Consider the following 67,582-nt stretch of genomic DNA (forward strand, 5'->3'; position numbering starts at 1 on the left):
TCCACTAAGAATAGCCGCCTGGACGGCCGCACCGTATGCTACCGCCTCATCGGGTTGATCGACAGGTTCAGCGATTTGCCGCAGAAGAAGTTCTGCAACAGACTGCACCTTCGGGATGCGGGTCGATCCACCTACCAGCACGATGTCGTGAATGGAGCTCTTGTCCATCTTTGCATCCGACAGGGCCTTCTCCACCGTTGCAGTGTCGAGCGGAACAGATCAGAGCACAGCTCCTCGAATCGTGCTCGGCTGATCTTTGTGTAGTAGTCGATTCCGTCCATGAGGGCATCGATCTCGATCGTGGCCTCCGTGCTGGACAGCGTCCGCTTCGCTCGCTCGCATGCCGTCCTCAAGCGTCGCAGTGCTCTGGCGTTCTTGGACGTCCTTCTTGAACTTGCGTTTGAACTCCTCCACGAAATGGCCCACCATTCGGTTGTCGAAGTCTTCGCCTCCCAGGTGTGTGTCACCGGCAGTGGCTCGTACCTCGAACAGAGAGCCCTCGTCGATCGTCAAAATGGACACGTCGAACGTTCCTCCGCCGAGATCGAAGATCAACACGTTGCGCTCGCCCTTCAAGTTCTTGTCCAAACCGTAAGCCAATGCGGCCGCCGTCGGTTCGTTGATGATTCGCATCACATTCAGGCCCGCGATCGCACCGGCATCCTTCGTGGCCTGTCGCTGGCTGTCATTGAAGTACGCTGGAACCGTGATGACCGCATTCTTCACAGAGTGTCCCAGGTATGCTTCGGCCGTTTCCTTCATTTTCGTCAGCACCATCGAGCTGACTTCCTGGTGCAAACGTCTTGCGCTCTCTTTGAATTCCACCTGAATCTTCGGCTTGCCGTCGTTGACCACCAACGGCCAGTGCTTGATATCGGCCTGAATCTTAGGGTCGTCATACCGGCGTCCGATCAGTCGTTTGGCATCGAACACTGTGTTTGTGGGGTTCATGGCCTGGTTCTTGCCGCGTCACCGATGAGGCGCTCCGTGTCCGAAAACGCAACATAGCTCGGTGTGGTTCTGTTGCCCTGGTCGTTGGCAATAATCTCCACCTTGCCGTGCTGAAACACTCCCGCACGAATAGGTCGTGCCCAGATCGATTCCAATTGCAGTAGGCATCTTGTCAATGATGTGTCTATTATACTGTATGCACTGAAATTCTTCACTGATAGCGCAGAAAAACTGTTCACGTTTGTGTATCTTGAGTGATAATTCACTATTTCAATTTGTTTGGTTCACCACGTTCTAGTTCACGATAGCTCGCTCTTTACTCGTTGCTTGTTATTTTCTGAATGACGCTCACTGCTCGAAACACGGCTATATATATCAAACCATACAATTTCTAGAATGCTCCACAAGCTACTCGATCCTACTCGAACCTACTCGAGCCACATCGAGTGTGTGCTCGATTGCACGCGATACTGCACGAACATGAATCTTCTCTCGCGTTATTTGTCTCAACTGTTGTGGCGCGATGAGCGACAACTGCCTAACGCTACGGATTGCAGTTATGGTCACCCTAAGGAAATTATTTTTTGAGCTGCTTTTGAAAAGCACTGACTGTAAATGCACTGGAGTAGTCATTTGATTTATCCCTCTTTTCGGAAATTTTATATCTTTATGTTATACCATTTTTTAAGGGAATTTGTATTTTTATTGATGAAAAAATGTCTTATATAACTTATTTTATGTAGCTATAATAACAATACTTCTTTCTATGTTACAAATTGATGATGTATGGCTTTTAGTTATGTAAATTTAATGCACCGTAAATAGTTCATCGGACACTAATAGATCGCCATGTCGTCCTGACTGTCGGGGCAATCATTTCAATCTATAAGACCTTAGAAGAATATTTGGAGCTAGAAAACTTTTGCAATAGATTCTAATATCACTACAAAATTAACGACTAAATCGAAACCAAAATCTTTTATTGTTTTTCTAGACGTTCTGAAGATTTTGAATCTATTGATTGTCCAATAAAAAATTATTATAAAAAGAATGAACTACACATATCCGGATAGGTGGTTTATATATATATATATATGTAGATTAATGGTACATGCTAATTTTAGAACAGACTCAGCGACCAAGGATGAAACATGTGATGTCCTGCATAAGTGTTGTAATCATCAAAACGGCAAGACCCATAATGGTCACAAGGGTGTATGATGCCTAAGGAAATGATGCAAATTGATGGCAAAAGCAGTGATTTTTGATTGAAAATCTGTCCCTATTATCGTAATGTTGTTTTTCCCACAAGCAAGTACATATTTTATACCGTGATTGACACATACAGAGGAACCCCTCATAACGAGTATATCACACGACGATCAAATCTAAATACTAAGTAAATACTTCTCACGAAATTGATCATCACAGTTCATAAATGAGCCATCAGATCGTTCCTAAATCTTTTAAATAAAAAATAATGATTGTTTTGCATTATATTTGTCTGTATGTACAGTTTTGCATCACGCAATAACTACCCCATTAATTTGAGCCCAATTTGGCACAAATGTAGCTATAGTGCAGGGTAAGATTTTTTATGTTCCCTTTACTTCTTTCCCTCTTCTTTCCCTTCTATTTTCCTATTCTTGACGGTTTCATCAAGATATAAGTGCCGATTATGTGACTCAACTGCTTGAGAAAAAGTATCAAAAATGCTCATTTTTTATTATGATCCGTGTTAGAGAACTCGATTTGCCTCTGGTTTGATATATCGAACTGAACGAAGGTCATTTGCCCTACCTGGCTCAAACGGAGACCGTTTTTTGTCCAACAGCTTTCCGTCAGGTTGAAGCTACGGAAAGCGTTTTGTTTTATGGTTTAACTACTAAATACATATATTTAAATCACACGAATTGCATGTAATTACATTTAAAAGGATTTTTTGTAATTATTCACTGGAAAATGGAAGGAATAACAAAACACACAGAGATTAGAGAATCATACCACAAGCGCTACTTTTCATGGCAAACAAATCCATTTCAGATCTATTTGGTAGCAATGTTTCGAGTCAATGAAAGAAGTCTCTAACAAGCTTGTATAATACCGATTTCGTTTCAGATCGTGTAGCGCGGTTTGGTTTGACACTTTTCTGTTTGAATCAGATAATCGACACTATAATGATGTTCATATTTTGTTTAAAATGGAAAAATTCAACCGATTTGAACCGAGAGAAGTTGCCTTAGGGTGCTAGAATACACTGAGCAAAATTTCATCCTCCCAGAATAATGGAAAGTGATAGCTAAAAATCATAAAATAAACTTCATCCTCCTATTTATCGTTTGTTTACCTTGAACATGTAATATCTACACTCTCTGTGGCAATGTCTCAATCTTATGCTCCAGCAACTCCATCACCATCTTTTGTACTCATTACAAATTTTGAACTTTATATTTTTGTAATATGTAATGTAATTTGTAATTATTCAAAGCTTGCTTACATCATTCACGGGCGAGGCGTGGTGATTGGAGTAGAAATGTTGTGTGTCAGAACTATTGTTTTTATGTAAACATATTAGCAATTGATTTTGTATACATTTCCTAAAATATGTATCAGATTTTATCGCTTGAATGTTGGTAGTAAAAAGTCGCTATAGCAAAATTATTATGCGCCTCAATTCCATGTTTTTTGCTTTTATTTATTTACATCCCTTACAGTTATGTTGTTGCTTGATTTACTCAATCCAGGTAGAATAGTTTTTCTTCACACTTTAATGCCATTTTGCGTAATGTCCTACGCGGACATGCCGACCTATGCAGGCTTTCGGAACCAGTCGGATAGTCAGTTTTGCGAGTTGATCATTATACCACAGGACGTGTAAGAAAAGTACATTGTGAATTAAAATCCTCCAGTTAAATGTTTACACAGGTTAAGTCTACAGGAAACATGCACAATCATGTTATAGAAAGGAAACATGTGATTTCATGGAACTTCTCATAAATAGCCAGCTCTGCTAAGCTCCAGGCAATCACGGCTCTGGAGTCGGCTCTAGACGCAGAGCACCAAAGCAATCCCTTTCAATAAAATATCAATCGGGAAAATGTGCTGAAAAATGCGGAAGTTACTTAAATTAATCGACGGTCCCATGATACAGTCGTCAACTCGTACGACTTAACAACATGTCCGTCGTTGGTTTAAGCCTAGAATGGACCGATTCGCCTTAGTAAGGACTGTATCGAAAACCTGCATGTCCGCGACGACGCGCCAAACATAAGAAAAAAGACAGAAATTTTAGTAAAACATTAAAAGCAGTGAAACACGATATACTAACTCGGCCTGTAGTGTTCGGAATCGTAACGATCGACAATACTAAAATATATTGAGGAGTCGGACATCTAAATAGCCGTGTAAATCAACTCTAAAGGATGCAAGTCATGCACTTCAATGAAAACAATCACATCGAGTGTTAGCTTCCACACTCGCGAGAATTTAGATTCGTTTTATTTAGGCTAACGTAATACCGTCTCCATTGAACCGTTAATTCGGGCTGTTGGTACGCTCCGAAAGGCTCACTAAACTGGAATTTATAATTACGTCAAGGTCTAGGAAAATGTTGTGGGAACATTTGTTGCCAAATCGTTTGGACGAACTGTTAATCTCAAGTTGCTGAAACATGTTTGTTGCAAGAGGAACAAATCGATTTGTTTCACTTTGATTTGTTGCATGAACATTTTCGAATGCGTTTGCATGCCAAGACGGATACAAAAAAATCATCCTGATTATAAAACATTCTGGTGAATAAACTTGTGTACAGTATTTGAAATAATTAGGAAAATCCAGAAATCTTGCCATTGAATATATTCAAAGAAAATTAAGATACATATTCTCCAATTTACGATTTTGTATGGAGCGTAACATATTAGAAAGGATCGAACTATTGCGTATAGCGAATCCATGTCGAAAAATGCTCAAGTATCCTTACAAGGAGTAAACATATCTGAGTACCATGTTGATATGTTGATATGTTTATTGATATGTTTTTGTTTGTGCACCAGGAATCGAATACGAGAAAGTTTTAAAATGAGTAAGTAAAATAATCTTAATTCATGGTGACTTCGGCGAGACATAATTTTAAAACAGAACATTCTTGAATTGATGTATTTGACAATTAAATGAATTATATTCTGTGTCATGTGCCCAACTCTTGCATCGAGTCCTTGATACTCCAGACAGCTTTTCCTGGTATTTAGGTAAACCAATCAACTCACTGGCATCCAAATGAATGATTACTATGGCAGATCTTAACTACGTACGGTTATTACCTCAGATAAGAAGAAACGAAGCTTTGGGATAAAATCGTTGTAATAGTTTTAACTCCTCGAATTGCTTATTCTTCTATTTTCAATTAAAACGAGACATTAATGTTATCCCGTATGAAACCGGGTAAATCAGCTACTAAAGAATAAGAAAAACGTGTGTTCAATTTCAAATCTTCTTAATAAAATGCACCAAAATGTAATGAATAATTAGTTGGCCAATTCTTTTTAGTCCAACTTGTTTCCATATCGCTAACATGCTCCTTTTGATTTGGAAACGAAAGCATTCAAGAAGCATAGAGCTTAAAATAGCAAATGAAATAGAAAGAAATGTTTTAAATCACTAGTTTAGTTGTAACAAAATGCTTCAAAAGGTATTAAATAATGAAGACGCGTCTTATTTAATAATTATTTGCGCTATGTTTTGAGATCGCTTATTTGTTACCGATAGTTTTTGCTAATAATTTGTGGCAAATAGGAACAACGTGAGCAACACATCCCAAATGCGGACCCCGCCCTTTTCTGTCTAACTTAAGCAATAAGAAAAAGGAAGCATGTATTGTTAATCAATAACGACCGATTCGCTCGTAATGTGTAGTTTCCCGATGTTTCTCACCAAAGGATGACACCTCAAGAGTTCTTGTTACAAGGTCAGGATCAGTTCCAGGACCGGTATAGGTTCAGTGTAAGTTCTGGAATGGGTTCGGGATCAATTCGCGGGCCAGTACGACTTTTGGAGCAGTTACAGGGCCGGTACAGGGTTAAGATCAATTCCAGAACGGGATCAATCCACGATCGGTTTGGTGTCAGTATCAGTTATCGGACCGTTCAGGAGGTAGTTAAGATCAGTTCCAGAGCCGTAGGTAGTTAACCGTAGGTAGTTAAGATCAGTTCCAAAGCCAGAGTAGGGTTATGACTAATTCCTACACTTGTATAGGATTGGAATCAGTTCTAGCAAAAGTATGAGTTCTGCAACATTTATGAATCAACATGAGTTCTGAATCAGTTTCTCCAATAGTGTACCATGGAGTTAAACGTCACCTGGAATTTACGTTGTTTTTCCAAAATCCTTTGCGAACATCCTAAAGTTCTTAAATACCCCCGAAATTATTTTGCATAACCCTGTGATGACTTAACAACATGGGTTCAAAATTGACTAAAATAAGTGTTTCATTACGATAACAATACTCTACAAAGTCAAATATGCTACCTAATCGAGATAAAGTAAATATATTGTCTGACTTTAATCAAAATATATAGTTTAAGTTATTCACAGGGTGTGAAGGGAATTAACATAATTTTGTGATGCTCAATTCAATGGTAAACTGATCCCCATTCCCAAATTTGTGTGATATCGCTGTGATTGCTAAAACATTGCATTACAACGACATAAGTTTCATGTTTCATTTTATTCAACAAGGAACTTACTTGCTGATACAATAAATTACATTATGTTATTATTCTCTATTTGTCTAACTTACACATATTTACACAATATTTACACAGTCTTCTTTTGAGTGGGGCCAGTCTCCGCCTACGATAATGGCCGCTTTGCAATACTGTCATCTAATCTACTCCTGCCTTTTTCATCATCTTAGTCCACCTCCTCTACCGTGGGACCCGTGCGTCCGCCGAACCCGCCAGCCTGCTGGCCACAGCTAGTCGGGGATGGACCGGCTCATTGCTGATGCAACTTCGTCATGATCGGACTGCAAGCGCGCGTTAGCTCCTGCATTTTGTGATCGTACTCTTCCTTCTCTGCCATACTGTTGCCGTCGATCCAGCGCAGTGTCTCGTTGCACCGTTCCTCGATAGTTTTGCGATCGCCTTCGCTCAGTTTCGAGCCGGCTGATTCTAGCGTTTGCTTGAGACTGAAACAGTACGCCTCGAGCTGATTGCGAGCCGCGACTCGCTCCCGTTGCTTTTCATCCTCCTCTCGGAATTTCTCCGCCTCGGCCAGCATGCGATCGATATCCGCCTGCGACAAGCGGCCCTTGTCGTTCTTGATCGTGATGTTTTTCTCCTTGCCGGTGCTCATTTCCTTCGCCGATACGTTCAGAATACCGTTGGCGTCCAAATCAAAGGTTACCTCAATCTTTGGCACACCGCGCGGTGCCGGCGGAATACCTGATAGGTCGAACTGGCCCAGCAGATTGTTGTCCTTTGTCATGGCTCTCTCGCCCTCAAACACCTGAATCGACACTCCCGGCTGGTATGTCCGCGTAGGTCGAGAAGGTCTGCGTCTGTTTGCACGGAATGCGCGAATTTCGCTCGATCAGCTTCGTCATCACTCCGCCGGCCGTTTCGATTCCGAGCGACAGCGGAGCCACATCGACCAACAATACATCTTGGATCTTTTCGTCCTTGTCTCCACTAAGAATAGCCGCCTGGACGGCCGCACCGTATGCTACCGCCTCATCCGGGTTGATCGACAGGTTCAGCGATTTGCCGCAGAAGAAGTTCTGCAACAGCGACTGCACCTTCGGGATGCGGGTCGATCCACCTACCAGCACGATGTCGTGAATGGAGCTCTTGTCCATCTTTGCATCCGACAGGGCCTTCTCCACCGGTTGCAGTGTCGAGCGGAACAGATCAGAGCACAGCTCCTCGAATCGTGCTCGGCTGATCTTTGTGTAGTAGTCGATTCCGTCCATGAGGGCATCGATCTCGATCGTGGCCTCCGTGCTGGACGAAAGCGTCCGCTTCGCTCGCTCGCATGCCGTCCTCAAGCGTCGCAGTGCTCTGGCGTTCTTGGACACGTCCTTCTTGAACTTGCGTTTGAACTCCTCCACGAAATGGCCCACCATTCGGTTGTCGAAGTCTTCGCCTCCCAGGTGTGTGTCACCGGCAGTGGCTCGTACCTCGAACAGAGCCCTCGTCGATCGTCAAAATGGACACGTCGAACGTTCCTCCGCCGAGATCGAAGATCAACACGTTGCGCTCGCCCTTCAAGTTCTTGTCCAAACCGTAAGCCAATGCGGCCGCCGTCGGTTCGTTGATGATTCGCATCACATTCAGGCCCGCGATCGCACCGGCATCCTTCGTGGCCTGTCGCTGGCTGTCATTGAAGTACGCTGGAACCGTGATGACCGCATTCTTCACAGAGTGTCCCAGGTATGCTTCGGCCGTTTCCTTCATTTTCGTCAGCACCATCGAGCTGACTTCCTCTGGTGCAAACGTCTTGCGCTCTCCTTTGAATTCCACCTGAATCTTCGGCTTGCCGCAGTCGTTGACCACCTTGAACGGCCAGTGCTTGATATCGGCCTGAATCTTAGGGTCGTCATACCGGCGTCCGATCAGTCGTTTGGCATCGAACACTGTGTTTGTGGGGTTCATGGCCACCTGGTTCTTGGCCGCGTCACCGATGAGGCGCTCCGTGTCCGAAACGCAACATAGCTCGGTGTGGTTCTGTTGCCCTGGTCGTTGGCAATAATCTCCACCTTGAAACACTCCCACGCACGAATAGGTCGTGCCCAGATCGATTCAATTGCAGAAGGCATCTTGTGATGTGTCTATTATACTGTATGCACTGAAATTCTTCACTGATAGCGCAGAAAAACTGTTCACGTTTGTGTATCTTGAGTGATAATTCACTATTTCAATTTGTTTGGTTCACCACGTTCTAGTTCACGATAGCTCGCTCTTTACTCGTTGCTTGTTATTTTCTGAATGACGCTCACTGCTCGAAACACGGCTATATATATCAAACCATACAATTTCTAGAATGCTCCACAAGCTACTCGATCCTACTCGAACCTACTCGAGCCACATCGAGTGTGTGCTCGATTGCACGCGATACTGCACGAACATGAGCTCGAATCATCTAGCAGTGGGTCTTGGCTGTGCTAAGCTGCTCTCGCGTTACATCTCGGCTATTGTGTACGATGAGCGACAACTGCGTACCGCTACGGTTTGCAGCTATATGGCCATTCCTTTGGCAACCCTCACCGTAAAGGATATTATTTTTAGCTGATTTTCAGTACACCCACTGATTTTTTTATTTAAAATTTTAATTTTACTTTTACGCCCATTCTTCCCATTGCGTAGTTGAAAATTTTGATAAAAACAATTCGTGTATTTTATTTATTCATTTTAACCCATTCAGTGATTTTCCGGAGTGAGACTCTTGCTGTACTTTTGTTCTGCGTTTCGCGTGGGGAGGAAGGAAATAAACAAAGATAATGGCATATTTTGCAAATCAGTTTTTGTGTAAACCAACGGTTTGCAGAAAGAGTCCAAGTTATTTTCTTTTAATATCTTTTTGTCATTATTTCATTATGGGTGTGTGCTTTTTCCAAAAATTGCGAGACTGTGTAAAGGTTTAAATTCTCAAGTGGCTTTTTTGTTATGGTGCAATGAAAGTAAATATTCTTACTGGTCAAACATTTGGATTAGTACAAGTTTTATTGTTCCTTAAGTTATATAAATCTCTTACAAATAACATACAAGTCTGGAGTCAACATTTCCTTCACTGTACGCTTTTATTACTGTGGACAGGAAATGTTTATTTGCACAAGATCACATTTGCTCGCCGAGTGGAGTTTTTTTCTCTCCATCGATTGGTTCTGCAGGCTAATAAATCAAAAATTAATTTGTTAACAAATTATAACACGAATAGCATAGAAAGAATAACACGTTCTTGGGAATGTGGACAACACAATTTGCTAATAATTTTACTGGTATACTGAGTCATTATTAACATAAAACTAAATGTGCAATTGGTTTCGATCCAAAAGATACAAAAATAAATCATAAAGCATACATAAAAGCTGACCAAAACATTCACCACAAACTAAACAAAGAAAATCTGTACTCCAAATGGTTTGATCGATCACAACTATTGTTTAGAGCTTGTGTCATTCTAGACTTGCACAAAAAGTCTAGTGGTAAAGCAGTGTGCCCATACAAACCAATTTACAACCACGGTGAAGATAGCTAACAGAAAATCTGAGCTGATTAGGTTCCGGTTCTGCACATACACCAGAATACTGCATTGTAAGCAATCTAGTTGGCTTAACATTTAATATCACTTTCGATCATGCCTACGACCACGGAGAGAGGCATAGCATAAATGTACAGGGGAAGGTATGGAAGGAAAAGGAGGATGTGCTCTATGCAGTCACACTGACATCGGCATCATTCATCACAATGTTCATAGTCGTGTCAGAACCGTAGCTGAGATGGGACGGGCTATCTGATACCATTCTTCTGTTGATTAAAACATCTGCCACGTAGATCGGGGCCGGTCCATCCAGTTCCACGATGCGTAGTGGCTTTGTGGTACACCGTTTAATCGGTGACATGCATGCGAACATTACGAGAGTGGCGCACAGAGCAAGGATCAGTACGACAGCACGAAGCTCAACCTGTCCAGTGCGCACCACGGCCAATGCTGCCATGATGATCAAAAGCAGAACCACCGAAAATTTTGTCATAGTAACGGCGGTGCTGTGAATTTTACCCCCACTACCTTGACTGATCATATTGGATGGTGCGAACGCGAAAATAGATTATGCTTGTCGACAAAGTGTTTCAATGTGATGTACACCATAGCAAAAGGCATGATCAGTGGGCAAGCAAGGCTATAGACTGTGCTAGTCGTAAACACCATCACCATCCAAGCATAGTGAATACCGAACGGAAACGTAATAAGGATAGATTTCCTGATGTAAGGTGTTTCAGCTCTAGACTTGGCCGTTGCCAGCTTCCAAAGATAGCAAATGAGATCCGGAAAACGTATCAGCTCGAGGGCGGTACCAATGAACGCAGCGGTGATGATATAGTTCACAAAGAACGCACCTTTGTCCGGGAGGAAGATGCATTCCCAACGGTACGTGTCGTTTGATTCAATCGTCCATTGCAGCAGTGCCTGGGCACTGGTCAATCCGAGGACGGTAAAATCAATATCATGAACAACAGGTAGCCGAAAGTTTTCGTCATGATGAGATAATTTTGGCGCGAACGAGTCCAGTGCGACAACCACGTGTCCGAGTATGCAACGATGACCGGCATCAATGCGGACAAGGACCATAGCAGTAGCGTCGGTAGAAATTCTGACACCAGCGGGCTGATCTTGCTAATCTGTGTTGTGGTATTTTTCGTCAGCGACAGCGTATCCAGCTGATTCACGATAATGACGGGCGTTGTAAGGAAAAGAGGAACAAAAACAACGCAAAATTAACCGTCGCCCACTTGCAGTACCACTGGGCGGTATCGATGTTAAGATTTTCCCAAAATATATCCGATGGTGCAGGTGCGAAGGACAGATTCCACTCGATACGTTCCAGGTTTAAAATGTAGCATTACGTGTTGTGCCTCGTGGGCCGAATTCAGCGTGACGAATGCAATTCCGAGTGGCTCGTTGAGCGCCGACGCACGCATCCGATGCCTCCCCGGCCAACTGTACCTCGTGATCTTTATAGTACTCCAACGCGTCAACCTTCTCGCAGCTGAAGCAAGATGGTTGAGCCTGGATCGCGTCACGGTTGCGGTGCGCCTCACAGTAAATCCGAGCTTCGACCGTTCGCTCGTACTCCTCTGCCGCTTTGATTAGGCTTGAAATATTGTATGCAAGTTGAATGTCTTCGATCGTCACGTCCGGAAACAGTTGCTGTAGGTAGGTTCTTATGATGGTTTTGCTGCAGTCGCCTTGGGAAATATTAGTCGCCATGATTGTACGCGTCGGTGCCGTTTTGAAAGCGTTGCGGCCTGAAGCACGCCTCATTATCAACACCACCATCGGGACGTAGGCGATCGCAAACACGACGTGTGCCCACATCGACGGCGAATCTGGTTCGAGATTTGAAATCGTTGTGTGTCCAAACGAGTTCTTATCACCACTCAGTGTGCCAGAAAAGTTGATCGGTAGTATGATGGCTATCGAGATCACCGTCATAATGCCCATCACCACGATGAGATGTCGTTGAAAAGATAGATAGTGTACAGCATCCGGGCCGCTGTGCGTAAGTATTTGTTCTTTCGTCAGCCGAAAGGTGGTCACAATCCATGAAAAGCAACCACGATCAATGCTGAGACTGTTGAGCGTATCTGACGTTTCGGTGGAACCATTCATCGCTCCACCACCACCAGGCACGTTGCCGTGGGCATAGAAGAGTTGCGTCCAGCGTTTGTTCTCTCCATGGCTGTTCACTAGCGCCAGCCGCCCATAGTCCCAGGCCTGCTGGCGGAGTAGTGTGAACAGCAGTATTAGGAAAAACCACGCAATCACGTTCAGCAGCAAGGTTTCCGGGATGCCTTCATAGAGGTTTATCAAAATTTTGGTTTTGTTCAATACAAGGCACGCCTCACGGTTGGGTGAATAAACACTGGTCAAGTTGGGGAAGTTTGCATAATCCATGTTAGTACGGCTGACGTTTAGGTTCCTAAAATATAAAAAAAAAACATTATTAAGAATTATTGCTGGTACACCTGTAAAAATAGATCTTTGATTCTTCTGGTTGATATTAGTTATGTATCATATTACTCCATTCACGAATCAAATCGGATCAACGAGTTCTAAACCCGAGCTATGATTTCGTTGCATAAAATCGAAATTGCACATGATTTATCGAAAATCGAAACCTACTGAACCCACTAAACTAACTGCAATCTGGAAATCCGATTCAGTACTACCGGCTACATCTCTCCATAAAACGTTCTAAGAATGTTGCACTTAGCAGCAGAGGTAAGCTGAGATTTACGAGGCAGTCTTTTCTGATAACACTCCCCATTGCTTATCGTTCCAGATTAAATTCAGCAAGCGATATTTTGACCGGTAGTACATTTGTTAAAGAGTTTAAAAATTCTCATGCAAATTTAAGGACACAAAACAATATTTCTGCAAAACCCTTCGTTGCATAAAATCGCTATTATCGGTAGTTGAATTACTACCGTTCATGAACAGCACCAAGCACTTTTTATCGACACGTCGCAGGTTAGTTTATCGCAATTATGCATGAAGTTCACACTCATTGTCGATAAAAATCGCCTTATCAACACCACTACGTATTAATTATCAGAAACATACTGGTGTTCTTTGCAATGTGGCTGTCCAACTGTCGCAAATGTAGCTCACTACCAAGGAAGTAACCGTTTGCGGAAGCAAATATGACTCATCACGCTCCACTTAAACATAGTCAGCAGCCAACGTTACGCAGTTGCAAAGAAGACTGCACCAAAACGAACGAACAATTCAACGGATCAATCAACGAACCTCGGTGTAGGCTTGATAAGAGAAATGATACAAATCGGTTCCTCTTTCTGGATGAGCTCCAGCAATCTAGACAGCGTATACCACGATCTGTGACCGACCAGCCTTCTTAGATTTGATGGAAATCATTATCAAGTCAGCGGCAAGAGAGCACACTTGAATCTATTTGGCTGCTGCTCGCTCACATCCTGTTGTTCGGTCTCAGATTCACTACCATGCACGTTGGGTGAAAATAATCATTGCGTCAATATTTCGCCCGAATGCCTCCGCTAGTGCCTTTTTTCAGCTTTTGAGGCCTATTACACACATTCTTCTATCTGAAGCCAATGAAATGCGTGTGGCATGAAACCGCCCTATAGGAACCATCATAGGGCGGTTTCATGCCAACAACGACAAAAAGCGACATAACTTGAATGAAAAAAATATTTCAACTTAGCTAGCTTATAGAGCGGAGCTGATTACGGAACTAACAAAAAATGTACCACGAATCGGCATGGTTAGATTATCGCACATTGAGTCGATTATTTGTGTTCATCCGGAAAAGTTTCTTCCGTTCTGGCATTTCTTTCCAATCATCCAATGGGCTTTACATAAATAATAAAAGCATCAACGTGTGAAAACGACACGTTTCAGTGCTCACTTTTCACTTTATACTTTTATCTTTCTCCTGACACTAATTGTACTAGCGCGGTCATTCGTAAAATGTAACAAAAGGTAAGTATTTTAGTTTCCTTTCCCACTAGTTACAACGTATGGCACAATCTAGATGATGGGTTCTATGGTTATTCACGGAAATAAATCATCCTTTTGTGTCGTGCCCATCTTTAAACCACTAACCAGCTTTTTGTCAACCGATTCTTCCTTCCTTTTTTCACAATTCACTGCACAGCTATACCACGGTGGTGGCAATTACGGAGAGCAAACCACTTTCCCGTGGCCAACTTTGTTTATTACGAGCTCTGTTTGACGTTGTTTGTTGGTCTTGTTTTGGACTTTCTAATCTTTTGCATGTACAATTTGGCATTGCACAATGGAAAAGGTATAGGACAACAGAAGGTGCATTAGAAATGTCATAAGTATCGAACACGGAGTACAGTATGTTCTCGAGTTGCGCGCAAAGCCTGTGTAGGAAGGTCCCGTAGTGTAGAACGATTTGACAAGTAGTCAAAAGTTCGTTACCGTAGCAATAGACGATGTGCAATCACAGATTGCGCATATATTTATTGGTCAAACGGATCTGTTTGATACATTTTTGTGTCAAAAAATTTATATATCTCGGAGCGTTTCTACATACACCGAGAAAGCAGCTGAGAAAATAACTGACAGCATGCTTTGACAGCGATTGACAGCATTTTCGGTGAAAGAGTTCTCCTCAGCATGCAAAGAACGATGGAGCTGAAAAAAATTAAATTGGCAGTTTTGGTGGACGATCCATTATAGTTTGCATTTTGCTGTCTAATAATCGTAGAAATATTATTAAAAAGTAAAAGAAACTTTTTGACTTCATATTAGCGATTAAAATGGATTTTTCAACATCATTTTAAAAGTCTCATATCGGCGCTTTTCAGAGCTTCTACACACACCAGCGTGAGAAACCGGTTGTCAATTCTTTCACAGCCATCTCTTTCGGCTGCAGTTTCGGTGCATGTAGAAACGCTCACAGGCAGTTTGAGATCGAAGAGCCTTCTTTGATTCAAATGGTAATTGTGATTAAAATAATATATCCGTTTGGTAAATTTGTTAATTGGTTTATAATTTTTACAGGAAGACTTACTTTAGTCAGAATTCAATAGTTGAACGCTTTTTAGTTCGCATGCTTTTTAATTGAACGCTCGATAGTTGGTTGACAGTTCAATTAAAAAGCACGTTTGTATCAATAAAACGGTTTTGGGCAAAAACGTGCCAACTAAAAAGCACATATTCAATAGTTGGCAGGGATCGAAGTTCAACTAGTGAGTTCAGACTGTATGTCATCTATTGAGTAAACCAATGAAGCTATCGAGCTTTCGTTTTTTTAATGAATTTGATTTTCAGTTGTTAAAGCTTAATCTATGGCACTTGGGAAACGCAGACGATAATGCTTGTGAGAACGTACCTAATGACACGGACCCAACTCGAGTAGGGTAACTGTACCAGTTTTCGGCAGTGTACCTATTTTCGGCAGAGTAGCTAAAAACGTGAAATTCTGCACAAATGCGGTAAAAAATTTCACAATATACAATTTTGTAGTAAAGGTGTACTTATTTGATATTCACATACGAAGTTTCACACCATTTCATTACCTATTTTCCAAAATATCAAAAAAAAATTGTGCGTTTTTCGGCAGCTTTGCTGTCAGCCAATCGTTCAGCAGGTTTTGTGTTTAAGATAATCAGAACAGTAAAACAATGAAAAAGTGGTGTATATTAAAGATTTTTGCTTATTTAATTTATTCTAACTTGTTCGGAATTTTAAAATCACGATAAACAGGTTATTTTTCACTTTAAATGCTGCCGAAAATAGGTACACAGTAAATGTTCATTTTGACAGCTCAAAGTTGTGGGCTCCTGCCGAAACTCGGAACAATAACACACTTTGAATTTGACTGAATATTCCTTTTAAAATTGATCAGAACACTACAATGCGTATGTCGACACATAATAAGACCTTTCTTGTACCAAATATCACCAATTTTACGACAAACAATGCACTAACTTAAGAGAAAATAAATATTTGTAAGCCAGTTCGCACCGTACGCTATAACCATCAAACTGTCAATGGCTGCTCTGTTTAAACATCGCATCAAAATGGTTGTCAAAACGGGCCAAAATAAGCAACATACAATTAATAATTAAAGTGCTTTTAGCACCAATCTTAGGAAAGTAAGAGTGTTAAATTGCTTTAAACATTTTTTTGTACATATTCACATTGATACAAACATTTTCTGACTCGTATTCGCACTGCCGAAAATAGGAACACAGCCTGCCGAAAATAGAACAAACCCTGCCGAAAATAGGAGCAAAATCAATGTTTGCACTTTCACGAATATTTATGAAAAAGGGCTTTGAACCGGCAAATAAAAAATATTGTAACATACTATGATAGTTTATCAACCAGAATAACAGTGTTGAAAGTGTTTTCAAGAAAAATAATGAAAAATATTGATGTGTGAGCAATTTTTGTGAAACTGCTGCACTAGCCTGCCGAAAACTGGTACAGTTACCCTATCTCGTTACCCCGCGTATCTCGGGGACAGACTGTACAAAATTCAAAATAAAGGTCTCTATGCCATTGTCATTACATTTGACCACTGTTGAACTGTATGTGAGTGCCAAATTATATGCGTCGCATTCGCTTCAGTTCATCATAGATCGTCCATTCGCCGGGAAAATAACACGGCGTCGAACGTTGTTTTTGCGGAAAATTGCGGATTGCCGAAATTCATTCACATTTAGCTATTCTATCATTCTGCGCGAAAAGTTCGGATCCCGAAATGAGTGGATATCGCGGAAATAAACGCCAACATTATGGCAAAGGCAGTGCTCGGCGCGGAAGAGATCATCGAAAATGTGGCAGTGGATGAAAATAATCCGATCATACAGTGTTTTCGCGAATATGCTACAATACTAGACGCGAAGCACGACAAATACGAACGCATCGTGAAAATCAGCCGGGATATAACGATCGAATCCAAGCGAATTATCTTTCTCCTGCATACCATCGATCCTAGGTAAGTAGATATATTTGTTGTTGTTACTGTGATTGTAGTGCGTATTGTTAATAAGTTCCGCGATATGGTGATCCTTCCGGACCGACCGAAAGGGAAATTCAGGCACTACAGTAAATTATATGAATCTATTTGACTTAGAAAATAAAACGATAAAGCACCCATACAACAAGCTGGTTAATCATTAATTAAGGGTTTTGTAGATCATACGTAATCGCAAAAGCATAAAATCTACCAAAGACTGGTGGTTAAAATGAGGTTATAGTTAAAATCATCTAAAAACTTTTCAGTTCGCGTGCGGCATTGCTTCGCAAATAACGTTGTACCCATTTCGACAAATCCTTTAAGCTAATGTGTAAACGTTTAAATTACGGTCAATAAGAAAATTTAATCTGAATATATTAAATCCCTACAACATTCTTTTATTGAAGCTAGACTTTAGCCTTAAAACAGTTAAAATTAAAAAATTAACATTTTGATCAAAATAGTCAAAATAATAGATTTATTGTTCTAAACCTTATAATACCATCGCTGGCCACATTAACAGCTTTGCCCGGGCTGCATGCGGCCGGCGTGCCGCAGTTTCTAGACATTTGGTTTAAATCAGGGGTCTCCAAACTACGGCCCGTGGGCCGCATGCGGCCCTCAAGAACCTTTAATGCGGCCCGCGATGACTGAGTAAAGGTTAAATTTAATAGCTTTCTTTTCTGACTAACCAATCAAAAATTATTTTTAATTCTGAAAGACGAAAATCAAGATTCAATAAAAAAGTTCCAGAAATGTTATGTATTTTGCTAGTATTTTCTTATTAAAACGAGATTAGAACTTCCACCCATTCTAAAGGTAGCGTCAAAATGGCCTTCGACAATGTTGATTGTTAAGCAATGCGGCACGCGAACTGAAAAGTTTGGAGACCCCTGGTTTAAATGAAACACAATATGTAAGCGTCAGCATAATCGTGTCCGTCTCGCGGCAATGTGATACTGCGCTGGTTCGCTCGGATACAGTGCAACCATTTTGCTGAGTACAGTCTGTTGCCGAGTTAAGCCGTTCTCGACTTGGGCGGTTTCGGAAATACGCGGTTTTTTATTGACAAATCTAATGTCAAATCAGCACAATTTGCTTCAAGAATTGTCCAATGCAGGAGAAGTTGAAGTTTTGCTAAAATATTTAATCCGCTCAAAACCCAGAAATATCAGAATTTTCTGTACGAATCGTATTGAATTAATGATGTAGTGTAGAAAAGTACTAAATTTAATCAAAAATATCGAGTTACCAATTGTATTTTAGTCTAAAAACGTGATATTCAAATTGCACGGATATTCGAGTTGCGTGGATTCCTCGGAACGCATAAATCGCGTATTTCGGGATCTAGCTCAAGCAGGGACCGCAAGTGATCGCCTGCGTTTGCCGAATCACGCCATATATTTCCCAGTTCATGGTTTAATTAACTGCAAACCATAAAATATTAAAGGAAACTTAGAATTAGCGTTGGTTAATTCGCCATTGTGCACGGATGCTTTTGTTTCAAATGATATGCTCTTACTTCTGTACCAGACTGGTTTCTGTCACATGCTTTGTAATTTTGCAATTTGTTGTTCAGATTATTGCCTAAGTCAGATTAAAAATGGTAAAAAAAGAGTAAAAAAAACTTACGATACTTGTAATATAATATGCACCCTTTCATAACACAGTAAAATAGTCTATAAAGTTACCACAACGCTTAAAAGCTGTTAAGCATACGCCTTTCACCAAAAACTAGTCACCAAGCATTTCTCAAAAATGAGTTCAACAATTTCGATGTTCAATTCGATATGTATATTTATTGGTGTAATTACAAAGTCACTTAAAGTCGATTTTTAAACCTCATTTTTAGTATTTCCAAAGGGTTGAAGACTTCAAATAATTGTATATTTTTTAAAGTTATTGTCTTTTTGACATCATCTAATTTTCATTTCTAATTAGATAGTGTTGATAAATGCATAATTTTAATATAACGTTATCCAATTTTCGGTCGGGTAAGTCTCAGTGAAATACATAAAAATGTTCAAAATTAAATTGTTTAAATTGTTTAAAAATTTAAAACATATTTTATTATATTGCAATGCTAGTAATTATTTGTAATGCTTGAAATAGTAAAAATAGTAATGCAAGAATGTACTCAAAATGCATGAACTCTTCGGCTAGGTAACATGTGGTTGAAAGTGTATTTAATTATAATTCAAAACAGATTCTTCGACATCATTGATCAATACGATTGAAAATTCCACAATTGAATTTTCTATGTTATTTGACGATCCGGATGATTTCAAATCAATTTAGTCAAAACTTCTACTATAAAATTAGTTGTAAAATATATTGCGTTGGGCCGGTTTGATGGTACAGTCGTCAACTCGTACGACGTAACAACATGCCCATCATTGGTTCAAGTCCCGAATAGATCGTGCCCCCATACGTAGGACTGGCTATCCTGCTATGGTAACAAAAGTCGCTGAAAGCCACGCTCACTTCACTAAGTGGGTACAGGCAGGCCTTGACCGACAGCGGTTGTTGTGTCAAAAGAAAAAAAAAATATATTGCGGCTTTAGGAAGCATTACACTATGAACAGATTTTAGATGGTTTTAGCTTTCGTCAATATTTGGAACTTTTGAAAATATTTCCGTTATTCGCTTCTACTTTTTAAGTGTTTTTTATCTACAGAAAGCTTAAGGTTCTTATTATTGATGGTTCGATCTTTAAAGTATAAGTAGGTTGGGTAGGTGCAACGATAAAGTATAGATAGTTTTCGTACATTACATACACGTCCATTACATATACGTACATTACATACATTACACATACGCATCGGAATTAATACCGATAGGATCATACTCCTCATACTCCGTCATACTCCGACTCCTGGTGGGGTAGTGAAATGAATCGTGTTACTTTTCACTACTTTAAATCATATACAGATACACACGATATTTGATGCACGCGACCGTCCTATATTTACTGCTAGTAGAGTAAATTATATTGATTAATATGTGTAATTATTAGTGAAGCGCAGAAAAAAAAAATACGTTTAACAAAAAAATGGAAAACCAATAAAACTATGTGTAGTTAAAAGTTATTTTTCTGATTTCTATTTTTATGATAAAGTAAAACAATGTTTCTCTTGTTATAGGAAAAATAATTTGCAAAAAGTTTGCAACGAAGCGAAGGATCGACTGGAAGCTATTTTTCGCAATCATTTTGTTAACATAGCAAAAGAGCTTAAGGACCAGGATCCTTACCAGTATACACGAGCCTACACCAATGGAATGCAAGAATTTATTGAGGCTTACACATTTTATGAATATTCTTGCGGAATGGATATATCGCATTGGGACGCAATTCAGAAGAAGCTGACTTATTCATCGGACCAAAACGTCGATTCACCAAGCAATGCTAGAAGCATTACAGAAAAACCCTTAATGAGCCAACCGATACCGAACCTGACGAGCAAAAGAGGTCGAATGAAACCACTGGAGAAACAATGAAGCTGACTTGCTTACTTCATCCCCAAGACTTTGTACTTGGTCTGGGTGATCTTAGCGGCGAGATAATGCGAACGTGCATTAATTCTCTTGGATCTGGAAATTCGGAGAGCTGTTTTCTGCATTGTCGTTTTATGCAGGAGCTATACAAAGGATTCCTAAGCGTGACGTCCATACGGAGCAGGGATTTTTCTCATAAGATGATGACTTTACGGCAAAGTTTGCTCAAAAGTGAGAACGTTTGCTATAATGTGACGGTACGAGGAGGTGAAGCCCAAATGGGGAACTACAGATGAAACATCGGGAGCCATGTTCCAGCTGCAGCCTTCAAAGGACGACGACGATGAGGGGTATACTTTTGATCTGCTGCTCGTGGGTCCTGATTTCAGTATAAGGTAGGGAGATCAATTTGATCCTAAGCTTTGATGAAGTTAGTAAATTAGTTCTAAGAGATTATATGAAGTTACATTTATCATGACAATTTCTTGAATGACTTTTCATGGTAGCATAATGTACTTATGAGATTATTCCAGCAAATAGTTTGTGTTGGTTTCATCGGGCATTTTCAAATCCGTTTTCAAATAATATTTTAGGTTGTGTTTTACTAGATTTTTACACTGAAGCCGTTTGAAAATTTTTGATGTAAACTAAAATTTAAATTTTGAAATTTGCCCGCTCAAATTGTTATTTTCGCAGGCGGTTAGAGTGTGGTTATTCCGTTCCTTTGAGTATCGAAATCGTTATTGCACTAAGTTAAACTGTCTTATAAACATTTCCTAAACTTAAACAAATGCTAATAACGAAAATCGTCCTCATCCTGAAATCCTTATTGAGCAATTTGATTTGTTTTTTTTATAAATGTCGATTCTTTTGTCGCTTGTGTGCTGAGTTTGACCTGCTTGACCTGATTGCTAGATAGTTTAATCCACTTTAAATGATCATATTAGGGTAGTTAAGGCAGAAAAATCATAAAATACCCTAACAGCTTTCCAGACTAACACTAACATGTTTTCATACATTTTCAGGCGATGGTTAAACTTTATTGATTTATAAGAAAAATGTCTTTGTGGGATGGATCGATGGTTATTTAATGGATGATTACAATTCTGGAACGCTACGCTACTGTATTCTTTCAGAATTGTAAAAAATCTTTACCTTATTCTGCCGCTTAAATAACAAAATATATAGAGGTATTTCTGGTAATTGCGAAATTGAGTACTTTATAATGGGTGATTAAAATGCGTATTCGATTATTATTATGTTCTCGCTTTCGGCCATACGTCATAGAGATAAAGGAGGTAAAAGAGAGCATTAAACGCTTTCCACCCTTTTATCTAATTGCAAAAAATTGCAACCGGACGTGGATCGTTTTTCGGACATAGTCGGTATGTCGATGAGTCATTTGCTTAGCTTGTTTTATGGTTGCTAGCAATTTAGTTGATTCTGGCAGCCCTTCAATAAGCAGCTTTTCACTATCTGCTTGTAGCAACCCTTTTATATTGTTTTCGGGAATTAACTTATAAACTTTTTGATTTTGACCACCCGTTTGCGTTACTATCTGGCAATATGGTTTTCGGTAAGATTTTCTTGCTTATTACTTAATGCATGTAGCAATATTTCCAATTGGGTTTATTTGATAGGATGGAAAATATTTGGATTTGGTCTGTTATAGTACGTTGACGGATCCAAAATCGATTGCAATCGTTAATGCATTCTCTTCTTGGAGTACTTTGTAATTATATTTAAGCTGCAGCGTGCTGTTAGCTCTTCATTTGAAATGATTTGAATATCGGATTATAGATTTTTTTGTATAAACCATATTTTTGTGACCTTTTTTTTTATTATAATTTAATAACTTGCATTTAACAATTGTTTACTTGTCACATCTACCGTTCTCTAAGGTTGCAGCAACATTTAGTTAAAGAAAGTAATTTCGACGGTTTATTTACTATTTATGATAATTTTGTCAATCTGCTGGACTGCTGAGAGGTGAAATGATGTTGGAGTTTCTACGTTAATCGCGGATCCATCCGTCCATCTGTTGGACGTGTCTCGTCACATTGAGTCTTCAGAATGCATACGGGAAACATGATGCCTCACGTGTGGAGTCTTCGGAAATCGGAAAATATTCGAATGTCGTTGATTATCGTGCGAAATCGTTTTTAGAAATGTTTCCTTGTGCTTAACCCGACATCGCGCTCTGAGTTCTCGTCATGTGACACCGTGTTCTGTAGTTCTGTGAGAACAGTGAGATATACATAAATAAGAGCATAACTACAGACTATAAATTATTTTTTGTTTGTCTTGCCATGATGACAATCTCGCTTGCTGGGACTTAGAACATTTTAGTTTATGCAAACTATCTTCAATGATCGATTATTTACATCGATAGGCTTTATTTATTTTATATTTGTGTTGGCTTTGATAAAATACTTTAGATTCTTGTACAAGCAGCTCTAAAACAACATTTGTCAACCAACTAAAGGAATTAGTTTTTTTTTCAACATTTAAAGGTTTAAAATGCACAAGAAAGTTTTATATAAAATAATATAACATTAGATTTTCTTAATGCCTGATTGCTTGGATTGGACTGTGGATGCTAAATTATCATGATGGTACACACCAGGATGGCCTTAAGGTTTGTTCTCTTCGTGAAAATGGCATTATTATTATTATGTTTCCTCTTAACATAATATTTTGCATGTCAATATAAAGTTCACACTATTTTTCCAGAGGCTTGTGGTCTGTAATTGATTCAAATTTCAAACCGTTCAACAGACCAAACGAGAGTCTCAGCCTCTTTTTCAATTTGTGCATTGCGCTTTTGTATGTTTGATAGGTTTTATTTGCGTATGTAATTATTCTTGTTTACACGCTAAACATTAATCTAGTGTGTCGAAACAACCCTCTACGCGTTGTAATAGAAATACCAATCGCCTCAATTATTTTTAGTTTAGGAAGGTTAATATTTTGCCATATTTCTTTTGATGGTATATTATACCACGTTTTAGTCATGATATTCTAACTGCTCTATGAATTACAGAATCGACGTTTAAGAAACGTATGTTAGGTTTAAGGAAAGTTTCACATATTGCTGATCCTTAAATATATTTTCTTATTAAATAGTTAAATAATTTGGTTTTTGTTTTGCGATGCTATCTTCCTATCTTATGCATAAAATTTCTATGTAATGCGTTTTAATATTATTAAAACAATTTTGGTTGTGATTGTTACAATCATTGCTATTGATCTTTTAGATTTTAATTATTAAAAACATCCTCTGCAATTGACCTATTTCGGATAGGTCGATATCGTTAATGTGATCCTGTGTGTTGATTATTAGTTCGGTTGTAACTCGTAGTATTTGGATTTGGTATGTTTGATTTTGGATACGGTCGCCATGTAATAACTTTGAACTCGCGCCGGCAAGGTTGGCCTTCAAACATCGTTAAGGAAGGTAGTCATTATGCCGAAATAGGCAGCACTGAGGTGGATACTGTTTCGAAACCGATTTTACGACACTTGATCGTCCAGGCGATCATAGGAACGTTTAAGAGGTTTCCTTACTGAAATGTTGGAGTTTAGAGGCCTTACCTTAGGTAGGGGACGTAACTAAACTCTTTAATTGAGAAGTCGATTGATGTTTGAAGGGCACAGTCCTATCCTGACAGTCATCATCTGAACCGAATCTGACAGAATGAATCTGAATTGCTATAATCGGTGGTGGTTTATTTATACTAAGAAAAGTTATTGATTTGGTTAAATATGTTGGTGTGCAATCATATTTCGATTGTTGTTTTCTTATTGATCCCATTGAAAAAAAACCTTTGTTTTTTTTTTGAAAAAAGTGGGTGTTTCAAAACTGTTGCTTTGGGTGGGTTACAATGCATTTGTTATTTTTGTCTTGGCTTAAGATGTCGATTTTTGCTTACACTGCGCTATTGGCGATAAGATGCTATTGGAACGGGGTTTCAGTTGGTAGTAAATGAGTTTTTTTTATTATCTGGTTTCTGTAATATTTATCGGTCAGGGTTCAGGGAATTTAAAGTGGAGGATGATTCTTCAATGTTTATATCGACTTTTCAGTTTCAAAGTGTTTCAGTATTTTTGCTGTTGGTCTCTTCTGTTTTATTTAATGTTCTACTTCCAAAAGCAATTGGTTTTTCTACTTTATCTTGAATTTGTGTTAGAAAAGCTCCAAGAGCGCAAATTGTTGCTTGTGTCTGTTGTCAATATGAATGGGAGTTGAAAGTCGGAGTATGCTAGAATTTGATCAGATGAAAATACCTTTTTAAAGTTTTCCAAACGATTCTTGATACTCTTTATGTTATGAATCTTTGATTGAATCCTTTTTTCAGCATTTTGAAAGCGGTTTCGTGAGGTTGGAATAATCTTTGATAAATCTACGGTAGTATCCAGTAAGATCAAGAAATTGTTTAATTTCTTTCTGTGTGGTGGGTATTTGCCAGTCATGTATTTTTTTTTTTTTTGTTGGCTATGCAAAAATTTCCTTCTGCTTCTATTTGTTCGTCCTCGCTATCTACCTCGCCACTTTCGGCTTCATTATTATTATATTGCCTTTTCATGTGACTCATCTTTGTACACAAAGATGTATCTTTATTGAAGTATATATGTCCATCGGTTCTGGTATCTCGTTTGATCTAGAGAAACGCTTCTCAGATCCTACCCTTGTTGGTTTGTTATCATCCGTTTTATTTTGATCGACATGGTTGTATCTTTTCTGATTTTGATAAGGCTGTTTTTATTTAATATTTATCATGAGCTATCGCATTCTGTTCCTGTGCTTTATATTTGCAAAAATGCATAGGCGTCCTCTGTGTCCTTTGGTCTTGCTGCCTGTGCATGAAATAGGGTTCATGTAGCCCGGCAATGAATGCGGGTACTGCGTCCTCGTTGATTAAGAAATGTATACAGGTAGCTGGAAAAAATGTACAATTGTAGAAAGGTAGCTGAAGCGTTGTTTAATCCGAATGCCAAACGTGTTTAGTTTATTCAATGGACTAAAGAGCCCTCTCGAGTCAAATTTTGTTTACAATATACATTAGATAACGACGATCTGCTATCGTCATTCCAGGCTATAGAGATCGTTAGCTGAATTTAGTAGACGGTACATAAAAGAAGGGGTTGCGAGAGCCAAAGGTTGTTCGGGTTTCAGCGACTGCCAGCATTGGCCGGCAACGGAGTATTCTGGCAGGAACATAGAGGTGAATTCTCGAAAGCAGCTCGGGACAGTCGATGGTTCCGTTTAAGATTCCCGTAATAAATGCAAGCCTGGCGTGCTCAACCCGTTCGGCGAGGGCGGGATCCCAAGCAGCAAACATCTAGTCCTGTAATCGAGACGACGTGGCCAACCACGAAGGGCGAAGCGTTTTGCCTTCCGTTAGATGGACTATAACCGCGAAAGTGTCCGAGTAGATGCGGGCCACCAAACAATGTTAGCCTATTCCAGCAGTGGTCTGATAAGTGCGCACTACAGTGTCTTGAATTCATATTTTTCGCCGTTCACTGAAAAGGCCGTTTTCAGTGTTTCCTATCTTGATACAAAGTTTCCTATCATTGAAAAGTAGCAAGCTTTACCGAGCTTATCTAAGTTTGCAACTGTAAGAGGTATGGATTGAAAACCGGCAACAATTGGTACATATTCCCTTTCCTCTTAGAATTGGCCATCTTCGTTCTACAGATTTTGTAAGCAATGCTCTGCAATCGGTGGTCTTATGTTGTTTTTGATAATTGAGACCTTTATCTCTAGAAGCTTGTTTGTGCGATGCCTGGCTAAGATTTTTTCTTTTTTAATTTGGCAAATTTTGTACTAACTCAGCATAAAATGTGTTCTGCGATTTCCCGCTGTGGAGAATCATGGGAGAGCGCGGGAGAGCGCGATGATCTTGTGGTGTGTTTCTTGCCACAGAAAGTAAACGTCTGCTTTGCTTTCGCTTAGCTGGGACTACACACTATGCGTGTATCATAACTCCTCCGGGGTAAATTGAAGTTCCTCCGCGAAGTTCTCGCTGGGTGATCTTATGGCAATATTCGTGCATTTTCTTGTTTTTACGTACACGAAAACGATGATCATCAGAATTGCTATTGTAATAGTGATGCTTCCAAATATTGTGAAAAGTGCTTAATTGCTATGTGTTTGGGATGCTTCATGTTTCAAATTATTTCATTTTGAATTTTTGTCATATTTGTCTTCTCTATGATATTCCAATTCACTGTAAGATTGGGGAAAGCTCCTATTATCTATGATATTCCAATTCACTGTAAGATTGGGGAAAGCTCCTAGTACTTCTTTTGCACTTGTTGTTTCTTCTGACATGAAGGTGCGGTTATCAATTGCAATTATTAAACGTAAGGATGAAGTTCCCATTCTATATTCGATCGTTTTCGATTTCTTTTCCCTTCAATATTGGTATAGGACAGATGTCTTTGAACGGTTTTGTATATTCACGTAGTTGCAGTAAATCGAATGGTTTGATTGCTAGTAATATTGCTTGTTTGGTCATAACGATGTATTGTGGTATGTTAACGATAATTGAATCATTTATGGTGAGTGGTTTGATTTGGAATATTTTGGAATTGTTTTCAAATTTGGGCGAATTTTTGAATATTGGAAATATGTAGAATAACATCTCTTCTTTAAGCACATTTTGGTATTGTGTATTTCAACAAAAGATGGTGTTCTCGAGATTGCGTTTGAATATTTTAGTTGTTGATTATCGTTTCAAGTATCTCATTAATGGATATCTGTTTACCATTCGTTAGTTGTAGACGTTGTAATGCGTTCGCAGATAGTTACGGTCGCCATGTCGTATGTTTGATTTTGGATAGTTACGGTCACCATGTAATGTGATGATCGTACAACTGTACATCGAGTACCGCCGGGGTAGATAAGTGTTTCGCTTACATGTTTCGAGGTACAATAAAACTTTGTTCTAGCGGACTTTTCGTCACTAGACTTCGTACGCTGCGCTTTTAGCGATAAGTTGCTATGTGTTCTCTGATTTCTTTGCTGAGCCTAGCATATCCCATCGCTTGTAACGGTTTCGTGACGGCGCTAGCTTTTAAATCTATCTTTGGTTTCCTTATTGATTTCTGTTATTACCTTTGATATAGACTTTCCTATTGACTATTCTAGCCTCTTATTGACTAGTATAGCTATTTTTTCAAATGTAATTACATTGTGCTCAATATTTGTAATATTGCTTGGATGTATAATGTTCATTATTCCGTTTTGAATTTTGCATTCTTCGTTTTTATGAGTAGTACGGGTTCCTGATTAAGATTCTTGATTTGAAGAGTTGGCCATAGACGCGTTATTACGTTGGTCAACAATATTAGCCGACGTTATTAGGATGGTCAAGAATACTAGCCTTTGCATATAAAAAGATAAATATTTAACGTCTTATTTTGTTTTTGTTTCTTTTAATGTTTTAAAGATTTTCTTACGTTCTTGTATTATTTTGCAATACTTTTTATGCATTTACCTGGGGTCAAGCTTTTTCTAATGTTTGGTTTAACAATTTTTATAATTCATTTGAAAAATAAGCGTGCTGCAACGTTGTTTCCCTTTTACAAATTCAACTGTAAAATCGAACTCTCTTCCAAATCTAATCTCATTCTCGTCAACTTTGATGAAGGATTTTTCACACCGAACAGATAGACTAGTGGTCTATGGTCCGTTTTGACGGTAAACTTTGTACCGTATAAGTAATGCTTGAAATTCATTATAGCCCAATGTATTGCGGCTAGTTCCTTTTCGATGATTGCTTTATTCGCTGCCCTTTTCGTGAAGGTTCTACTTGCAGAGCATATCGGCATATCTACGCGGTCATGTTCCTGCTGCTAAAACTGCTTCGCATGCTGCAGTTGTAGCGTTTGTGGTTGCTTACTGAAGTCAGGATATTGTAATATCTGTGGACTAATCAGTGTGTTTTTAAGTATTAGAAAGCTTCTTGACACTCTTGTGTCTATTCAAATTTTGTATTTTCTTTAGTAGGCTTTTAAGCGGTTTTGCTTTCAAAGCAAAGTTTGGGATGAACTTTCTGTAATAATTGCAGAATGCTACGTATCTTCTCACGTCGTCTGCGTATTGTGGTATTGGGTAATTCTTTATCCTGTCATATTTCGAATCATCTGGAAGAATGCCTTTGTCGGTTATCTTATGTCCGAGATTAGTAACTTCCTTTTGAAAAAGCAACTTTTCTCTGGGTTTAGTTTGAGGTTGTAGTGTCTGAGTCTGTCGAAACACTTTTCTAAATTTTTAGATGGTGATTTTCTGAAGCTCCTACTACTACAACATCGACATATACAAAATATCCGGCGTGAGGACCATGGCTATGGTCATCATTCGCTGAACACTATTTGGAGAAATGTTCAATCCAAAAGGTAATCGTTTAAATTGATAGTGACCATCCGTGCTTGAAAAAGCTGTATACTTTTTTGACGATTCTTCCAGTGGTATTTGATGGAATCCTGACATGAGATCTAATGTGCTAAAAAATTTTGCTCGCCCTAGCTGATCTAATATGGAGTCTATTCTAGGTAGTGGAAATTTATCGGGGAGCAGCTTTTGTTAAGCTGTCTAAAATCGACTACTAATCTCCATTTTTTCATCTGAGGACTTTTTCGGAACCAGTAAGATGGGTGAATTGTAATGTGACACCGAGTGTTCTATTACATCATCTTGAAGCATTTTCTCAATTTGCTGGGTCCTTGTGAATGGTTTTGTTTGTAGTTCGGTATGCTCACGGGTCTTTTATCTTCTAATTTTATATCCTGTTCGAAAAGGTTTTTTGTAATCTAATGATTATCTGGGAAATGAAAAATGTCATTATAACCTAAAAGTAATTATTCAAATGATTTATCTGTATCTTGGAAAATGTTTTCCTTTCGGATTAATTCCTTTATAATTGCCTACTTATTTTCATCCTTATGATTGGTAGTCTTTACTAGATCAAATTCACTTAAAGTAATAGTATGTGGCTCTTGTTTACTAATTTAGCTTCATTAGAAGTATTTAAGTAGTAATTTTATGAATGGGTAGTTTTTATTTACAATGCAGTTTCCTACTAGAACTTCTTGTAGTTGTTCTGCACAAACTACTGCGTCTTTATCAAATTTGTCTAGCTTATCAAGGTTCCTAATTACTTCTGGAGGTATGAGTGATTTGCCATTGATTGTATCTTCAATTGGCGTCCTTAGAAACTCTCCATCATGCTTTACCGAGAAAATCTAGGTATAATTTATTATACATCGATGATTTATGCAAAAATCTGTACTTAGTATACCATCTACGGGTATTTTGAAATTGTCTGGTACGATGTGAAATGCTTGTTGGATTTTCACTCCCTCGACAATTACATCCGTAATTGTTGTCCCAGGGGAATTATTATTCCTTCTCCTACGCTTATAATGTCAACAATGTCTTTTGGTTTGTATTCCTGTGTTGGTCTAACTTTATTTACTTTGATTATTGAAATTTGGGGTGGGGGTTGCCTTTTTTGAGTATTATACCCTGTTCCCTGTGTAGGCTGTCTATTCTAGGCATTCCCTTGTCTCCCGGTTTGTGGCTTTTGTAATTGTTATTGTTTTGCTGGGGGTTTGCCTCCAGTTGTTATTTGAACGTTGTTCATTGTTTCTTGGATTATTGGGCTGTCGTTGGTTGGAACTATTGTATATGTTGTCCTGACCATTCTGCCATTTATTCGTCTTTTTTCTGTAAGTTTTGACTTAGTTTGTCCATGATGTTAATTGCTTTGATAGCAGCTTCTAGGCTGGGGATTTTACCTGACAAAACTAGTCCTTGGTGTTGTTCCTTTTTTAGCCCTTTTCTGTCATAAAAGCTGTCATAACGATTTTTTTGTGTTTTTTCAGAAGCTAATTCTGGATCCATTTTTTCATTGAGATATGCCGGTTCCTGTTCTTCTGCCAGTGCTTGAATTTCTTCACCCTTCGGTGTGGTTTTTTTGCTTTGTGGCATGTATGGCTGAGGCCTCGTGGCCGAATCTTCTGATGATTCGGGTTTTCTCAAATGAGCCTTGATTTTGTTAATTATTTCATCGACTCTATTAACCGTTGTAGTTATGATTTTTCTTCCCTTCCTCTCATAGTTTTGATTCAACAGCTTGCACTATTATGCGATGATGTTTCCAACTGATTCTTTTAGCATTTCTAATGCAGTTAGCATTGCCCTGGCTTCGTCATATCTACCGCTGAATGTTGGTATGGCATTGGTTGCCGTATTGATGATTTTAAGAGATCCATGTGGGATGGTTTACTGTCTATAATTTGTTTTTTTGTTACGTGGGCAATGGAAACGAATTGTTTTGTCTTTTGCAGATGAAAGTGATATGATAATGTGAGTTATGGTCTTCAATGTTAGTTTCTTATTTGTTTTCAAAGTCTCGTTTAAATCGTCTGATATGTGTGTCTTTGGTAAATGCTTTCGATTATGTTAGTAATTAAATTTTAAATGATATTATTGTTCGTCGTTGTTCGTAATTTAATTTCTGTCTCGTCGTGTCGTAGTTTGTCCCTACTTCTATAGCCCCGATATAGCTGCAATGTTTTGTTCATTAATTCTAATCTCCTTACGATTTCTTTCAATTTAGTCATGTAAAATGAATATTGTATCAAGCAAAAAAGGTATTTTTCTCAAGGTGAAAAATCTTTAAAATGGAAAAATCATTTCTTTCATTCAATTTTACTTTTAGACGTTAAATATTTTTTCTCAAGGTGAAAAAATCTTTTGTTTCTTTCAAATTTGCTTTTTAAGAAGAATATTATTATTTTTAATGCATAATGTTATCTATTTTTGTAATCCTGCCAATGATCCAGGAAATCATTAAGTTGTCTTATCTCCTGATTAATTCCTCCTCCGTGAGGACTACGGATTTTGGTTTTGTCTAGGTAAGCACATTCTTCTTAGCGCCTCAGCTGCGCTTCTAGTCTGTCAAATACCGTCGCTCTATAGGCGTGCTGGTAGGACTTACCGCAAGCTACTAAATTGAGATCGTAGTCGACGTCTGAAATGAGTTCTAGACCCAATTGCGTGTCGACTACTCCCTCAATATAGCAACTGACCGCCGCTGTAAATTCCTCAATAGATCGTCGGTACCTCCACGCCTAGGTTAACTAGGATCCTCAGCGTCTCGTTTATTTCCCGGATGCAACTGCTTTTCGTGGGTTCCGTGGACTGCTTCGCTCTGGGGTTAGGTTTGTGGTTTGCTCCACGGAGTCGATGGCTTCCCAGGTTAGATGCCGTGCATCCACGATCGCTGGGTCCTCTGGCTCTGCCGGTCCGTTAAAATCCGTGTTGTCTTCGTCGCTGGTCCAACCATCGCTCAGATGCTCTATTGTTATCGGGCGTTCGAGTATTGGATGTACATTGGACCGGTGACTTCTGATGGCCTAATGATTGTTAATCGATCTTTAAATATATCACTGCACTTTTAATTTTTGTTATCTTATTATCCACTTGCTCAGTCTTGCTGTAACATAATTGATTATAAAACCAACAAAGGGTTTTTCTCTTCGGGCACTGTCAATTTTTCCGCACATCACTTTGCGCATAACTTTTTTTACACAGCACTGCACTTTAAATTTTTCACTCCATTTTATATGTTCTTGTAGCTTTATTCTTGCTACACTATCACGGTGGCCATGTGGTAGGTTCCGTCGCTTTCCAAACGTGTTGGTAGGACTGCAAGCTACTAAATTGAGATCGTAGTCGACGTCTGAAATGAGTGCTAGACCCAATTGCGTGTCGACTACTCCCTCAAGCAACTGACCGCCGCTGTAAGTTCCTCCAATAGATCGTCGGTACCTCCACGCCTAGGTTAACTAGGATCCTCAGCGTCTCGTTTATTTCCCGGATGCAACTGCAGACATCTTCGTGGGTTGGCCGGTAGGGCTGCTTCGCCTCGAACTCCTCCTCTGGGGTTAGGTTTGTGGTTTGCTCCACGGAGTCGATGACTCAGCTCAGGTTAGATGCCGTGCATCCACGATCGCTGGGTCCTCTGGCTCTGCCGGTCCGTTAAAATCCGTGTTGTGTTCGTCGCTGGTCCAACCGTCGCTCCGATGCTCTATTGTTATCGCAGCGTTCGAGTATTGGATGTTTGGACCGGTGACTTCTGGCCTAATGATCGTTAATCGATCTTTATATACACTTATTCTCACTGCACTTTTTTTTTTATCTTATTATCCACTTGCTCAGTCTTGCTGTAACATAATTGATTATAAAACCAACTAAAGGGTTTTTTCTCTCTCGGGCACTGTCAATTTTCACATCTCGCACTTGCTTTTTACACAGCACTGCACTTTTAATTCTTCACTCCACTTTTATGTTCTTGTAGCTTTATTCTTGCTACGCTATCACGGTGGCCATGTCTCTCCAAACGTGTTGGTAGGACTTACCGCAAGCTACTAAATTGAGATCGTAGTCGACGTCTGAAATGAGTGCTAGACCCAATTGCGTGTCGACTACTCCTCAATATAGCAACTGACCGCCGCTGTAAATTCCTCCAATTGATCGTCGGTACCTCCACGCCTAGGTTAACTAGGATCCTCAGCGTCTCGTTTATTTCCCGGATGCAACTGCAGACATCTTCGTGGGTTGAGGGCTGCTTCGCCTCGAACTCCTCCTCTGGGGTTAGGTTTGTGGTTTGCTCCACGGAGTCGATGGCCGTGCATCCACGATCGCTGGGTCCTCTGGCACTGCCGGTCCGTTAAAATCCGTGTTGTCTTCGTCGCTGGTCCAACCGTCGCTCAGATGCTCTATTGTTATCGGCGTTCGAGTATTGGATGTACATTGGACCGGTGACTGATGGCCTAATGATTGTTAATCGATCTTTAAATACACTTATTCTCACTGCACTTTTAATTTTTGTTATCTTATTATCCACTTGCTCAGTCTTGCTGTAACATAATTGATTATAAAACCAACTAAAGGGTTTTTCTCTTCGGGCACTGTCAATTTTTCCGCACATCACTTTGCGCATAACTTGCTTTTACACAGCACTGCACTTTAAATTTTTACTCCATTTTTATGTTCTTGTAGCTTTATTCTTGCTACGCTATCACGGTGGCCATGTGGTAGGTTCCGTCGCTCTCCAAACGTGTTGGTAGGACTTACCGCAAGCTACTAATTGAGATCGTAGTCGACGTCTGAAATGAGTGCTAGACCCAATTGCGTGTCGACTTCTCCTCAATATAGCAACTGCTGTGGTTCCTCCAATAGATCGTCGGTACCTCCACGCCTAGGTTAACTAGGATCCTCTGCGTCTCGTTTATTTCCCGGATGCAACTGCTGACATCTTCGTGGGTTGGCCGGTAGGGCTGCTTCGCCTCGAACTCCTCCTCTGGGGTTAGGTTTGTGGTTTGCTCCACGGAGTCGATGGCTTCTCAGGTTAGATGCCGTGCATCCACGATCGCTGGGTCCTCTGGCTCTGCCGGTCCGTTAAAATCCGTGTTGTCTTCGTCGCTGGTCCAACCGTCGCTCAGATGCTCTATTGTTATCAGCGTTCGAGTATTGGATGTACATTGGACCGGTGACTTCTGATGGCCTAATGATCGTTAATCGATCTTTATACACTTATTCTCACTGCACTTTTAATTTTTGTTATCTTATTATCCACTTGCTCAGTCTTGCTGTAACATAATTGATTATAAAAACAACTAAAGGGTTTTTTTTCTCTTCACTGTCAATTTTTCCGCACATCACTTTGCGCATAACTTGCTTTTTACACAGCACTGCACTTTAAATTTTCACTCCATTTTTATGTTCTTGTAGCTTTATTCTTGCTACGCTATCACGGTGGCCATGTGGTAGGTTCCGTCGCTCTCAAACGTGTTGGTAGGACTTACCGCAAGCTACTAAATTGAGATCGTAGTCGACGTCTGAAATGAGTGCTAGACCCAATTGCGTGTCGACTACTCCTCAATATAGCAACTGACCGCCGCTGTAAGTTCCTCCAATAGATCGTCGGTACCTCCACGCCTAGGTTAACTAGGATCCTCAGCGTCTCGTTTATTTCCCGGATGCAACTGCAGACATCTTCGTGGGTTGGCCGGTAGGGCTGCTTCGCCTCGAACTCCTCCTCTGGGGTTAGGTTTGTGGTTTGCTCCACGGAGTCGATGACTTCCCAGGTTAGATGCCGTGCATCCACGATCGCTGGGTCCTCTGGCACTGCCGGTCCGTTAAAATCCGTGTTGTCTTCGTCGCTGGTCCAACCGTCGCTCAGATGCTCTATTGTTATCGGAGCGTTCGAGTATTGGATGTACATTGGACCGGTGACTTCTGATGGCCTAATGATTGTTAATCGATCTTTATAACATACACTTATTCTCACTGCACTTTTATTTTTGTTATCTTATTATCCACTTGCTCAGTCTTGCTGTAACATAATTGATTATAAAACCAACTAAAGGGTTTTTTTCTCTTCGGGCACTGTCAATTTTTCCGCACATCACTTTGCGCATAACTTGCTTTTACACAGCACTGCACTTTAAATTTTTCACTCCATTTTATGTTCTTGTAGCTTTATTCTTGCTACGCTATCACGGTGGCCATGTGGTAGGTTCCGTCGCTCTCAAACGTGTTGGTAGGACTTACCGCAAGCTACTAAATTGAGATCGTAGTCGACGTCTGAAATGAGTTCTAGACCCAATTGCGTGTCGACTACTCCCTCAATATAGCAACTGACCGCCGCTGTAAGTTCCTCCAATAGATCGTCGGTACCTCCACGCCTAGGTTAACTAGGATCCTCTGCGTCTCGTTTATTTCCCGGATGCAACTGCAGACATCTTCGTGGGTTGGCCGGTAGGGCTGCTTCGCCTCGAACTCCTCCTCTGGGGTTAGGTTTGTGGTTTGCTCCACGGAGTCGATGACTTCCAGGTTAGATGCCGTGCATCCACGATCGCTGGGTCCTCTGGCTGCCGGTCCGTTAAAATCCGTGTTGTCTTCGTCGCTGGTCCAACCGTCGCTCAGATGCTCTATTGTTATCGGGGCGTTCGAGTATTGGATGTACATTGGACCGGTGACTTCTGATGGCCTAATGATTGTTAATCTATCTTTAAATACACTTATTCTCACTGCACTTTTATTTTTGTTATCTTATTATCCACTTGCTCAGTCTTGCTGTAACATAATTGATTATAAAAACCAACTAAAGGGTTTTTCTCTTCGGGCACTGTCAATTTTTCCGCACATCACTTTGCGCATAACTTGCTTTTTACACAGCACTGCACTTTAAATTTTTCACTCCATTTTTATGTTCTTGTAGCTTTATTCTTGCTACGCTATCACGGTGGCCATGTGGTAGGTTCCGTCGCTCTCCAAACGTGTTGGTAGGACTTACCGCAAGCTACTATATTGAGATCGTAGTCGACGTCTGAAATGAGTGCTAGACCCAATTGCGTGTCAACTACTCCTCAATATAGCAACTGACCGCCACTGTAAGTTCCTCCGGTACGGTACCTCCACGCCTAGGTTAACTAGGATCCTCTGCGTCTCGTTTATTTCCCGGATGCAACTGCTGACATCTTCGTGGGTTGGCCGGTAGGGCTGCTTCGCCTCGAACTCCTCCTCTGGGGTTAGGTTTGTGGTTTGCTCCACGGAGTCGATGACTTCTCAGGTTAGATGCCGTGCATCCACGATCGCTGGGTCTTCTGGCACTGCCGGTCCGTTAAAATCCGTGTTGTCTTCGTCGTTGGTCCAACCGTCGCTCAGATGCTCTATTATTATCGGAGCGTTCGAGTATTGGATGTACATTGGACCGGTGACTTCTGATGGCCTAATGATTGTTAATCGATCTTTAAATACACTTATTCTCACTGCACTTTTATTTTTTTTATTATCTTATTATCCACTTGCTCAGTCTTGCTGTAACATAATTGATTATAAAAACCAACTAAAAGGGGTTTTTTTCTCTTCGGGCACTGTCAATTTTTCCGCACATCACTTTGCGCATAACTTTTTTACACAGCACTGCACTTTAAATTTTTCACTCCATTTTTATGTTCTTGTAGCTTTATTCTTGCTACGCTATCACGGTGGCCATGTGGTAGGTTCCGTCGCTCTCAAACGTGTTGGTAGGACTTACCGCAAGCTACTAAATTGAGATCGTAGTTGGCGTCTGAAATGAGTTCTAGACCCAATTGCGTGTCGACTACTCCCTCAATATAGCAACTGACCGCCGCTGTAAGTTCCTCCAATAGATCGTCGGTACCTCCACGCCTAGGTTAACTAGGATCCTCTGCGTCTCGTTTATTTCCCGGATGCAACTGCAGACATCTTCGTGGGTTGGCCGGTAGGGCTGCTTCGCCTCGAACTCCTCCTCTGGGGTTAGGTTTGTGGTTTGCTCCACGGAGTCGATGACTTCTCAGGTTAGATGCCGTGCATCCACGATCGCTGGGTCCTCTGGCACTGCCGGTCCGTTAAAATCCGTGTTGTCTTCGTCGCTGGTCCAACCGTCGCTCAGATGCTCTATTGTTATCGGAGCGTTCGAGTATTGGATGTACATTGGACCGGTGACTTCTGATGGCCTAATGATCGTTAATCGATCTTTATATACACTTATTCTCACTGCACTTTTATTTTTGTTATCTTATTATCCACTTGCTCAGTCTTGCTGTAACATAATTGATTATAAAACCAACTAAAGGGTTTTTTCTCTTCGGGCACTGTCAATTTTTCCGCACATCACTTTGCGCATAACTTGCTTTTTACACAGCACTGCACTTTAAATTTTTCACTCCATTTTTATGTTCTTGTAGCTTTATTCTTGCTACGCTATCACGGTGGCCATGTGGTAGGTTCCGTCGCTCCAAACGTGTTGGTAGGACTTACCGCAAGCTACTAAATTGAGATCGTAGTCGACGTCTGAAATGAGTGCTAGACCCAATTGCGTGTCGACTACTCCCTCAATATAGCAACTGACCGCCGCTGTAAGTTCCTCCAATAGATCGTCGGTACCTCCACGCCTAGGTTAACTAGGATCCTCTGCGTCTCGTTTATTTCCCGGATGCAACTGCAGACATCTTCGTGGGTTGGCCGGTAGGGCTGCTTCGCCTCGAACTCCTCCTCTGGGGTTAGGTTTGTGGTTTGCTCCACGGAGTCGATGACTTCTCAGGTTAGATGCCGTGCATCCACGATCGCTGGGTCCTCTGGCTCTGCCGGTCCGTTAAAATCCGTGTTGTCTTCGTCGCTGGTCCAACCGTCGCTCAGATGCTCTATTGTTATCAGCGTTCGAGTATTGGATGTACATTGGACCGGTGACTTCTGATGGCCTAATGATCGTTAATCGATCTTTATATACACTTATTCTCACTGCACTTTTAATTTTTGTTATCTTATTATCCACTTGCTCAGTCTTGCTGTAACATAATTGATTATAAAACCAACTAAAGGGTTTTTCTCTTCGGGCACTGTCAATTTTTCCGCACATCACTTTGCGCATAACTTGCTTTTTGCACTGCACTTTAAATTTTTCACTCCATTTTTATGTTCTTGTAGCTTTATTCTTGCTACGCTATCACGGTGGCCATGTGGTAGGTTCCGTCGCTCTCCAAACGTGTTGGTAGGACTTACCGCAAGCTACTAAATTGAGATCGTAGTCGACGTCTGAAATGAGTGCTAGACCCAATTGCGTGTCGACTACTCCTCAATATAGCAACTGACCGCCGCTGTAAGTTCCTCCAATAGATCGTCGGTACCTCCACGCCTAGGTTAACTAGGATCCTCTGCGTCTCGTTTATTTCCCGGATGCAACTGCAGACATCTTCGTGGGTTGGCCGGTAGGGCTGCTTCGCCTCGAACTCCTCCTCTGGGGTTAGGTTTGTGGTTTGCTCCACGGAGTCGATGACTTCCCAGGTTAGATGCCGTGCATCCACGATCGCTGGGTCCTCTGGCACTGCCGGTCCGTTAAAATCCGTGTTGTCTTCGTCGCTGGTCCAACCGTCGCTCAGATGCTCTATTGTTATCGGAGCGTTCGAGTATTGGATGTACATTGGACCGGTGACTTCTGATGGCCTAATGATTGTTAATCGATCTTTAAATACACTTATTCTCACTGCACTTTTATTTTTGTTATCTTATTATCCACTTGCTCAGTCTTGCTGTAACATAATTGATTATAAAACCAACTAAAGGGTTTTTTTCTCTTCGGGCACTGTCAATTTTTCCGCACATCACTTTGCGCATAACTTGCTTTTTACACAGCACTGCACTTTAAATTTTTCTCCATTTTTATGTTCTTGTAGCTTTATTCTTGCTACGCTATCACGGTGGCCATGTGGTAGGTTCCGTCGCTTTCCAAACGTGTTGGTAGGACTTACCGCAAGCTACTAAATTGAGATCGTAGTCGACGTCTGAAATGAGTTCTAGACCCAATTGCGTGTCGACTACTCCCTCAATATAGCAACTGACCGCCGCTGTAAGTTCCTCCAATAGATCGTCGGTACCTCCACGCCTAGGTTAACTAGGATCCTCTGCGTCTCGTTTATTTCCCGGTGGTAGGTTCGGCCGCGCTTCTCAAACCGTTTCGGTGAGTCAATGCGGGAGCACAGTGAAAGGTGTGAGACGAGGAAGGGGATCGTACGGAACGCGACACCAAAATGTAAACACATTCGTCGCGTATCGGTTACGTCAACCTGTTCACACTTACGCTAAGTCCGAAAAGAAGCACTTGCGTCGGCGGAATCGCGGACTGGATCGACCTTGCGCGTCGAGTTGATGACCGAGGCGGAATCGGACACCGTGGGAGAAGTTGGGTGGAACTAGTGCAAACGTTTTTATTTCGATGAGGTAATGCTGATCGGTCAACCGACTGAACAGCTGATAACAAAAATGATTATCAAATATGAGCAGAGCCTTCGGCGGAATCTGCAATTTGGTGAGATGCACCAGAACACAGTGATCTACGTGTCTATGGAAGGTGAACTAACTTCTCCATCAGTTCGAGCTTTATTTATAACAAATATGGTGTGAAAGTTGGCACATTTGGCAACCAGATGTTTGTCAAATGTGAGCTTTCGCTTGGTTTTCCAGGTTTGGGTTTTACAGGTGTTTCTTAAATTATACCTAGTGTGCCTGTGTTTTATCAACTATCCGTGCATTGTGGATGTAGCGACGTTTCCTGTTTATGCCTGGGTTTACGGAAGTTTAATTGCTTATCTGTGGCGCGTTTTCCTTATTTATGTTCTGGGTAAACACGAGAACGTTTGCGCTTCTGGTGTTTAATGTTTCTTTACTTGGCTGCTGGCTATGCGCGCGCTCCTGGTGGTTAACGTCTTTTTACCTGGCTTTTGGCAATGCGGTTAGATGTGACCTACTGTTAGCAGTAAATCTGCTACACCTCCACCTTCGGAAGAATAACGTAATGAAATGAAGTTATTCTGTCATATTTAATTGCTCTATTTTGTGAATATTCTGTGTGACACCATCAGTGTTTTCAATTATCATGTTAGGTCCGTTAATCTCTTTTTTATACGGTCCTTTATATACCGGATCTAGTTTTGTTCTGTTCTCATTTGTCAATGCTATTTGATCTCCTATTTGAAAATTAACTTGGTTTATGTTTGTTGCTCTTTCAGTAGTTTCATTTTCTTGTTCTATATGTTTTCGAGTCCTATCGTGAGCTAGTTTTGTCTGTATTTAAATTCTTTTGAGTAATCATCGTAATTATATAATGGTGTAGATTTTTCCGTTATATTTGTCGAAATTTTCTCGTTTCTTCCGAAAACTAGTTCAAATGGTGTGTAACCGTGGTCTAAATTAGGCGTTGTGCAAATGAATAATAATTTATCCAATCGTCCCAATCATCTTTGTGTTCGTTTGTAAAAATTCTAAGGTATTCGTTTAGACATCTGTGATTACGTTCTAAAGCTCCTATCGTTTGTGGATGATATGGCGTTGAAAATTTGTGCTCTATTCGAAGGATTTCTGATATATTTTAAATATTTCATTTTTGTACTCTGTACCCATATCGGTTCTGAATTCTTTAATGTTTGTGCCATATATTAACATAAATTTTTCTATTACTGCTCTAGCTACCATTTGCTTCTTTGTTGGAATATAACCGTAACGTGTTTCGTTAAATTACATTGAAGTGTTACCGCATATCTATTATTGTTATTTGTTTTTTTGAAATGGTCTACCCAGTTGATACTACTTCAAATGGAATGTTGGGTTGTATCTGTTTTAAAGGTTCTAGTCTTGATATGATGTTTATTTAGTTTACAGGTTATACATTTGTCTAGAAAATCTTTGATTGATTTCTTCATTTTGTTCCATATTCCTTTCTGATTTTCTATACATTCTATACTGTCCAATGTGTCCTCCTGTCGGTGTGTTGTGCACTTTGTCGAGTATGTCATTTATCGTCTTTTCGTCATTAATCGTTTGTGGTTGTATTGAGTATCTATATTTTCAGATTGTTAGCGATTTGCTTGAATTCATTCGGATTACCTCCTTGAATATTTCGTCTGTTTCGAGACTGCTAGCTGGGTAATGCTTTTCATTACGAGCTTTTCTGCTATTTTTGATAAATTGCGCTATGGCAGATTTTCCTTCCTTTTCTGAAATCTTTACTAATAAAGGCCTTAGTCCCTATATTCAGATGGATGTCTCTTACTGATAAGGCTCCTTGGACTTTCTTTTTTAGGATTTTCCTATCAACTCGATAGTGTTTTCATTTCTCTTTACTGATGTTTCTAGTTTTGGTAAGTCTTTAACTTCGTCGTATGCTAAGGGCATTTTAGTTGATCAGACTCTGACGTGTTTCCTAAAACATTATCGGAAGTAACAGGTTTGTTCATGCTTCTCGTAATCACATTGATGTTTTAATTTCATCTGGGATCTTGATGCGCGATAAAGCGTCCTGCTACAACGTTCTGTTTCCCTTTTACAAATTCAACAAAATCGAACTCTTCAAATCTAGTCTCATTCTCGTCAACTTTGATGACGGTTCTTCATTCGAACAGATAGACTAGTGGTCTGGTGTGCGGTAAACTTTGTACCTTAGGTAATGCTTGAAATGCATTATAGCAATGTATTGCGGCTAGTTCCTTTTCGATGATTGCTATTCGCTTCTCCTTTCGTGAAGGTTCGGCATATCGGCATATCTATACCATCATGTTCCTGTGCTAAAACTGCTCACCATGCTATAGTTGAAGCATCTGTGGTTAGTATAAATTGCTTGCTGAAGTCAGGATATTGTAATATCTGTGGACAATCAGTGTGTTTTTAAATATTCGATAGCTTCTTGACACTCTTGTGTCCATTCGAATTTTGTATTCTTTAATAAGCTGTTAAGCGGTTTTGCTTTCAAAGCAAAGTTTGGGATGAACTTTCTGTAATAATTGCAGAATGCTACGTATCTTCTCGCATCGTCTGCGTTTTTGTGGTATCGGGTAATTTTTTATGCTGTCGTATTTGGAATCATCTGGAAGGATGCCTTTGTCGGTTATCTTATTCCAAGATAAGTAACTTCTTTTTTTAAAAAGCAACTTTTCTGGGTTTAGTTTAAGATTAGTGTCTTAGTCTTTTAAAAATCTTTTCTAAATTCTTTAGATGGTGATTTTCTGAAGCTCCTACTACTACAATCATCGACATATACAAAAGCGCATTCCGCGTGAGGCCTGTCATGGCTATGGTCATCATTCTCTGAAAGTATTTGGAGAAATGTTCAATCAAAGGTAATCGTTTAAATTGATAGTGACCATCCGTGCTTGAAAAAACTGTATACTTTGGACGATTCTTCCAGTGGTATTTGATGAAATCCTGACATGAGATCCGGCTAATGCTACTTTGCTCGCCCTAGCTGATCTAGTATGGAGTCTATTCTAGTAGTGGAAATTTATCGGGGAGCAGCTTTAGCTGTCTAAAATCGACTACTAATCTCCATTTTCTCATCTGAGTTTCGGAACCAGTAAGATGGGTGAATTGTAATGTGACACCGAGTGTTCTATTACATCATCTTGAAGCATTTTCAATTTGCTTTTTGATTTCTGGTCCTTAGGAATGGTTTTGTTTGTAATTTGGTATAGACGGGTCTTTTATCTTCTAATTTTATATCTTGTTCATAAATTTATTTGTAGTTAAATGATCGTTAGGTAGATGAAAAATATCATTGTAGCAACAGTAATTGTTCAAAAGATTTATCTGTATCTTCGGAAATTTTTCCTTTCGGATTAATTCTTTATGATTTTAACCTATTTTCATTCTTATGATTATTAGTTTTTACGATTTCAAATTCATTTAAAGGTATTGTTTTGATATGGCTAATGTTTACTAATTTAGCTTTATTGGAAGTATTGATTTTAATAAATGGTAGTTTTATTTACAATGCAGTTACCTACAAGAACGTCTTCTTGCAGTTGCTCTGCATACCGCATCTGTTCTAATTCTTTTTAACTTATCAAGTTTTCTAATTACTTCCATCTGGGGGTATGAGTGTTTTGCCATTGATAGTATCTTCAATGGGTGCTTCAAAACTCTCCATTGTGTTTTACAGAGAAAATCCAAGTATCGTAATTTATTATATCGGTGGTTCATAAAAAAAATCTCTACCGAGTATACCATCTGCCGGTATCTTGAAGTTATCTGGTACGACTGAAATAATTGTTGGATTTTCTTTCCCTCCACGATTACATCCGTAATTGTGGACCCATAGTGGTTATTGTTCCTTCTCCTCGCTTATGATATCCACTATATCTTTTGGTTTATAAATTTGTGTAGGTCCTACTTTGTTGCCTTTGATGATGAAATGTCGGAACCTGAATCTACAAATAGGTTGCATATTGAATCTGCTAGACCTAATCTTGTCTAATAAAATTTGATTTTGCACATTTATTGTGTATGTTGCCCGTAATGGCTTGTGGAGGGCTGGTCCACCTGTGGTTCTGGGTCTCCATTTGAGGTAAGGATGCCCTAAAAGGTTGGGCCGGCGGGTTGCCTGTTTCAGGTGTTGAACCGGCTCCCATCTACCGTTTGTGTTTGTGGTGACCTCAATTGTTATTATTTTGCTGTGGTTGGGATCTCCAACTGTTATTGTTTGCTGGGTGGGAATCTCAGTTGTTATTGTTTGACGTTGGTCTATGCCACGAGTGTTCTGACCTGATTCGAGCTGTATCTATTCTCCTGCCCATTCTGTCTATGTCTGACTTTTTCCTGCGTGCTTTGATTCGTCTTATCGATGCTAATAATTGCTCTAATAGCTGCATCAAGGGTGGGAATGGTACCGGACAATACTATTGCCTGATGGATTTCCTTTTGAGCCCTTTTTCAAAAGCTGCCATTGCTATCTTGTTGGTTTTGCGGTTGCCAGTGCTGGTGCAACGTCCTCTCCAAGAACTTGTTCTATTTCTTCTGCCAGAGCTTGTATTTCTTCACAAATCCTTTGGTGTTTTTTGTTTGCTGAATTGCGGTGGCAATATCTTCTGGCGACTCTGTTTTCTTAACATACTTTTTTGCTTAGAGCGTCTTCATGTTAGTCACTTTTTCCGATGATTTTTCTGCCCTTCCCTTTAGTTTTGTTGTACCACCGCATTATTAATCTGTGGTGCTGTTCATCCACTGCTTCTTTCATTGTTTCTAAAGCAGCTAACGGCTTCAGCTTCGTCATATCTACCGCTAAATGTAGGTATGAGGCTGGTGGCCGTTTTTAGGATCTCTAAAGCATCCATGTTTGGTTTGTAACTTGAGTCTACGCTCGTATTTGTTTTAATTTAGCGTGGTCAATGTTCGCTGTCGGAACGATTTGTTTTGTCTTTTTATATATAGATAAATTGATATTTATAACGTGAGCTGTGGTTTTTAACGTTAGTTTTGTGTGATTTTAATGTCTCATTCAAGTCGCTAGTGTTGTTGTCGGTTAATTGTCTCGTTGTTAACTTTTCTACTATGTTGGTGATTAAATTTTGGATAATGTTGTTGTAGAACTTGATTTCTGAGTCGCTGTATTTGTCGTAGTTGGTCTTATTTCTTTCCTGAACACGGAATATATTTGTCTGTAATCTGTGTGGCCAATGCACTGTCTAATGTTCCCTTTGTTTTGCTGGGTTTGTGAATAAGTTCTAGTCTCCTAACAATTTCTTTTAGTTTAGTCATATGGTCGAAATTTGGTTTCAATTAATTGTTTATTCCTCCACAGCCCTAATAATGTCATTAAGACATCTGTGGCTTTGTCAAATGTCTCCCGAGTTGTTATTTTATTTTCTTTATAGCTAGTATATATGTGTTACCTTGTTTTCTATCTCCTTGTTGCCGGCGTTTTTCAGCAACTCAGGATCTCGATTCGTTGGTCCTCGACATCCTTCTTGTTGGGGATGGCCCACGTATTCACCGTCTTCGTTAAAATTTCTCAGCCCGTGCCAGGCGCTCATCTCCTCCAGTTAGTGGCGGCTTGGTCTTCTTGGTAAGCGGCTTGCTGGTGGGCGCTTGGTCTTCTTGGTAAGCGGCTGGCTCTCGCTTGCTGGTGGGCGCTGGTCTTCTTGGTAAGCGGCTGCGCTCTGCTTGCTGGTGGGGCTTGGTCTTCCTGGTAGGCGGTTACGACTTCCTTGTAGGCGGGCGGCTACGGCGGCGCAGGTGGGCAGTGTGCGTCTTCTGGTTTGCGGCTTGGGTTGTCGTCTGATGAACACTTGATCGGCACTTGTCTTTTATATCCGAATTATTGCTTCACTAAGGTTTTTTTTCTTCTTTTTTTTCTTCACTATTTATTTAGGTAAAGACAACATCTTTACAGCTTGTTCTTTTCCTGATTTTTCTATTTTGTACACAGAGCGCTTTTGCAATAACAATCAACGCGAGCAGAGCCAAAATCAGGTTAAGTTTGAACTCGTTGTTAACGTGTTGTTCAGTGTGTATGTTTGGGTCTGAACGTGGTGAGGTCGTTATTGCCCTTAACGTTTGTTTGGTTTGAGTTATCGTGACCCATAGCTTATGTGTGTTATGCCAGAATAAATACCACACTCGCTTCTTTTCAGTTACTGACACTGCGATTTCACTTCCTGCACTGCTTTTCGGGTCTTGATACTTGTGCGCAACGATGTGTTTGCTAACTTTTAAACTTGTGCCACTTTAGATTGCGCTTGGAATTTTATTTATTCCGCGTTTGGTGTTACCTTATGCCTCAAACTACTCTTTGTTAAAATCGATTAAAGATCACTTTATTCTTATTAGATTATTGGGGCACTGTATTGAGTTCTCACATAATGGTTGTGTAAAAATGACACGTTCTTTCTTTAAGCACTTCTCTACTGTATATGTTTTTTCCACGCACCGCACAATAACTTTTTTCTCCACAGCACTGCTTTTTATTTTTTTTCACTGCACTTCAACGTTCTTGTAGCTTTGTTTTGCTACGCTGTCACGGTCGCCATGTGGTAGGTTCGGCCGCGCTTCTCAAACCGTTTCGGTGGTCAGCGCGGAGCTAGTGAAAGGGTGAGACGAGGAAGGGATCGTACGGAACGCGACACCAAAATGTAAACACATTCGTCGCGTATCGGTTACGTCAACCTGTTCACGCCGCTAAGTCCGAAAAGAAGCACTTGCTTACGTCGGCGGATCGCTGGATCGACCTTGCGCTCGAGTTGATGACCGAGGCGGAATCGGACGTGGGAGAAGTTGGGTGGAACTAGTGCAAACGTGCACTTTATTTCGATGAGGGTAATGCTGATCGGTCAACCGACTGAACAGCTGATAACCAAAATGATTATCAAATATGAGCAGGCCTGAATCTGCAATTTGGTGAGATGCACCAGAACACGAGTGATCTACGTGTATGGAAGGTGACTAACTTCTCCATCAGTTCGAGCTTTATTTATAACAAATATGGTGTGAAAGTTGTGACACATTTGGCAACCAGATGTTTGTCAAATGTGAGCTTTCATGGTTTTTTCCGGGTTGGGTTTTTTACAGGTGTTTCTTAAATTATACCTAGTGTGCCTGTGTTTTATCTTCCATTGTGGATGTTCTTGAACGTTTTCCTGTTTATGCCTGGGTTTTGGAAGTTTAGCTTATCTGGCGCGTTTTCCTTATTGTTCTTCTAAACGTTTTCGTACTTTTGGCTGCTGGCTATGCGCTTGCTTCTGGTGGTTAACGTCTTTTTACCTGGCTTTTGGCAATGCTAAGTTAGATGTGACCTACTGTTAGCAGTAAATCTGCTACACCCGGATGCAACTGCAGACATCTTCGTGGGTTGGCCGGTAGGGCTGCTTCGCCTCGAACTCCTCCTCTGGGGTTAGGTTTGTGGTTTGCTCCACGGAGTCGATGTCTTCCCAGGTTAGATGCCGTGCATCCACGATCGCTGGGTCCTCTGGCACTGCCGGTCCGTTAAAATCCGTGTTGTCTTCGTCGCTGGTCCAACCGTCGCTCAGATGCTCTATTGTTATCGGAGCGTTCGAGTATTGGATGTACATTGGACCGGTGACTTCTGATGGCCTAATGATTGTTAATCGATCTTTAAATACACTTATTCTCACTGCACTTTTATTTTTGTTATCTTATTATCCACTTGCTCAGTCTTGCTGTAACATAATTGATTATAAAACCAACTAAAGGGTTTTTCTCTTCGGGCACTGTCAATTTTTCCGCACATCACTTTGCGCATAACTTGCTTTTACACAGCACTGCACTTTAAATTTTTCACTCCATTTTTATGTTCTTGTAGCTTTATTCTTGCTACGCTATCACGGTGGCCATGTGGTAGGTTCCGTCGCTCTCCAAACGTGTTGGTAGGACTTACCGCAAGCTACTAAATTGAGATCGTAGTCGACGTCTGAAATGAGTGCTAGACCCAATTGCGTGTCGACTACTCCTCAATATAGCAACTGACCGCCACTGTAAGTTCCTCCGGTACGGTACCTCCACGCCTAGGTTAACTAGGATCCTCTGCGTCTCGTTTATTTCCCGGATGCAACTGCAGACATCTTCGTGGGTTGGCCGGTAGGGCTGCTTCGCCTCGAACTCCTCCTCTGGGGTTAGGTTTGTGGTCTGTTCTGGAATCGATAGCTTCCCAGGTTAGACGCCGTGCCTCCATGATCTCTGGGTCTTCTCGCTCTGATGGTTCGTTGAAATCTGTTGTTGGGATAACTCAATTGATAATACTGGTTTTTGCTGTTGAAAATGTAGAGTTCTTTATACGCTGCTTCTGTATCGCCATGTGGTTTTGACTCCCGCTTCCCGTTTCTCCGTCTGTGCGCAAAATGACACTTTTGTTGTTGTGTTTACAAACGGGTTGAGTTCTTATCATTCGCGTTGCGCGAACATCTGTGTTATCTTCGTTATTGGTCCAACCACGTCGTTGGTCGCACGGGTGTTCTATTGTTGTTGCAGCGTTCGGGTGTTTGATATACATTGGACCGGTGACTTCTTATGGCCTAATAATTGTTAATAGATCTTTTATACACTTACTATTCCACTGTACTTTTAGTGTTTTGTTATCTTATTATCCACTTGTTCAGTCTTGCTGTAACATAATTGATTAAAAAAACAACTAAAAGGGTTTTGTGATCGGGATGATTTGTCAGTAAAGCTTTCTGTCCCTTTTTTGGAAGTTTAATCTGTGTTGAGGAATTTACGAGCGGATTGTTCCTCTTTCCTATGGAGCAATGTATGGTGTTTTTGTGAGCAACGTTTTACTCCGCGTTGAGCGGTTGCGGCAACAAACTGCCTTATGGTTTTTGTATTTGCAGCAATTAGTACATATGTTCTTTTGGGTTAGCAGTCTCCATCTCTGCCACTCACTGGCTTATCTATGAGCTGTTTGCATTGAATTATTTTATGAGCCCTTCCACATACTAGACAATGATTGTCTATAGAATATATATATATATATATATATATATATATATATATATATATATATATATATATATATATATATAGTGGGCATTAAGACGATGTTCTCGAAATTTCTGACCATTCGCATTTGCTACCAACACTGCCGCTAGGTCCTCGGTTGGTTTCATCCATAACGCTAGATCACTTAATGTGTAAATCTCTTGGCCATGTAAGGTTTTACGATCCATTTATTTCTAAGATCTGTTGACAGTCGTGCTATGAGGTCGCTTAGAAACATCTGATCATTTAAATATTGTGTTCTCCGTAGTAGACTCATGTTATCCACCATATTGTTCAATGCATTGGGAAACTCTATAATAAATGTCGAATTTTCTATTGAAATGTGCCGACATGCTGTGCGATCGTTAAGTAAAGACTTGTAGACAGTTTCGAGGTGACCGTAAAGTTTTCTAATCGATAATCTCGATTCGATTCGGTCGATAATTTTCTCAAGATTATCAGGACTTAACATGATACCACTGACAGATTTTAATGCATTCGCCTTAAGTATCGCTGCAGTCTATTCAGATTCTCCAGTTTTGAAAAGTTTATTGTCTTAGTTGTTTCGTCAAAGGCCGTTTTAGGTCGTCATAGTTTATAATTACCATCAAATTCAGGAAGTTCCATAAGCGTACTTTTGCCGGCAGAAGAAGTAGCAGTTAGTGCACTTACAAGTCTGTCAATATTTTCGGAAAGCGAAATATTTTAGTTAATCTTTACCTTGACCGATTGGTTATAACAAAAGATTTTTTTTATAAAACAGGACTAATCCTGGCTAATGCTAAACTAAGCTACTCCCGACAAATTCTAGACTTAAACTGACTAAACCTATCAATCTAATCTTCCAACTAAACCGCTGGTTGCAGCGGTCTGTTTTCACCGGTCTACGTGTCGCATTTCTCCATTGTCTGCTAGTGGCCGGTGTAGCGTTCGCCGTCGCCTGCTCGTGGTCGATGCGGAATGCAAGTTTGCGTTCTTGCTTCCAGCAAGTCGGTTTATCTCCTCCCTTCAAATTACTTTGCCCTCAAAGTATGTTGAGAGCATTGAACGTTGTAAGTTTGCTGACGAAGGTTTCTATGCTAGCAACATCCTGTAGGTTGGTTTTAGCAATTGGAATGCCGAGGCTGATTTTGTTCTTCTTATTCTGATAATTCAACATAAACTTCCTATGTTTGTTATCATGACGATTGTTGTTAGTGAGGAAATTATTGATCAAACTGATGGTATGTAACTTCTTTCTAAGTGTTATATTATATCTAAGAGTTATATAGTGTTATATTCCGAAGATGTTCGATTAAAGGCTCGTCTTTGATTCCGGCTTTTTCAGCGATAAAGCCAGTATGGGTTGAGATGTATGATTTGCCAGTTATGGGAACATCTGTACTGGGAAAAAGTTCTCCATTAATTAAAATATGGCAGTCATGAAATTGTACGAGTATGACCCATTAAGAATATGATTTATATCGCTGCAATTTGATGAGATTTCGGCAGTGGCATCATTCCATAAGATCAGTTCAGCATCAGTTAGAAAAATAATTATTATCCCTCCTGCAATTGTCTGCGTGCGTAAGCGGAGTGTTATTGTATGGAGTTTATGTATTTTACTGATGTGCATTGTGTGTAAATCTTGTATGTTTGGCTTGTTTAGAATTATTTCAGTTTTACCCAGTTAAGGGTAAGTAGTCTTCTTGGTCTAAACATCAATAAGCGCAGTGAATGTGCTATTAAGGATTTTACGGTGCAATTGCCGGTTTCGATTAATGTTGGTACTGATATTATTTGTTATTTGTACTGATTGTTGCAAAAGGTACACTCTTCGTTCACATTGAAAACGGTATTTTTATGCTTGGCTACAAATTTAACATCTGTCTCTACTCGTGTGTTGTTTACGGTTAAAGTTTTTTATACGTAAAATGGAAAAAATTGAAATGTGAATTTCTTCTTTAAAATTTAGAAATATTTTCTGATCTTTTAATTTTTGCCATTGTAAAATTGCGGAATTTTCGGAACGGAAATTAAGAAGAATCGGAAGGTGTGCGCTGTTCTGATTCTCGAGAATGCCGTTTATTCTGACGTTTACGCCTACGATACTTAAATGTTAACGTATGACCGCGAACAAGGTGTTTATGTTTTTTGAGGTGTATTCACATACAACTTTCGGTTTCTACAGCTCGGCCATCCTGATGGCAAATTGGCCTCAATTTTGCCTTTACAACTTTTCACTAGAGTTCTCTTTTTTTTGTAAGCGTGGCTTTTCATTCATAGTTCGTCAGTCTCCCGAAAGAGGCACGATCCATCTCCTCAATTTGTCCGACTCCAAAATACCGTCGTAAAGTATTTGTGTCATTTGAATTCCATCTATATCGCGTATTACGTATCTATCATTAGGTAATCGTTTATGGACTATATAAGGACCTTTAAATCTGGCGATGAGCTTGTATTAGCGGTGTTATATATATTTTGATTACTACAAATTCTCCTTTATTGAACTCCGTAGCGGGACAATGGTGTTTGGCATGCTGTTTTTCATTGGTTTATTGCGATTTTAAAATGTTAGACGAAGCTTCTGCGCGTCTGAGCTGGCAAGGTTTTATTTTTATCGTCTAAATATTCGGTTAAGCCATCTACTGTCGGACCTCGTTGGTTAACACCAAATAATAACATAGAGGGTGAGAAACGAGTAGATGAATGGATAATGTTGTTAAGTGCGTATTCGGTAGATAATGTTTGAACCCAATCTGAATGATCTGTGTGGTTTGACAATTTACTTAATATAGGGCGAATTATACACATGAATGATTCCCGAGACGATACGAAATTGGAAAAGGCAACTGAGGTGAAGCATGTACCACGATCACTTATTATTCTTTTGGGGCAACTATAATACGAAAAATACTGTTTTAAGCAGTTACACACCTCTCGGATACTAGTAGAAGAAGATGGATATAGTTTAACGAACTTCGTAAATGCGTCATGCTTCGTAAGTCATTTTGACGTAGGAAGTGGTCCGAAATGGTCAATGTGTATTGTATCGAAGGGTAAGGTTCTTTGGGGATACTATGCAGATTTCGATTATTGTTTTTAACCGGAGCGGAGTAAAGTAAGCACTTTAAACAGTTATTAATGAAATTTGTGATCCTTGTTTTCCTATTGGGAAACCAATAGTTTTGGTCTATTTGATTCAGACATTTTTTACACCGAGATGTCCTACCTGTTCATGAATTGATGGAATCAAATTGTTTATCATTTCCGCCGGTACGTATAGTTGGATAGTTCAATAGTTGGATCTGCGGGTCCCTAGCTTGAGCGACACGTATCGGGAAGTCTATGTCGACATCGTGAATTGCGGCCAAGTGTTCGAGCCGACTTAAAGCGTCTACATGGCTCACTGATGTTCCGGGACGATGTTGAATCGTGTAGTTGTAGTTCTCTAGAAAAAGCGACCATCGTGCTATTTTAGCCGAAGCATTTTTATTCTTCAAAGTTTCTACTAAAGAATTGCAATCTGTTACGATCTTGATGGGAACGCCATGTACATATGCAAGAAATCGCTTGAGCGCATAAATTACGGCTAAGGTTTCGAGCTCTCATAGCTATGTAACTTAGCTTCATCGGCCGAAGTGGTATTTGAGAAATATGAAATAGGGTGATATTTACCATCATCCTGTTTTTGTAGTACGGAACCGAATGCTAAAGAGCATCACAGTGAAGCTCCGTTTCACGCTTTGGATCATATATGTAAAGTTCTCTTTATTGACGTGAAATCTATTCTACAAAGGTTGTACATCGACTGAGCTTTGTTTCCCGAATTCTCTCGTTTTTATAGTTCATCATACCATCAGGGTTGTCGAACCCATTTTCAATTCACATATATGGAAGGTACTGGAGCTTCGATCAATTTGTCTCTTAGTGTTTCAAAAGCCTTTTTGCAATTGTTGTCAAATACAAATGGGGCTTTGGTTTTTAAAAGAATGGTCAGTGGTTTAGCAATAGTTGAAAAATTGGGAACAAATCTACGAAAGAATGAAAATAAACCTATGCATTGTTGAACTTGTTTTACATTTTGCGGAATAAGATAATTCTTAATTGTTTTAACATGGTGATCACTAGGACATATACCTGAGGGGCTGGTTTTATATCCTAAATAATCCAACTCGTTGTATGCAAATTTGCATTTGTCCAAGCGTAGTTCTAGCCCATTTTCACGTAGTGTACGTAAAACATCTCCCACTAATTGAAAATGTTCATCAAAGTCTTTCGAAGCATTAAGAATATCATCAATATAGACGACTAATTTTTCGCTTTCAATGAATTTTTTAAAAATCGTATTTATAAACCGCTGAAATTCAGCTGGGGCATTTTTTAGGCCAAATGGCATACGAGTATATTCGTATTGGCCGTCAGTGGTGACGAAAGCCGTGTACTGAATTGAGTCTTCGTGCATTTGCACTTGATGAAAGCCACTCTTAAGGTCGAGTAGTGTAAAATATGTTTTGTTTCCTAAATACTCAAGGCAGGTTTCTATTAAAGGGAGTGGATAGTTATCGCGAATGGTAATTTTATTTAGCGTTCGATAGTCGACACACTTACGAATCTCTCCGTTTTTTTTCTTACCAGTACCAGTGCCGAGGCGTAAGGTGAATTGCTAGGTCGTATTATATTCTTTTTCAAAAGGTCTTTCACTATTTCTTTTATGAGTCACTGGTAGGATTTGTTCTTCTGGAAAGTTTAGGTAATTGTTAACCACGATTGAATTAATGACAATGCTTTGTTCTTTAGATAATTGTTTACCTATTTTTATCGCGCTCATCGTTTCATCGCTCATATCTATCGAACATATTTCAAGAAAAGCTTTGGTAAATGATTTCTCATGCTTAGATTGGTCTAACGCTAATATGGAATTTTCAGAAATTTTGGAATCAGATAATAGATCTCTCCCAACTATCATAGATAACGACATGGACATGGTTTTTCGACAAAATGGACCGTTTTGTAAACTGACAGGATCTCCCCCTGCTGTGTGTGCGTGTGCTGGTGATGCTGGTGTATGGTTAGAAGATTTATCCACAAAATTTTATCATTCTTGATTGAGCCACTTTTGCCGGTGGAAGGGCAGGAAGGTACGACCGACAGGACGGCATGCGGTTGAAATGATCAACAAGAAACATGCTCGTGTTTGTGCCACATAAGGCGACATGCAAATCGCAGTCATCGCACTAACGAACGTACCCGAAGCCAATGAAGAGAGAAGAAGAGGAAAAATAAAGACAACGATCCGCTTGGAGAAACTACTTGGAGTATGTAGTTTTGTTTTTGGAAGCTTTTAGCACTACCGGAATCAAAAAGACATGTTATGTTAAACCATGAGCTCCAAACTTTAGTTCCCTTTAAAGCGACACTTACCTCCTGATAGGCATCGAGCTGCAGAACGTTTCCATTATCCGCGTCATCTACATTCGGTGTCTCATTTTCGTTGCTCTGAACTGCGGCTGCTGTTGGTTGTCGTCTAACTACGACGGGACAGTTACGGATGATGTGAGATGTACTGCCGCATCGGAAGCAGGAACCCAAGGCTCGACGAGGTTTAGTACATTGTGATGAATGGTGTCCAAAATCTGAGCAGTTGTAACAATGAGGTGTTTCTGTTGGCGCCTGTTTCGGGGCCACTAATCTCGGAACATTTGAGTAGTGGGCAGAAGGAATGCGGCGTTCTATATTTTTACATCAATAAATGTGTTTCACAGCGCTTAATGTTGTCGATCAGATCGTATATGTTGCTGTAGTTCTTTTTGACGAGACTATCGTAGAGAGGATCACGGGATAGTCCTCTAATGGCGTAAGTGATAATAGCATCGTCACTCACATTGCCTGACTTCCCCAACGCGTTAACCCGATACACGTAACTTGTATATGATTCGGCGGACTTTTTGTAAGCTGCGGCTAGTTGGCTGTGAATCACAGCGTCATTGCAGCAATCGGGAAACGCCTTTTTAATTTCAACAGCAAATTCGTCGAAAGTTTTAATCGTGTGACGAAACCCATTATACCACTCATTGATCGCACCGGTTAAGCGGCTACCTGCATACAAAGCGTCGTTCGATCTTGCCACTCGTATAGTTCGCTATTTTAGCGGATTGTGTCAATCCATCGGTTGATACCGAGACCCTCCGAAAATTCTGGTATCAGATGTTTAAGCTCGTCAGGGTATACCAATCTGCCGCTTTCCACTTTCACTTGTCGCTGTTCCATTTCCTTGATTTTCTCGCGTAGTGCAAATAGTTCCCATCGATGAAAATCGTTTTCAGCCAAGCTGCCATCTTTGGGAGGAACGATTTTCTCTTTCACCGAAATGGCGGCTGGCTCCTCGTGTTTTCTATTGTTCGTCACTACGGCGTCATCAATACGTGGGTTCTGGGAACTGGAGCTGTTTGACGATCGTTCCTCAATTTTCATCCCCGGTTCACATTGTTGGTATAAGTTGCGAAGATGTTGAATAGTTGATGATGATGATGATATGGATGATGATAAGTCCACCTCTTACCCCAACACAGGTTTGAGAAGGACGAAAGTATCTATAAGATAATTCTACTCTAATAGTTGTTATGAAATAAAAAACGAGCAAGGGGTGGCTTCGGAAAACTCTCAGAGGAACCGTCCGAGTCATACACACAAGATGACCAACATAGTTTCATCAAGAAAAACGGGTCATACTCCATCGAATACAATAGTATTCCTAGCATCCTTTACGTAGTCCGCCAAGAACCAATTCATGGATCCGGCGCACCACTTATCAGGACACAACTGCGACATGCATATGGCCAGTTCCACTAGTGCCAACCGCTGACTCCAGGGTTCTGCACCAACGGCTGGCTCCAGGGCACTACCTTCCGAAGCAGGAGAATTTAATGTATCCCTTACGTAGCTCGCCAAGCACCAACTAGTGGATCCGGCGCACTACTTATCGGAACACAACTGCAACATGCATATGGCCAGTTCCACTAGTGCCAATGGTTGGCTCTAGGGCACTACCTTCGAAGCAGGTGAACCTAATGTATCTGGAATTGGCCACTTACAATCATCAATGAGTGAATCCTGTTGTGACCTCCCAGACCGTGTGCAAACCAAAATTCCCCAAAATAGATCCCGAATGTCCACTTCAACGCGCGTGTCTCAAACCTGTGTTGTCTCTTTCTTATATATATTTTTTAATTTAAATTTTCATATATAAAGAATCTTATCATCATCATCAAGATCGTGATGACAACTGTACTTACACATTACATAGTGACATAGGACATCTACACATATTTCACGTTACACAGTTTGCTTAACATAAATGACGCACTTACGTTTGAAATCAAATAAGTTTCTCGCATTCTTTATTTCTCCGGGTAATCTGTTGTACCGTTGAATACCTTTGAAGAACAAAGAGTTTCTGGCACTTTGTGACTGCAAGTTGGGTACCCTCGGCTCATTAGCCTGCGTGTGCAGTGCCGGTGGACGTCGTACCCCGAATTATGCTCCCCAGATACCCAGGCAACAGGCCTTTTAACATTTTAAAATAAAGATCATGGTCTGGTATACAATCCTCTGCTCTACCGACATCCATTGAAGAATATCTAGCATAACAGTAGTCGGCGTACGTCGACCGCACCCTAGTACTAACCTCATGATGCGATTTTGCAACCTTTGAAGCCTTTTAATTTGCCCCTATTGCCAAGAAAGAATGGACGAGCAAAGTCAAAGTGCGGCGATACCAATGATTTGTAGAGGTGAACTTTCCCAAAGAAGTCGAGATCCTTCGCCAATACTTATTACTCCACTTCTTAGCCACTTTAGCGATGACCCAGTCAATGTGCGAGGAACTTTAACTGTCATCTAAGGATTACCTAAGTATTTAGCCTGTCTAACTCTTTCGATTCGTTCCGAATTTATCACAATAGATGGAGGTTCGTCCAATACACCCTAGACTATCACCATGTAACAAGTCTTATTAATGTTTAATGCCAGCTTTTGTGCTTCAGCCATCCATCCAAAGCGTTTAAATCGATATTAATCAGAGAACTGCTTGCTTGACATCTTTGTGCGAGATAAACAGAACAGTATCGTCAGCAAAAGATTGATCTCACAAGCCTTCAAACCTGTTTCATGTCATTGATATACATGATAAACAAAATTGGTCCAAGAACACTTCCTTGCGGAACTCAAGGGTATTTTCTATAGGCTCTGATACAGAGTTACCAAATAAAGTTCTCTGAGTTCTGTCTTTTAAATAACTTTCGAACCAACTGAGCTCCTCCCACAATACCAAAACGCCTTGGTACAAAGCAATAATGGCCTAGATATTGTTTCAAATGCCCGTTTTAGATCCAAGAAAACAGCAACTATCGATTCTCTCCGATCCATCAACACCCTCCACCTCGCCAGTACAAGATTCAGAGCAGTCTCACAAGAGTGTGTTGCCGATATCTGATTGCTCTCGGATCAACAGCTGCTTCCATTCAGAAACTGAACCAATTGCTCCTTAACTACTGTCTCCAGCACCTTTTCGAGCACATGCAACATGTTGATAGGACGAAAATCCTCCGCATTGGCAGCTCCGCTCACCTTAGGAATAGGTATTATCAATGATTCCTTCCATGTTTTGGGAAAATTCCACTCTCTAGAGATTCATTTATCACTATCAAAGGTCATCTCCTATCACATGAAAGCAATCCTGTATGGTTGTTGAACTCACGTTCCCTATACCTGTGGTTTTTTCAGGTTGAAACAAATAATCTTTAGCTGACTAAGAGTTATTTTTGAAATCTGAAATGGTTTCGTGGAGATTCTCTATGCGACAAATAATAAGGCTCATTAACATCATCAATGTTTTGATTTATATCAAAACACTGTTGACAAAAAACGAGTTAAACCTGTTACAGATGATGGAGTCTTCAGATTCGATCAAACCGTCAAATTTAACAATAGAAACATGTGCTTCATCTGGCCTTAACATGCTTTTTACACTTTCCACAATTCTCTGCTATCTCCTTGTGCTTATTTATCTCACTGCTATAGTAATTTTTGCGTGAGTTTTTAAGATTTCTACTGTATAAATTTCTGAGTGTAGTATACTCAGTCCAATCATAATCTGTGTTAGTTCTAATAAATTGTTTGTACGCTTTGTCTCTTTTCCGTTTAATACGTGCAAGATCCAAAATACCACCTACTAGTTTCTCTTGAAACAATTGTCTTTTCTTCCACCAAGGTGTTCATTGCATTTTCAACGTGTTCCATAACAAGTCAGCTGCTTCATCCAAGTTGGACGCGACATAATGTAAGCCTTGTGACATTGTTGCAAAGAGCAAGTTTCAGTACCTATTCCAGCATTTAACTTTACGTTGAACCGTTTTACAATGCTCATCATTTATGGTCATAACAGTGTTTCATGATCCGATATTTTCAATAGCGGATCAGTAGTGATTTTGATTGAGTCAATACTACTGTAAACCTGATCAATCAATGTTCTGCTCTGCCTAGCAATTCGTGTGAATTCGTTGACTTTTTGATCATATTTACTGAATCCATTAAGCTTTTCAGCTTCCCAGATTTTCAACATTCACCCAGTCAATATTGAAATCACCGACGACAATGTTCATTTTACTAAAATCCAGAAACCTTTCTAACCACTCATCCAAAATGTCTACGAACCTTGAATCACTTGCACTAGGTGAGTGATACAATATGCTATAATTTCCTGCCGTCATACCCCGAGATCGCTAAACCGAGAAACCAATTGCCCTCTAATGACTCGTTTAAGATCACTTTAAGGACAATATCACTTCTGGCATAAGCTGCAACACCTCCTGTGTGACGTGAATGTGATAAACACGACACTACCCTATAACCTTTTATATAATATTGCTCAAATGCTTCCTCCTCGGTCACGTGAGTTTCGAGATCAAGACCAACAAAGGTTGAACTTTTTCTACTGTCTCACGAAACATAGCATAGTTAGATGAAAGACCGGCAACATTGAAATATAAATCTCTCTGAACCGCCCTAATTCCACCCTCCCTGCTATTGAGAAAGTTGCATTCGTCTCTCTACCTGTTTTTTAAATAGCGGGCATTCATAGCTATTGGCCGCATGTTGTACCTGTAGTTTCTGGTTCCTAGATGTAAACACAATTCACACACTTTAGGATGGACGAGGTGCAATCCGACGTTCGGTGCTCACCACTGCACTTTGAGCAAGCTTCCTTATTTTGGCATTCAGTGCTCTTATGGTTAAACTGACCACATTTAAAACAACGCATAACATGTGCTCCTAGAAATTTTACAACGATCAAAACCAATATTGATTTTATCGATTTTTCCAAACATTTATCAGTCTCATTGTCGATTTCCAATACCGCGTTGTGTTTCTGGTACTTGTAGATCTTACTCTCAAACATTCCAATTGCTTTCACCTGTTTCCAGGGAATTAACTCATTTTGAGATTTCAAAGATCTACTAAGTCGGACTCAGAATATTTTTCACTCATTCAATAATTTTACTCGTGCCATTGGCAAGGAAGTCAAATACCCGTATCCTAAAATGCCTTCTTCATTTCTAACATTACCTAAATTCGCCTGAGCAGAACATTGAACATAAACTTGACCGTCCCTGCCATTACGGAATTCCGATATTTGCTGTCGCCTCGGATCCAATTTCGCGCGTAGATCAGCTCTTGTCGTATCGCAAGACTGAACCACCTTAGGAACAATAACCAGTGTTTTATTCTTATTTTTGTTTTTATTTTTTTCCCATGGACTCCTTCATATCGTCATTTTTCTAATTTTGGGAGTAACTTTATTGTTTCCTCGTCAAATCTATTAATAATAGTTTGAACATTACTGTCCCCACTATTCGTCCTCTTCCTTTTTTTAGTGACTGTCGCCCATGATTCTAAATTTATTTCTTGCACTGTTTCGCTGGTTTTCATAGTGTCAGAAGTTGCACGCAAAGCCACCTTAGACATTTTGAGGCTTCTATAGCACTTAACGTTTCACGCAATGTTGTCTCCAACTTACGCTCCACTTGCGCGCAAAGCTCAGTTTTGAGAGTCTCGATTCCTCTCTCTAAAGCGTTAGATATCCACGCTCACATTGACCTCTAAATCCCTCAATGTTTGTGCAAGCAAATCATTCGATTTAGCTGCATCAATCTCCATATCAACCAAGCCCGCTTTTTGATCCAAACAGATGTCACAAATATATACAACATTGCGGTTCTCACTTAAAGTTTTTCCGCAGGCTTATTGAGTGTGGGTGTAATACACCGACGGTGAAAACTAAACCCACAACTCCCGGCACAAACGATCGGGTCATCGCCGTTTACGATCACGGCGGAGCATTTCAAACTCCATGCCGAAAAACAAATCACGGGCGAAACTATTATCAATTATTTATACTTACATTGATATCTACGCAGGCGTCTTCAAGCAAAAATAAACACACACAAAATAAACACATAAATAAACACACACACACACTAGTTGAGGGGGCACTTCGATACCAGCAGCTTGCAAGGCACATAACTCATCTTTTGTAGGCATTTTGTTGCGTAAAATGACTTCGTATCCCACTTCTGAGTTATAAAATTGCGGAATTTTCGGAACGAAAATTAAGAAGAATTGGAAGGTGTGCGCTGTTCTGATTCTCGAGGACGAATGCCGTTTTATTCTGACGTTTACGCCTACGATACTTAAATGTTAACGTATGACCGCGAACAAGGTGTTTATGTTTTTGTGGTGTATTCACATAAAATTTTTGTTTCTACACCATATATATTCCGTTTAATTTGATGTTAGAATGTTTTTGTTTATGATGTTAGACCGAGCAAAGGTGGTCTGTTCTTCTACGTCTTCGGGCAGTTGTATAATAATATCAATGTTTAGAAAAAGGTTTACTTGTTCAGTTTTTACGACTTTAATCTGATTATTCATCTGATTTTCAATTTTTAGAGTTTGTGTTATTTTGTACACTGATATTTCTATTTCTATGATTTTGTTTTCTGAATGTTCTAAGTGTTCTAGGTTGCTGTTTATTATGTTCAGATCTTCTTGATTTGTATTTCCTGCAATAATTTTTATAATTGTTCCTAAGCCGTAATACCTCTCTTTGGTTTTCTGGGTCTTATATTTACTAATTTCTTACAAGCTGATGAATTTTGTAATCTTAAGTGTCCTTAAGATGATTAGTTCTTTTTTTGTAAGTAGTTAAGGTTAGTCTCTATTTTGCTAAATTTATAGTATGTATTACTCTATGGTATCCTATTTTTATTTTTGCTGTTCCGATATTTTTTGCGAATTTTCTATCTTCTATAAATTGTTGCAGTTAGAAGTTTTGAATTTGTTAAGACTATTATGAGGAGAAGAATTATTCCAAATTTAATTTTAAACTTTTATGCTCTGTAAGGATGAGAATTGATTTAAATGGTATGTAAAGTTTTCCGTTTTCTTTTCAATTTTGATTTGTGAATTTTTCTTCCATTTTGGTATAAAATAAAAAGTTCCTCTTTTGCTTGCTTAATTCTTTCTTCAAGGTCTTCAGGGATAGGATCTTCGTTTTAAAGCCAAAAATAGTTCTTTAGGGATTATGTTAGCTTGAGAATGTATCGAATCATAGTAGATTGAGATAGCCAAATTAATTTTTGAAGTTGTTGATAAATTTTAGTAGAACCTCGTAGTGAGAGTATGTTGTGCAATACTCTTATTGTTCTTAGACAATTTCTATTGTTCCATTTGAAGAGGATTTACCAACACTTGTGTAATGAAATTCAACGTTATTTTCTTCGAACATACAGCTATTTGTTGTTTTTTTATTTTGTCGCCGACTTTGTAACTACCGAATGGTCACTACGTTAGCCTCATGCTGATTTATTATGCTGATTCTTGTGATGTTTCGGTGGTTGTGCTGAATTACGCACCTAGTTGCCGTTCTATTCCACTCATGGTGTTTATTCTTATTACTTTACACACATTTCTGTTTTCGGCGGTCGTGCTGGTTTACGCACCTTGTTGCCGATCTAATCCACGCACGGTGCTGATTCTTACTATTTTACGCACATTCACTCGCCGTATTTCGGCGGTCATGCGTAGTTACACACTTTATTGCCGTTCTATTTTAATCATGGTGCTAGTTTCTGTTTAGTCGGTTTTGATTTGAACCATAGTTGTTTTGATTGTTCTATTCTGGTTTCCTTGGTTTCTAGGATAGCTACTGTAGTGTTGTGTATTTATGTTAAGGACATTAGTAGTTCTGTTTGTTTCTTCACTTTCATTCTCCATTACTTTCTGTGCTGCATCGGTTATTGTTGCAAAAGCATTTGCCTTCAACTGTATTTTAATTTCAGAGTTTGCTACCTTTTCTTTAAGTGTGTCGATACCTGTTTTAATTACCATATCGTTAGCTATTTTTCTGGTATTCCTTGTTTAAGATAAATTACCTTTAGTTTTTTCTGAAAGCAGTTCGACCTAATTGCAAATTGATTGTGCATCCTTTGTTTTTATGGATTTTAGTTTTGCTATTACTTTATCAGGTGTTGTTTTTCTTCATATCTTCTCTTGATATCACTGATTAATTCTTTAAAAGTCGTTATATTGCTAGGTAAACCTATTCTAGCCTTACCAGTCAGTCTGGTTCTTGAATTTTACGAGCATTTCTTCATGGTTTGGTTTAACTCGAACAATAGCGTGGAAGCGTCCTCAAATGCATTAAAGGTATCGTGTGACCCGTCATATGTGGGTGCAAGCCTGTGGCTGTTTAATATCAAAATTAGCCATTTTTTTTTATGCAGCTTTAGTAAGACTAATATGATAGCTTACTAAGCGCTAAGAGTTTAAAGAGCTAAGAGTTTAAATGATAATCTACTGGTTGTTAACAGTGTTAAATTGAAATTTTTATCCTCTGAGCTATTAGTGGAAAAATCAAAGGACTTGTTACGCGAGTCGTCATTGGTTTTTGATGTACTCATAGCAATTATATTTTGTAGCAATTTTTTGCATTAGAAGTTTTGCTAAATTCTGATAGTTTGTTAAAGTATCTTTATATCTATTTTTCGATGTCTTTTGAATATCTTTAAATGTTTCTTCAGCTTTAATTCTTAGTTGTGTTCTTGAGCAAGTTCTTTGTTTAGGGTCCTGTATTTTTTAAATATATGTTTCAAAATTTCAATTTATCGCTTATAGTATTCATTCCTTTTTCATATTGTTTTCAATTACTTCCTATTTCCTAGCTTTAAAAACCCATTTGATTACATTTTAAAGTTACAATACCTTAATGGAATATGCGACGTGCATTTTGTTGCTGCTGATTCTACGATGTATTTATACCGGTGCTTGGAGTTTAATCGGTGCTTGGTGTTTACTCGATGTTTGATGTGAATTTCTACGATGTCATCAGTCTTCTCTAGATGTCTTGTCGGCGTTGGAACACTTTGCATAATATTCAGCCATAAAATAAAAGTATGACAAAAAACCTTTCCAACGAAACATAGATGATCATAATCTGACCAGAATTCACTAAAATATGATGGTTTATGTTCCGTCGAAAAATAGCTTAAATTTGGATCAACAATCATAAAGTTGATTTAAGTTTGAGCTGAGTTTAAGATAAAAGTGAAATATTTTGTTTTAACTAAGCTTAAGTATGTATCTTAATTTTAAGTGGCTTTACACTGAGTCAGGCATATTTTCTTCTTCGACCGGAGAGTGCCTCCGACTATTAAGAAACGAGCGATTCTGAGGTTGTGTTTAAATGCGATTTCTTTTAGGTTCTGATCTCTTATATACTATTAAGCTGCTGATCGTATATAGGCCAGCTAACTGTAACTATGACTATTTTGATAACATGTTTTTGTTTATACTTTATGCGACATGTACATAAGGTTTATGAATTGCGTAAGGTAACTTCCTCGTTTTAGCTGTGAAAAGGTTTGCTAGAATATGACTCTTATGTTTTCGTTAATGATCTAGATACAAAATTTATGAGTTTATTATTTCCGATTTCACCCTGTAACAAAACTGCTCCTAAAGCGTAATTTGAAGCATCCGTTGTCAACACAAATGGCTCGGTATAATAAGGATAATTTAAAATATCAGAACAGGTTAAGTTTAAGTTTTTCAAAACAGTATATTTGTTTGGGTGTTAAAATAATTTATTTGTTCGGTGAAGGGTTTCTCACCTCTATATATATTAGTAAATGGTTTTACTATTTTTGTATAATCTTTGGCAAATTGTCTATGATAGTTCATCAAACCTAACAATGATCTTAGCTATTTCATATTAGTAAATCGACGAACATTTTGAAACGTTTAAATCTTTTTTGGATTCTGTTTTACTCCTTCGTGGATTATAATGTGACAGAGGAATTCTACTTCGTGTCGAGCGAATTATGTGTACCTTTAGATTGGCTGAGTTCAATGCTTTCATTTTCCCTAAATTTTCAAGACGTTCATCAAGGGGTTTTCCTAGAACAATTACATCATCTATATAGATGTAGCATATATTACCAATATAATCTCTTAAAACATAGCCTAATGCTCTTTGAAAAATTGCAGGGTTATTTTTTAACTCAAATGGCATTCTATTATATTCCTACTTTCCATTATTTACGGTGAATGCTTTTATTCAATATCCTTTTCATACATTTTATTTGGTGTAAACCAGATGCTAGGTCTAGAGTTGAAAAATATCTATGACCTCTCAATTGTTCTAATATGTAAGAAATCTCGCACATTGGCTAGCGATCACTCAAAGTTTGTTCTATAATCAACGTCCATTTTGAATTTCTTTTGACCTGAAGAATAATTTTTCTTTGGAACTGTCCCAGCTGGAGGTCCAAGCAGATCTCGATGGTCATATGATACCATCCTCGAGTATTTTTTATTTGAAGATTTTTTAATTTTTAATTTTTCAGATGATGATTTCCCGAAGCTCCTACGACTGCTATGTCATCGACGTATACAAAAATGCATTCTGTCGAGGCTACTGCCATGGCTATTGTCATCATTCGTTGAAAACTATTTGGTGAAATGTTCAATCCAAACGGTAATCATTTAAATTGATAGTGACCATCTGTGCTTGAAAAAGCTGTATACTTTTTGATTTGATGATATCCTGACTTAAGATTTAATGTTCTAAAGCATTTAGCTCGTCCTAGTTGATCTTATATGGAGTCTACTTTAGGTAATGGAAATTTATCAGGGCAACTTTTGTTAAGCTGTCTAAAATCTACTATCAATCTCCATTTTTCTCCTGTGTGGATTTTTCGGTACCAGTAAGATAAGTAAATTGTAATGTTACACCGAGTGTTCTATTACATAATTTTGAAGCATTTTCTTGGTTTGCTTTTTGATTTCTGGTCCTTGGTTCAAGGTGGACAAACTTAAATGTTATTTTTCTTTCTATGAAAGTGGATTTTTATAAGAGAAAAAAATTTACTTGTTTTTTTTTGTAAAAGAAGATTTTATTTATTTATTTAAAATAATAAGTAATAATTGATAGTAAAAGAGCTAAATAATTTCTTTCTTGTTGATAATAATATGTATGAATGCAAAATTTTTTCTTGTTATATAGTTGTTTTTATTCTTCTCTATAGCTCTAATAATGTCATTAAAACATCGGTTGCTCTCTCGAATGTCTCTCTAATTGTTATTTTGTAAGCTCTACAATTATCGTGAATATTTTCTACCTTTTTTGAGCTCTGCGTTGCCCGTGCTCCTCAGCAGCTCCAAGATCTCGAGCCGCTGATCCTCGATGTCTTTTTCGTTTGGTATATGGGTCCGATGTACTCGCCGTCTTGATTAAAATTCTTCAGTTCGTGCCAGGTCATCCCTTTTCGGCTGGTAGACGGCTGCGACGGCTTGCTGGTGGGCGGCGTTCGTCTTCCTGGTAGGCGGCTTGATGGTGGGCGGCATACATCTTCCTGGTATGCGGCTGCGGCGGCTGGTAGGCGGCGTTCGTCTTCCTGGTAGGCGGCTGTGGCGGCTTGCTGTTGGGCGGGCGTTTTCTTGGTAGGCGGCTGCGGCGGCTTGCTGGTGGGCGGCGTGCGTCTTCCTGGTAGGCGGCTTACAGTTGTCGTCTGATGAACACTTGATCGGCACTTTGTCTTTTATACCCGATTATCACTTCACTATTGTTTTTCGCTATTTTTTTAGGTAAAGACAACACCTTTACAGCTTGTTTTACACACGCTCACTATTATTTCCCTTTTGCTGAGACTGCGTGGACAAACGTAAATGTTATTTTTTGTTCTATGAGAGTGGATTTTCTAAGAGAAAATAACAAATTTGTTTTTGTAAAAGAAGATTTTTTTGTTGAGTAAAGAGCTATTTTAAAGATGAAGAATTTCTTTCTCGTTGAGTCACTATAATATGTACGAAAGCGGGTTTTTTATTTATTTATTTTTCTTTTTATTTATAACCCTAACAATGTCATTAAGACTTTTGTAGCCCTGTCGAATGTCTCTCGAATTGTAAATTTGTTTTCTTTATAATTAGCGTATATGTATTCTACCTTGGTTTCGAGTTCCCTGTTGCCGGCGTTCCTCAATAGTTCCAGGATTTCAATCCGCTGATCCTCAATATCCCTTTCGTTCGGGATGTATGGTCCTATGTACTCGCCGTCCTTGTTGAAGTTTTTAACCCGTGCCAGGTGCTCATCTCTTTTCGGCTAGTAGGCGGTTGCGACGGCTTGCTGGTGGGCGGCGTTCGTCTTCCTGGTAGGCGGCTTGATGGTGGGCGGCATACTTGTTTGTTTTCTTTTTATTTTCTATAACCCTAACAATGTCATTAAGACTTTTGTAGCCCTGTCGAATGTCTCTCGAATTGTAAATTTGTTTTCTTTATAATTAGCGTATATGTATTCTACCTTGGTTTCGAGTTCCCTGTTGCCGGCGTTCCTCAATAGTTCCAGGATTTCAATCCGCTGATCCTCAATATCCCTTTCGTTCGGGATGTATGGTCCTATGTACTCGCCGTCCTTGTTGAAGTTTTTAACCCGTGCCAGGTGCTCATCTCTTTTCGGCTAGTAGGCGGTTGCGACGGCTTGCTGGTGGGCGGCGTTCGTCTTCCTGGTAGGCGGCTTGATGGTGGGCGGCATACAGGTATGCGGCTGCGGCGGCTGGCTGGTAGGCGGCGTTCGTCTTCCTGGTAGGCGGCTGTGGCGGCTTGCTGGTGGACGGCGGGCGTTTTCCTGGTAGGCGGCTGCGGCGGCTTGCTGGTGGGCGGCGTGCGTCTTCCTGGTAGGCGGCTTACAGTTGTCGTCTGATGAACGATCGGCACTTTGTCTTTTATACCCGATTATCACTTCACTATTGTTTTTTCGCTATTTTTTAGGTAAAGACAACACCTTTACAGCTTGTTTTACACACGCTCACTATTATTTCCCTTTGCTGAGACTGCGTGGACAAACGTAAATGTTATTTTTGTTCTATGAGTGGATTTTCTAAGAAAAAACAAATTTGTTTTTTGTAAAATATTTTTTTGTTGAGTAAAGAGCTATTTTAAAGATGAAGAATTTCTTTCTTGTTGAGTCACTATAATATGTATGAAAGCGGGTTTTTATTTATTTGTTTTTCTTTTTATTTTTCTATAACCCTAACAATGTCATTAAGACTTTTGTAGCCCTGTCGAATGTCTCTCGAATTGTAAATTTGTTTTCTTTATAATTAGCGTATATGTATTCTACCTTGGTTTCGAGTTCCCTGTTGCCGGCGTTCCTCAATAGTTCCAGGATTTCAATCCGCTGATCCTCAATATCCCTTTCGTTCGGGATGTATGGTCCTATGTACTCGCCGTCCTTGTTGAAGTTTTTAACCCGTGCCAGGTGCTCATCTCTTTTCGGCTAGTAGGCGGTTGCGACGGCTTGCTGGTGGACGGCGTTCGTCTTCCTGGTAGGCGGCTTACAGTTGTCGTCTGATGAACACTTGATCGGCACTTTGTCTTTTATACTCAGTATCAACTTCACTATTGTTTTTTTCGCTATTTATTGAGGTAAA

The 67,582-nt window shown here is 39.7% G+C and overlaps 4 pseudogenes; 1 reads left to right on the forward strand and 3 right to left on the reverse strand.

Moving 5' to 3' along the window:
* Positions 1 to 3: 3 nt before the first annotated feature.
* On the reverse strand, positions 4 to 8,950 carry LOC120908218 (annotated as a pseudogene).
* LOC120908217 lies at positions 6,657 to 8,764 on the reverse strand (annotated as a pseudogene).
* A 1,402-nt stretch (positions 8,951 to 10,352) lies between the features above and the next one.
* On the reverse strand, positions 10,353 to 13,282 carry LOC120908216 (annotated as a pseudogene).
* Positions 13,283 to 16,979: 3,697 nt separating this feature from the next.
* Positions 16,980 to 21,037, forward strand: LOC120908215 (annotated as a pseudogene).
* The last annotated feature ends 46,545 nt before the right edge of the window (positions 21,038 to 67,582 follow it).

Source organism: Anopheles arabiensis (genome assembly GCF_016920715.1).
Source record: "Anopheles arabiensis isolate DONGOLA chromosome X unlocalized genomic scaffold, AaraD3 X_pericentromeric_contig0047, whole genome shotgun sequence".
Classification (NCBI taxonomy): domain Eukaryota; kingdom Metazoa; phylum Arthropoda; class Insecta; order Diptera; family Culicidae; genus Anopheles; species Anopheles arabiensis.